The 72,089-nt window shown below is 42.3% G+C and overlaps 1 protein-coding gene across 1 annotated transcript; it reads left to right on the top strand.

Moving 5' to 3' along the window:
* The first annotated feature begins 38,405 nt into the window (after positions 1–38,405).
* Positions 38,406–50,286, top strand: LOC138872705 (uncharacterized). Its single transcript, XM_070151115.1, has 4 exons — positions 38,406–38,507; positions 38,607–38,679; positions 49,387–49,653; positions 49,796–50,286. The coding sequence occupies exons 1-4, from the start codon at positions 38,406–38,408 to the stop codon at positions 50,284–50,286; spliced, it is 933 nt and encodes a 310-aa protein (XP_070007216.1).
* Positions 50,287–72,089: the final 21,803 nt, after the last annotated feature.

The following is a 72,089-nucleotide window of genomic DNA, read 5'->3' as shown; positions in this document are numbered from 1 at the left end:
ACATAAGAGTATGTAGACCCTGGATCAAATAGCACTGAAGCATCCCTACTACAAACCAGAACCGTACCTGTGATAACTGCATCGGAAGCGTCAGCCTCAGGCCTGGCTGGAAGAGCATAACATCGGGGCTGGGCCCCACCATCCTGGACTACATCTCTGGGACAGCCTGCAGCTGGCTGGCCTCCATCTCTAGCAGCCTGAGCTCCACCTCTAACACCTTTACCTCCACCTCTAGCTCCTCTACCTCCACCTTAGGCTGGCTGGGCGGGATGCAGAACACTCGGTGCCGGAACCATAGCATGGGAACCCAAATGCTGAGAGTTGCTCGATAATCAAGGATAATATCTAGCAATGAGCCTCGTGTCGCCACAAGTAAAACAAGCCCTCGGCTGCTGGGGCTGATGACCCTGAAAACTCTAAAACGGAGGTACAATGATAGGAGCTGGTGGTGCACTGTAGGACTGCTGATCGGAATACTATATGTGAGAACCACGGCCACCTGGGGCACTGTGAGAAGCCTGAAGTGCTGATTGAAAAGGCCTAGGAGGATGGCATCTACCAAAAGAATCTCTGCCTCCAGACGAGGTGCCACTGAATCTGCCTGAATGATGAGGCCTCTTGTCAGATCCCTGACCACCTCCCTGTGACAAAACCATCTCAACTCTCCTGGCCACATTGGCCACCTTCTGAAAAGAAATCTCACTCCCCACCTCCTTAGACATCTGAAGTCGAATAGGATGAATGAGCCCTTCAATGAACCTTCTCACTCTCTCTATCAGTGGGAAGTATAAGTAGAGCATGACGGGCCAAACCATTAAACCTGGTCTCATACTGAGTAACTGCCATAGAACCTTGCTGGAGATGCTCAAACTGCCTCCGATAGATCTCTCTCTGAGTGACAGGAAGAAACTTCTCCAAAAACAGCTGAGAAAACCGATTCTAAGTCAAAGCTGGTGACCCAACTGGTCTAGCCAAACAATAATCCATCCACCAAGTCTTGACAGATCCAGATAAGCGAAAAGTAGCAAAGTCGACCCCATTGGTCTCCACTATCCCCATGTTCCTGAGAACCTCATGACAGCTGTCTAAGTAATCCTCGGGATCCTCAGAAGATGCACTACTGAAAGTGGTAGTAAAGAGCTTGGTAAACCTATCCAATTTCCATAAGGCATCAGCAGACATAGCCGCTCCATCACCGGCTTGGGCTACTATACCCGGCTGAACTGCTCCAACTCACTAAGCTGCTGAAGTCTAAAACTGGGGAGCCATCTACTCCGGAGTGCGGGTAGTATGAGTCTGGGGCCCTCCTCTAGCCTGAGAGACGGTTGGTGCTACAGGAGCAAACATGCCCGATTGACACTCTCCATAAGGCCCACTAGGCGGACCATAGCATCCTAGAGTACTAGGGTAGCAATGAACCCCTCTGGAACCTGAGTTGGTCCTGCTAGAACTGCCCGGGCCGGAACCTCCTCGTCAAACTCAACTTGAGGCTCCGCCACTGGTGCTGCTGCCCTGGGCTGAGCTTTGCCCCTACCTCGGCTCATATCAACAAGACACCTCGTGACGTACAAATCTCAGGCCCTCGGCTTCATAATCATAATCAATGTTTCCTCACAACATAGGCGATCAGCCTTACTCAATCAGAATCTCACAAGTCAGTCGGGCAACAGTAAAACATGATGCTCAGCCCAAAATATCATTTAGAATATCATTTTAAGTGTTAAAGCAGAGTAAACATGGCTGAGTTATGAAAACAGTAGAATATAGCATAACTGAGTTCAAGTATAAAGTCAAAATAGTGAGGAAATATTAGTAAAATCCCCTAAGGGTCCAAATAGTTGGCACGAGGCCCAAATAAGGCATTCATCCCAAAACATGATGATAGCAAATAGTTTTCAATCAAATACGCAATAAAACAGTCATTCAGGATGGACCAAGTCACAATCTCCAACAGTGTCCGACTCCACGCTCGTCATCTAGTGTGTGCATCACCTCAATATAGCACCATGATGTGCAATCCGAGGTTTCATACCCTCAGGACAACATTTAAAATCATTACTCACCTCAATCCGGTCCAAACTCTAGCCCGCGATGCCTTTACCCCTCGCACTGGCCTCAACTCACGTCAAATCTATCTAAAATCAGAATCACGACGTCAAAATACACTAATGGAACGAAGCCCATGAAAAAATAATCATTTTACAACACAAATCCCAAAATTATACAAACCCGACCCCTAGGCCTATGCTTCGGAATTCGATAAAATTCACATCAATAGATTCCTTATCTCCCCACGAGTTCATACATATCAAAAATCCCAAAATCCGACCACAAATAGCCCCTCAAATCCTCAAGTCTCGGTCTCCAATACCAAGCCCTAGTTTCCCCAATTATAACCCTTAAATTTTCATTAATTACAGCCCTAATCCGTGAATTAATACCATAGAAACGAGTTTTAAGTTCGACAATCTTACCTCCAGATGATATCCCTTGAATCCTTCTTCAAAATCTCCCAAAAAGCTCCTAAACCGACTTAGAAATGGTACAATGACCCAAAAATTCGCGAAGGAATTCTTTTATACCTTCTGGCCCAGGGATTTCGCATATGCGGCCAAAATCCCGCTTCTGCGGTATCGCTTTTGCGGTCCATAAACCGCTTCTGCGGTTTTCACTTAAGCCATTCAGCCTCCGCATCTGCGATGCCTAACCCGCACCTGCGCCATCGCATGTGCGGTTCCTCAACCGCTTCTTCGGTTCCTGCCAACCTTCCACTTTTCGCTTCTGCGACTCCTTTCTGCATCTACAGGGGTCGCACCTGCGGCCTCCCAACCGCAGAGGCGGTTATGACAATAGACTCCAACTTCAGCTGCCATTTCAAACTTCCATTCTTTCTGTCAACCATCCGAAATCACCCCGAGGCCCCCGAGACCTTAACCAAAAGCACAAACACGTCATATACCACCATTCAAACTTATACCAAACTTCAAAACACCTCAAACAACATCGAATCAACCAAAACACATCGGATTCAAGCCTAAGTTTCCAAAATCTTCCAAATTACGATTTCAATCAAAAAGTATACAAACCACGTCCGAATGACCTGAAATTTTGCACCCACATCCCAAGTGACACAATGGAGCTACTGCAACTTCCGAAAATTCCATTCTGATCTTTATATCAAAATCTCACCTATTAACCGGGAAATACCAAAATACCAATTTCGCCAATTCAAGCCTAAATCCACTCCAAACCTCGAAAACACATTCCGATCACGCTCTTAAGTCTCAAATCACCTACCGAAGCTATCCGAACCATCGAAATTCACATCCGAGCCCCTTAATATATAAGTCATCTGGTTGACTTTTCCAACTCAAGCTTCCTCAAAAGAGACTAAATGTCTCAAACCTCACCAAAACCTTTCCGAACCCAAGCCAACCAACCCAATCACACCTAGAACCAATAGAAAAAGCAATAAGAAGCAGAAATGGGGGAAACGAAGCGGTAACTCATGAGACGACTGGCCGGGTTGTCACATCTTCCCCCTCTTAAACAGACATTCATCCTCGAACGAGTAAAGAAACATACCTGAAGCCTCATACAGGTGAGGATATCTGCTCCGCATATCCCGCTCGGTCTCCCAAGTAGCCTCCTCCACGGACCGACCTCTCCACTGCACTTTCACTGAAGCTATATCCTTTGATCTCAACTTTCGAACCTGATGCCCCAAAATAGTTACTGGCCCCACATCATAAGTCAAATCATTATCTAACTGAACCGTGCTGAAATCCAAAACATGAGACGGATCCCCAACATACTTCCGGAGCATAGAAACATGAAATACCGGATGCACACTCGACAAGCTCGGTGGCAAAGCAAGCTCATAAGCCACCTCCCCAATCCTCTGAAGCACCTCAAAGGGCCCAATGAACCGAGGACTCAATTTACCCTTCTTCCCAAATATCATAACACCCTTTATGGGTGAAACCTTCAATAGAACCTTCTCACCAACTATGTAGGACACATCCCGAACCTTCCTGTCAGCATAACTCTTTTTGCCTCGACTGCGCCGTACGAAGCCTCTCCTAAATTACCTTCACCTTTTCTAAAGTACCCTGCACCAAGTCTGTCCCCAATAGCCTAGCCTCACCCAGCTCAAACCAACCAACTGGAGATCTACACCGACTCTCATACAAAGCCTCAGACGGAGCCATCTGAATACTCGACTGGTAGCTGTTGTTATAAGCAAACTCTGCAGGCGGTAGAAACTGATCCCATGACCCTCCGAAATCAATGACACAAGCACACAACGTGTCCTCCAATATCTGAATAGTGCGCTCGGACTGCCCATCCTTCTGAGGGTGAAAAGTTGTGCTCAACTCAACGCGAGTACCCAACTCTCGCTGCACAGACCTCCAAAATTGCGATGTAAACTGAGTGCCCCTATCTAAAATGATGGAAACTGGGACACCATGCAAATGAGCAATCTCCCAGATATAGATCTCTGCCAACCGCTCTGAAGAGTAGGTAGTACACACAGGAATGAAGTGCGCGAACTTGGTCAGCCAATCACGATCACCCAAATAGTATCGAACTTCTTCAAAGTTTATGGAACTCTAACTACAAAGTCCATAGTAATTCGCTTCCACTTTCACTCTGGAATATCCATCTGCTGAAGCAAGCCACCCAGTCTTTGATGCTCATATTTCACCTGCTGATAATTGAGACACCGAGCTACAAATCCCATAATGTCCTTCTTCATTTTTCTCCACCAATAATGATGTCTCAGATCCTCATTCATCTTTGCGGTACCAGGATGAATGGAATACCGCGAGCTATGGGCCTCCTCCAGAATCAACTCCCGAAGCCCATCTACATTGGGCACACATATCCGGCCCTGCATCCTCAACACCCCATCATCACCAATAGTCACATTTCTGGCATCATCGAGCTGAACTCTGTCCTTAAGGACAAGCAAATGCGGATCATCATACTGGCGCTCTCTGATGCGATTACATAAGGAAGACCGAGAAATCACACAAGCCAATACCCGACTGGGCTCCGAAATATCCAACCTTACGAACCGATTAGCCAAGTCCTGAACATCAACTGCAAGATGCCTCTCCCCAACTAGAATATATGCCAAACTCCCAATACTCACCGCCTTTCGGCTCAAAGCATCGGCCACCATATTGGCCTTCCCCAGATGGTATAATATAGTGATATCATAATCCTTTAGTAACTCCAACCATCTCCGCTGCCTCAAATTGAGATCCTTCTGCTTGAACAAGTGCTGGAGGCTATGATGATCAGTAAACACCTCACAAGACACACCATACAAATAATGCTTCCAAATCTTTAGTGCGTGAACTATGGCAGCTAACTCCAAATCATGAACATGGTAGTTCTTCTCCTGGGGCTTCAACTGATGAGAAGCATAAGCAATAACTCTACCCTCCTGCATCAATACACAACCAATACCAGCTCTCGAAGCATCACAATATACGGTATATAAACCTGAAGTTGATGGCAAAACTAACACTGGAGCTATGGTCAAGGATGTCTTGAGCTTCTGAAATCTCTCCTCACACTCATCCAACCATACAAATGAAACACCCGTTTGAGTCAACTTGCTCAAGGGTGATGAGATAGATGAGAATCCCTAAACAAACCGGCGATAATAACCAGCCAAACCAAGAAAGCTGTGAATCTCTGTGGCTGAGGACGATTTGGGCCAGCTCTAAACCGCCTCTATCTTCTTTGGATCAACCTGAATACCCTTGTTGGACACCACGTGCCCCAAGAAAGCCACTGAATTGAGCCAAAACTCACACTTGGAGAATTTTGCATAAAGCTTCTCCTCCCTCAATCTCTGCAACACAACTCTCAAATACTCCGCGTGCTCCTCCTGACTACGTGAATACACCAGAATATCATCAATGAAGACTATGACAAACGAGTCGAGATAAGGCCGGAACACACTGTTCATCAAATGCATGAACACTACTAGGGCATTGGTCAGCCCAAAAGACATCACCAAGAACTCATAATGACCATATCGGGTCCTGAAAGCTGTCTTAAGAATATCCGAGTCCCTAATCTTCAACTGGTGATAACCTGAATGGAGATCAATCTTGGAGAACATTGTCGCTCCCTGAAGCTAGTCGAATAAATCATCAATACGAGGCAAAGGGTACTTGTTCTTAACTGTTACTTTGTCCAATTGCCTATAATCAATGCACATCCTCATAGTATCATCCTTCTTCTTCTCAAATAGAACCGACGCACCCCAAGGTGGCACACTAGGCCGAATGAATCCCTTAAAAAGGTGTTCCTGAAGCTGCTCCCTTAATTCCTTCAACTCCGCTGGTGCTATACGATACGACAGAATAGAAATGGGCTGAGTGCCCGGCACCAGGTCAATACCAAAGTCAATATCCTTATCCGGTGGCATACCTGGCAGGTCTGTAGGAAACACATCGGGAAAATCCCTCACAACTAGAATAGAATTAATACTGGGAGTCTCTGCACCGACATCCCTCACAAAGGCTATATACGAAAGACAACCCTTCCCAACCATACGTTGGGCCTTCAAAAATGAGATTACCCTACTAGGAACATAATCAGTCAAACCTTACCACTCAATCCGTGGCACATCCGGTATAGCCAATGTCATTGTCTTAGCATAACAGTCCAGAATAGCTCGACACGGAGATAGACAATCCATGACCAAAATAACATCGAAGTATACCATACCTAATAACAATAGATCAACTCGGGTCTCCAAACCCCCAATAGTGACCACACACGACCGGTACACACGGTCTACAACAACAGTATCGCCCACCGGAATAGATACATGAACAGGTGAAACAAGAGACTCATGGGGCATATCCAAATAACAAGAAAAGTATGATGACACATAAGAAAAGGTGGAACCGGGATCAAATAATATAGAGGTATCTCTGTGGCAGATTGAAACAATACCTGTAATAACAACATCAGAAGCAATAACATCGGGTCTAGCTGGAAGTGCATAGAAACGGTCCTGACCGACACCTGATCAACCTCCCCCTCTAGGGCGACCCCTAGCTGACAGACCTCCACCCCTAGCTGGCTGGGCGGGTGGTGGTGAAGTAACTAGTGTTGAAGCTGATGGCTGACTCCTTTGCTGAGATGAACTGCAAGGCGATGAGGACACTACCTCCATATATGACCCATCTCTCCACACTCATAGCAACTCCCGGGGACGGGGACTGAAGGGAACCCCTAGCACCGAAATGAGTAGCAGATGCACCTGGCATAGAAGAGCCTTGAACTGATGGAGCATGGGATGAACTCTGAGCTGGAAGGGCACTAAGTAATGACTGGCCCTAATGAGAACTGTGAGAACCATGACACGATGATGCCCCACAATAACCTGGGCGAGCTGGCTGAGCATGCCTGAAGGGACGGCCTCTGCCGTGCTGAAACTGGCCTCTCAACGGAGCACCACTATAACTACCAGATCCCCGAGGCCTCTTGGCCTCCCTCTCCTCTCGCTCCTAGCGATGAACTGACTCAATCTAATGAGCAATGTCTACAACCTCATCAAAAGTAGCACCAGTCACCCCCTCTCTGGTCATGAGAATATGAAGCTGATAAGTGAGGCCATCAATAAACCTCCTAATCCTCTCTCTGTCTGTCGGAACCAACCAAATCACATGATGAGCTAACTCAGAGAACCTCATCTCATAGTACGTCACAGTCATCTCTCCTTGACGCAACCACTCAAACTGCTTGCACAGCTCCTCTCTGCGAGACTGTGGCACATACTTCTCCAGAAAGAGAATGGAGAACTATTACCAAGTAATGGGTGTTGCACCAACAAGCCTACGCCTCTCAAAAGCCTCTCACCAAGTGAAGGTAGCTCCACAAAACTGATAAGTAGTGAAAGCGACCCCGCTAGTCTCCAGAATACCCACTGTACAAAGAATCCTCTGACACTTATCCAAGAAACCCTAGGCATCATCGCCCTCTGCACCACTGAAAGTCGGGGGCTGAAGTCTACCAAACCTCTCCAACCTACGCTGCTCGTCCGCTGGCATGGCAGGAACTACATAGTCTTGAGCAGCTGCAATCAGCTAGGCTGGATATGCCCCCGGTGTCTGAAGTCCCTGCATGACCTGCTCAGGTGTACGAGCAGCAGGAGTCTGAGTGCCACCCATGACCTGAGAAGTGGCTGCGGCTGTAGTAACGGAGACTGCCTGAGCTAGGCCAGTGCATACCAATAGAATTTGAGCCAAGGCCTCCTGAAGACCCGGAATCACAATGGGCACAACTGGTGCCTGAGCTGGTGCTACTGGAGCGTCCATATCTGGGACCTGATCCTGAACTGGGGCTGCTAGTAGATCTGCAGGTGCTTCCCTAGCTGTTGTACATGCCACACCCCTGCCCTTACCGCAACCACGACCGCGTCCTCGGCCTCTAGTGGCCACAGCTGGTGGTACTGGTGGTCGCATCCTGACCGATAGTGCGTGTACTCACCATCTGTGAAAGAATAGAATAACAGAAGTTTAGTACTCGGATCAACGGATTCGCACGACAAGAATTTCAAGAATATGAAGTTTTTCCTAAAGGTTTTGCAGTCTATCGAGGATAAATACAGACGTCTCTGTACCGATCCACTTGACTCTACTGAACCTGCTCATGAATCGTGAGACCTATGTAACCTAGGGTCTGACACCAACTTGTCACGACCCTAAACCTGGACCCGATCGTGATGGCGCCTCTCGTGAAGACAAGGCCAACTGACATACTCCCAATTCATTTTTAAGAAATTAAATAATAGAACCAAGCCTTAATCATAATAATAAATCCCCAAAATAAGGTAAGTAATACAGTTTGCGAAGAAAAAAAAAGACATAGCCCGACATCGGGGTGTCACCAATCATGAGCATCTATAATAATACTACAAGTCTGAAAGAGTCTACTCCACTATTACATAACTAAAACAGAAGGAAATAAGATAGAGGGAGAGGCACTGGGCTGCGAATTGCCGGGCAGCTACCTAGTGAATCTCTAGAATCTGCTGGATAGCTCTCAACCCTCGCAAGCAGGACCTGATGCACCTGAATCTGCACACGAGGTGCAGGAAGTAAAGTGAGTACTCCAACTCAGTGAGTAATAATAATAAATGCAGATTGAGTAATAAGAAACCACGTAAAGGAACACCAACAGACTATAAAGAAGCAGTAAAAGCCAGTAAAAGCAATGAAACAGTGAAAAATAGGTAAAGTCGCTTTAGTTTAGTTAAAACTTCTTTGAAATGCCTTTTTAACAGTTAAACAAGTAAATGACAGGCAATTAGGAAAGATAAAAACATAAAGAACCGCCCCTCGAGCACAATACCAACAGAATCAGTCCCTCGGGCAACACATGGAACAATACCAGCCCCTCGGGATATATTTCACATCATAATGGGTACCCGCGCTCACTGGGGGTGTGCAGACTCCTGGAGGGGCCCCATACGGCCCAAGCGTAATATCAAGCCATCTCGTGGCATAATCACATAGGCTCTTGACCTCATATCAATAAGCCACCTCGTGGTGTACAAATCTCAGGCCCTCAGCCTCATAATCATAATCAGTGATTCCTAACAACATAGGCCCTCGGCCTTACTCAGTCAGAATCTCACAAGCCAGTCGGGCAACAGTAAAATATGATGCTCAGCCCAAAATATTATTTAGAATATCATTTTAAGTGTTAAAGCAAAGTAAACATGTCTAAGTTATGAAAACAGTAGAATATAGCATGACTGAGTTCAATATAAAGTTAAAACAGTGAGGAAATATTAGTAAAAATCCCTTAAGGGTCCAAATAGTTGGCACGAGGCCCAAAATAAGGCATTCAGCCCAAAACATGATAATAGCAAATAGCTTTCTATCAAATACGCGATAAAACAGTCATTCGGGATGGACTAAGTCACAATCTCCAACGGTTCCCGACCCCACGCTCGACACCTAGCGTGTGTGTCACCTCAATATAGCACCACGATGTGCAATCTGGGGTTTCATACCCTCAGGACAATATTTAAAATCATTACTCACCTCAATCTGGTCCAAACTCTAGCCCGCGACGCCTTTGCCCCTCGAATCGGCCTCAACTCGCATCAAATCTATCCAAAATCAGAATCACGACGTCAAAATACACTAAGGGAACGAAGCCCATGAAAAAATAATCAATTTACAACACAAATATCAAAATTACCAAAACTCGACCCCCGGGCCCACATCTCGAAATTCGATAAAATTCACATCAATAGATTCCTTATCTCCCCACGAGTTCATACATATCAAAAGTCCTAAAATTCAACCACAAATGGCCCCTCAAATCCTCAAGTCTAGGTCTCCAATACCAAGCCCTAGTTTCCCCAATTTTTAACCCTTAAATTTCCATTAATTACAGCCCTAATCCGTGAAATAATACCATAAAAATGAGTTTTAGGTTCGACAATCTTACCTCCAGACGATATGCCTTGAATCCCTCTTCAAAATCTCCCAAAAAGCTCCAAAAGTGACTTAGAAATGGTGGAATGAACCAAAAGTTCGCGAAGGAATGCTTTTATACCCTCTGGCTCAGGGATTTCGCATCTGCGGCCAAAATCCCGCTTCTGCGGTACCGCTTTTGCGGTCCATGAACCACTTATGCGGTTTTCACTTAAGCTACTCAGCCTCCGCATCTGCGATGCCTAACCCGCACCTACGCCATCGCATGTGCGGTTCCTCAACCGCTTCTGCAGTTCCTGCCAACCTTGAACTTTTCGCTTTGCGACTCCTTTCCGCATCTGTGGGGGTCACACCTATGGCCTCCCAACTGCAGATGCGGTTATGACAGCAGACTCCAACTTCAGCTGCCATTTCAAACTTCCATTCTTTCCGTCAACCACCCTAAATCACCCCGAGGCCCCCGGGACCTCAATCAAAAGTACAAACACATCATATACCACCATTCAAACTTATACCAATCTTCAAAATACCTCAAACAACATTGAATCAACCAAAACACATCGGATTCAAGCCTAAATTTTCAAAATCTTCCAAATTACGCTTTCGATCAAAAAGTATACCAAACCACGTCCGAATGACTTAAAATTTTGCACACAACACATCCCAAGTGACAAACAGAGCTAATGCAACTTCCAGAAATTCCATTCCGACCCCTATATCAAAATCTCACATATCAACTGAAAAACACCAAAATACCAATTTCGCCAATTCAAGCCTAAATCCACTATTGACCTCCAAAACACATTCCGATCATGCTCCTAAATCTCAAGTCACCTCTCGAAGCTTTCCAAACCATCAGAATTCACATCCGTGCCCCCTAACACATAAGTCAATATCCGGTTGATTTTTTCAACTCAAGCTTCCTCAAAAGAGACTAAGTATCTCAAACCTCATCAAAACCTTTCCAAACCCGAGCCAACCAACCCAATCACACCTAGAATCGATAGATAAAGCAATAAGAAGCAGAAATGGGGAAAACAGAGTGGTAACTCATGAGATGACTGACCGAGTCGTCACACTTAATTGTTAGGGCATCTCTTCTGTCTTACTATTTTTAATTGAGTTACGCTACTCACTCTATAATCTATATCTGAAGAAGAGGGAGAGGACATCAAAAAATTCTAGAAAGAATGACTCTGGTAAGTGATGCATCATGTTGTTTAATACATATATAAAAATATGTTGTCTGCACCTTAATGCTATATAATGATTTTTCCATTTGGATATAAAACTTAACCTAATTGACAATGTTCGCCACCCTCATTTCTTAAACATATAGCTTATTTGACCAAATTCTCAATAAAAAAAAAATCTTTTTTGAGTTGTTTATAATTTCTATATTATTATTTATTGATCAAAGAAATAGAACAATTTATTTTTTGCTTGTGAGAAGAGAAGATTTCTTGATTTTGTTTGTATCTTCTAAAATGAACTTAAGATTAAAGATTGAGGATTTATATTATTATTGTTCCTTTATTGAGTTAGCTAAATAAGATCAACAATCACCATTTTTAGCAACTAATATTTTTTAACTTCTATTCTATAACTCAAACACAATTTGTTAGTATAATATTTATGTAATTTTTTAAAAAAATTATCCATTTACTAAGACGGGGATACACGCGCAACGCGCGTACACTAAAACTAGTACTATATTAAAAGCACGAAAACCCTTAGCGAAATATTGATTGAACTTTTTACCCTTCATTAAAAGACACTACAATAGACAAAAATGTCATTTACTATTTTCCTCAAATTATTGCCTAATTACTTTTATAATATTTCTGTCACGATCCTAAAATCGACCCGGTCGTGATGGCGTTTATCGTGAAACTAGGCTAGCCGACACAATTCCCAAATTAATCCATTTTTCTATAAAAGTCATTTTTAAAACCATTAATTAACAAGAAGTCTCATAATATAAGTCTAAATAACCAGTGCGGAATAAATATACGCTAAAGGAACAAAGCCCAAGCGAAAATAACCAAATTAACTCAAGAATCCCGAAATTGCTCAAACCTGGCCCCTGGGTCCACGTCTCTGAATTCGACCAAAGTCTCAAAATTTGACAACCCATTCAATTACGAGACTATCCATACTAGTTTCACTCAATTCCGACTCCAAATCGGCTTTCAAATCCCAAATATTCATTTTATGAAGTTCCACAATTTTTCCCAAATTTCACCCCACATATCTACTCAAATGATGAATACAACGTTATAATCTTGTATTTTAGCCAAAATTGAGTTAGAATCACTTACCCCGATGACTTTCTTGAAAATCTCTCGAAAAATTGCCAAAGCCCGAGCTCTCTAGGTCAAAATATGAAATAAAACCCCAAATCTCGTATTTATAGTGCACCTTTCGGATTCCCATCACCGCTGACCGCGGTAAATCACCGCATACCACGCTTTTGGTAGCTACACAGACAGGCCTTATGATTTCTTTACCTTTATGAAAACTACACACAAAGGGCTACAACTTTTGTTTTTGAATCATCTCAAAATTCCTTGTAAATCAAAAGACATATGCTTCCGAAGTCGGACCAATGAACTGTCAGATTCTTTCCCTGCCGCCTCAGTGCCCCATTTTCCACATTAGCACTGCCTACTTCGCCTCAGCGAAAATCCATCGCCCTCAGCAGAAAATCCCTTCCCCCACAGCGAAAATTAAACACTAGAACCATGCCTAAGTTCCGAAAATGCCTGGACTCGCCGAAAACTCATCCGAAACACAACCGAGGCCCTCGGGACCTCAACCAAACATGCCAACACATCCCATAACATTATTCAAACTTAGTAGAGCCTTCGAATCACTCAAAACAACACCAAAATACCAAATCGACCTCAGATTCAAGCCTAAAAACTTAGAAACTTCTAAATTCCACACACAACGTCAAAACCTATCAAATCACCTCTGAATAACCTGAAATTTTGCACACACGTACCAAATGACACAACGAACCTATTCCAATTACCGAAATTCCATTCCGACTCTGATATCAAGATTTCCACTACCGACCGAAAAATGCCAAATTTCCAATTTCGCCAATTCAAGCCTAAATCTACCACGGACCTCCAAATTGCATTCCGAACACGCTCCTAAGTCCCAAATCACCCAACGGAGCTAACCAAATCATAAAAATCCAAATCCGAGATCGAATACTAAAGAGTCAAAACTTGGTCAAATCTTTCAAATTTAAAGCTTCAAGCTGAGAATTGTTCTTCCAAATCTATTCCGTTTATCCTGAAAACCAAAACCGATGATCTATATAAGTCACAATACATCTTACGTGGCCAGTCATGCCCGAGAACTGGCGAGCGAAGTGCAAATGCTCAAAACGATCGGTCGGGTTGTTACATCGTCCCCCACTTAAACATACGTTCGTCCTCGAACGTGCCCACAGTGCTTCCACAAGCCAACAATCGCTGAATAATCTCACCATGCATATACCTGGGGGTGATCCCACATCACCCTATCCCATATAGGTCTGATAACGCAACACGACTGAAATTTCGCAATCCAACAAAGCCCATGAACCTTAGAACCAAATTTCCATTTCCGAACTTATTTATAATATAAGAATCTCTCATATATGCGATGGATAAGTCCGCACAAGCTGTAACAAACCATATCTGTAACCCTAGATGCAATTACACGATATACCACATAACTCAATCACTCGTAGCGATCACTTCAAATCACGGCAACTGCACACAACAACTGAATACCGATAATAAACCTCTTATCAAATAAAGTCTCATTCCAACACTTTGGTATACTGCCAATAATGAAAGAAACACGTAAAAAGTCATAACCATTCCTCAGATCAACCATTCATGAAACTTCCTCTCCTTTGGCAAAGACCATAGTAAACTTCTAGGTCGAATCCCGATATTATCCTTCCAACATGCTGAAATCGAATCCGATAGTATTCATTCTAGATCTTAATGAACTCATATCCTCCAACACGACTACTCTAGTGACATGACACATCGATACAATCTAGATCCACAACCCGTGCGACTCGTGCACCAATAAGCAACACTCCAAATGTACTCAAATCATAAAAAAAATGACTCAAATGAGAGAGCTGCACCGCAAGCTCACCAGTACCACCACCACACATTGCTGAGAACCCATTACACATCGTAGAACTAGAACACACGAATCTAGCCCGAAGGATTATACCTCCACATAACTCCGCTACAACGCATGACCCCACCCAAATGCTAGTCTGTATTATATACCTCGTGCCACCCTGCTCGAAACCCATAACCATTCAAAATTCAACATCAAGGACCCAGAGTCCATTACCATAACCACGGAGAAGTAAATGACATAACACAACACAAACCCGAAAGAACATAACCAATACGCCATCCACCAAGCAATTCCTAATTCTCTTCCCGTTCGGATTCCACTATGAGACCCCAATAGAACCGCATTATATGTGCCTATAAACAACAAATCTTAACTCCTCGCAACGCAGAAAGGTAACTCATAGATTATCCTAGAACACTAATAAGCTTAATAACAATCGAATCAACACGTCCCTCAACAATAGCGACTCGGAGTCAACAAAGCCAACTCGATGCAGAACATACATCCATATTGGCCTATCAATGAACCCCTTACCAAGGAGTTCCTGAAGCTGCCCCTTCAACCTCTTTAACTCCATCGGTGCCATACGATATGGTGCCCGACACCAAATTAATACCGAAATCAACAACCCTATCCGACAGCATGCCCGGCAGCAGGAAACACATCCAGAAAATCCCTCACCACCCGAACTAAATCAATGGTAGGAGTCTCTGCACTGACATCCCTTACAAAGGCCAAATAAGAAATACAACCCTTCCCAACCATCCGCTGGGTTTTCAAAAATGAAATCACCCTACTAGGAACATAATCCGTTGAACCTCGCCACTCAATCCATGGCATCCCCGGCATAGCCAACATCGCCGTCTTAGCGCAACAGTCCAGAATAACACGATACAGAAACAACCATTCCATACCCAATATCACATCAAAAACTGACATACTAAGCAATAAAGGATCCACTAAGGTCTCCAAACCCCCGATAGTCACCACACTAGGCCGATACACGCGACCCACAACCATAATATAACTTGTTTATGAGAACTCTCAGCCTCCAAATCTATATAGCACACGAATCACCATATCTGATCCTAAGTCCACCGTTCGAATATATAACACACCTCTAATACCCAATGATTCCATGAGGGATACTCCTAAAATTCTTCTGTGCCACCAAGCAAACTCGAATATCAGCAGTCGATCAAACAAGAGAGTGTTTCCATACCAATGATATATTATTAACTCATTCACATTTCCCTTTCTGAAATGTATTCCCTCTTCAAACCACACCAATTAGCAATATCATTTGCCTAATCATCTGAAACGTCCCATGTTGCCTAAGAATATATGACCTTCCTTTCAGAACTAAACTATGACCTAACACATGCAATCTCAACCCTACATAACATACCGCATATACCTTGTCATCCTATGTCAAATATGAGGACTTCGTAATCCATTCCGAGCCACAAGCAACTACGTACTCAACTAGCCAAGAACTTTCCATTTGATCCCATCTAGAAGAAAATCACTATATATCACATGCTCCTCACGCCAATAGAAAATATACATCTCTAACCTTGGTAGAAAAAAAATATCAAGAACTCTCTGAATCCCATTCGCACAAATCCAATCGTCAGGACTGAATCCTTTTGGCTCATCCAAGCTACGCAGGTCACCAAAAACCTAAGAGCATTGCCACGAGACATATATAGAAACTCATTACCTTACAAGCACCCAAAGAACTAATCATATCCCTTACCATGCCAATCGACCTACTAACAAGATGTCCTATTTATCCAAGTTCCTTCTAAATTACTTTCGATTTGATACTTCTCCTTGTCATAATACCTCAATCCTCAACCCATACTCACCATACGAGACCCAAGCATAAAACTACGTCGTCCAAAGGCTCATAAGCCGCTAAATACTCTCTCAAATATCCCCAAAAGCACCACATTCTGAATATTTACTCTGAACTAACTTCCTGTGAATCTAAAGCCATTACCTTCACCTTGATGTTATTGATATGTAGAACCCATAATGATAGAGAAATGCCACAAGTCTAGACACCCTCCAATGAAACCTCAGTTTCTAGCCAAACACACATCTTGTAAGTCCCCCAATTGTTACATATACATCTTGGATCCATTAGAACCATTTTTGGGAGTCATCTACTCTGCTTAAACCTCCGATAGACTGATCAAACGGACCGAATGACATGTGCTCCATTGGCACTCCAACACCCCAGGAAGTAACCCCACCTTAATGTAACCAAGTGAATTCCTGCTCCGTGCATATTACATACTTCACCAATAACAAATCAGGTCATTCCATGATTCTTATACACCCATAAAGCATAAGACAACCCCTATCCAAAATTTCCTTTACTTGAGTCATCCTCGATCTCAACCTCTGTAGGCCATAACTGATTCACCAGTATGCCTCAAACTGGAACCAACATAGCACATAACCATGCAATCAACTGATCAATAGTAGACTCTTCCACTTGGCTCAAAGCCATAATCAAAACATACAATAACTCATAATGCATATACTCTAATACCGTCATAATACCATAGTGAGATTAAACTCAATCCTTCATAAGCTCGTGCAACACAAACCATCTAGTACTTCAAAGCATCTATAAATCTCGCATTTACCCTCGTAATAGTCAAGACAATTCTCATACGAGATCCAAACTCAATCTGCAACACATATAGTTCACTGGTACAAGAGGACTCGCTATAAAATAGCATAGGCATCACACACCCTTAGGACACCTCGCAGGAGATAACCTGCTTGCTTCATCTCAAACTAACATCTCTTTAGACCCTTTCACCGTCATAAACATCACGCCACCACTTAATCTTCTTGAGTCCGAACTCATATCACAACATGAAATCTACTTCTTTCCCCAACTAAACAACATGATAAGATCCTTCAACACACCCACAACTTGGGCTATACATCAAATCACGGTGGAAATCAAGCACCAGATAGTTCATTTTACCCTCAAGCGGACCTTTCTCGTCACATTCAAATCATATGAACCCATCTCGCAATCACATCATACTCATCACGTAGCTACCAGTCATCACTTCCACTAATATGGACACTATCGAACATATAAATCGAAAAGCACGTGCTCACGTAATCAACACCTCAATGCTCAAGCTACAAGCAGAGCTCAGCCTCAAGTCCTCCAGACTGTCCCAACATCAACACACAGAAATCACATCTCGCCCCTCGATCAGGGAATCACGAGTTTTCGATGCACAACTGATATCGAGCGTTCATGTGCGTATACGAACGGGTGTAAGGAATTTCAAGAGTTACATTTAGGGCTGAATCAATGACGCACGATAAGAATTCAAGAATGTGGGATTTTCTAAAGGTTCTGCAGCCTCTCGAGGATAAGTACAAATGTCTCTGTATCGATCCGCAAGACTCTATTAAACCTGCTCATGACTCATGAGACCTATGTAACCTAGGCTCTGATACCAACTCGTCACGACCCTAAAACTGACCCGGTTGTGATGGCGCCTATCATGAAACTAGGCCAGCCGACACAATTCCCAAACCAGTCCATTTTTCTATAAGAGTCATTTTTAAACCATTAATTAACAAGAAGTCTCATAATATAAGTCTAAATAACCAGCGGAATAAATACACAGCCCGACATCGGAATGTCATAAGTCACAAGCAACTACAACTCTGTCTTAATACAATAAAGTCTAAACGAGACTAGGAGACCATACTAAATAAAGCTAGGGGAGATATAAGGGAGAAGAACAGGGCTGCGAACGCCATGCAGCCACCTTGTCGACTCTGAAATCCTGCTAAATGGACAATCAATGCTCACTATCGCGACCCGCAACTCCTAAATATGCACATAAGGTGCAGGGAGTAATGTGCGTACGCCAACTTAGTAAGTAATAAAAGTAAATGAAAGTTGAGCACTAATAAACACATAATTTCACGTTATAACACTACAACAAATACAGTACATTGCTCAAAATAGTACAGAAAACATTTATCTCGTAAATCAGACTTAGTTTCAATAAAACTTGTCCATTTTAAAACATCTTTCAATAGCTTCAGACGAGTAGTGAAAATAGTAAGAAAAAGGATAGAAACATAAACAATCCCTCAGGCAAAACGTGTACCATGAACCGCCCCTCGGGAAAAATATCAACAGAACCAGCCCCTCGGGCTATCTCACAATCACTCGTAATCAACCCCTCGGGTAACAACATGAAACAACAATAGCCCCTCGGGCAATAACATGAAACAACAACAGCCCCTCGGACAATAACATGAAAAACAACAGTCCCTCGGGCGATAACATAAAACAACAATAGTCCATCGGGGTAATAACATGAAACAACAACAACCCCTCGGGCAATATCACATCACTCACATTGGGTACCGATCGGGTCCAACCCTATACCACTACAGAGTGGCAAGAGCGGTCGATGCAGCTTTTACCCGAGAAGGTCGGGATCGAATCCACAGGGAGCTAATACAATGTTTGGAGTTGGATTCCTATCTAATCTAGCAGTGTGTAGTGCTCTTGATTACACTTCCAATCATTCTTGTTTGTTTTTTACTTCTAATTTTATACTAATGATGCGCAAAATTAGGCTAAGTAGATATGTTTGTAGGGTTTTCTAAATGGGTGAAGGGCACTAGGGAAGTGACTTACTCCTAGGTGAGTATCTAACGGGATCTAGAACTTAGGGCAATAATGTTATAGTTGGGATCGTGATATAGCCAATGTACAAAGCTACTCACTCTACACCTCTCGGTAGTAAGAGTTACCTTGCCCTAATTGGATTTTTCAAGCCCAATTGGGTGTTCAATTTGTGCAAGCAATGTTGGCTCAAGTCGGGTATTATTATTATCTCTAGGTTTAACCCTTTAATTGGGGCTATCAATCTCTTGAATACACCCTAATTCCTTATTGGCCTGAAAGTCCTAGACTTAGTCTCTCTTTCTCAAGAAGAGCCTAAGTCAAAAAAGCACAAATTAGTGTTTGCAACCACTAATTTAACATAGAAAGCATAAATCAGGCCAAATAACAATCACCCATAAACATCTAAGCCCTAAAATAAAAGACCCATTAAATACTCACACTAGGGTTGAGCCCCAACCCTAGCTAATGGGTTTAGCTACTCATAATTTGAAGAAGAAATTATAGATTGAGATGAAGAATTATCCATAAATTGTAATTACAAGATAAGAAACTAATTTATACACAACTAAATTTTTCGAACAAAAATGCCCTTGACGGAGGTACCACTGACAGCGGAAATTGGACCGCTACAGTGGTGAGGCTACTGCGGCTGGGGTAAATCAACCGTGGACCGCGGTCTTCAGTTTTTGCTCAGACTCCAGGCTATCTAAATCTCTCCTCCGCGGACCGCAGTAAAAAGATCGCTATCACGGTAGGGGTACCACGGTCGCATAAAATCATCGCGGACCGCGGTAACTTGCAATGCCTCAACTTGTATCTCTCTAAACCTTACCACCGCGAACCGCGATAAAAGGACCGCGGTCGCGGTGAGTCCTCTGTGGCCGCGGTGGATTCTCCGCTGTAGCACTTCTTTGACTTGTCTTTGAACTTGTGCAGGTTTCACTCCTTTTTGAGCTGGCTATGACATCCTTGTCTCCTTTTGATGAAACACTGCAAACAAGCACAACAAATTAGCTTTTGGGAATAGTTGTACACATTTTAGTTCAAAACTCAAGCAAAAAGGAGCATAAACTAGACTAGAATCCCTAGTTAACAGGTACCCGTGCTAACTGTGGGTGTTCACACACAAGAGGGGATCCTACAGCTCAAGTGCTATCACAAGCCATCTCGTGGCATAATAAATCAGGACCTCGGCCTCTTATTTATCAGAAATCAGTACAACATATTGTGGTGCGCAGCCCGATCCCATAATATCCTCCCAACACAGGCCCTCGACCCTCATTCAGTCAAAAACCTATCAAGCTACTCGGCCAATAGTAAAACATAATGCCCAGCTCAAAATATTATTTAAAGTGTCAAAATAGAATAAATACGACTGAGTTATGACATCAGTAAAATACAGCATAACTGAGTAGAAATATTAAGTCAAAACAGTGAGGAATAGTAGTAAAAAGCCCCTAAGATCCAAATAGTTGGCACGAGGCCCAATATGGCATTCGGCCCAAAATAGAATAATAATTTCCAAACACAATAGTATCAAATAATTTTCAATCAAATACGCGACTTAATAGTCGTATGGGACGAACCAAGTCACAATTCCCAACGGTGTACGACCCCTCACTCGTCATCTAACGTGTGCGTCATAATCGGGTCCAACACTACACTACTACAAAGTGGCAAGAGCGGTCGATGCAGCTTTTACTCGAGAATGTCGAGATCGAATCCAAGGGAGATAGAATGTTTGGGATTTGGATTCGTATCTAAACTAGCAGTGCGTAGTGCTCTTAATTACACTTCCAATCATATTTGTTTGTTTGTTACTTCCAATTTTATGCTAATGATATGCGAAATTAAACTAAGTATGAATGCTTGTAAGGTTTGCTAAATAGTTAAAGAGGCACTAGGGAAGTGGCTTTCTCCTAGGTGAATACTTGACGGGATCTAAAGCCTAAGGCAATGTTGTTATGTTGGGGATTGCGATATAGCCAATGCACGAAACTACTCACTCTATACTTCTCAGTAGCTTGAGTGAATTTGCCCTAATTGACTTTCTCAAGACCAATTTGGTGTCAAAATTGTGCAAGCAATATAGTCTCAAGTCGGGTATTATTATCTCTAGGTTTAACCCTGTAATTGGGGCTATCAATATCTTGAATACACCCCAATTCCTTGTTGGACTGATTTTCCTGGACTCAAGCTCTCTTTCTCAAGAAAAACCCAAGTCAAAAAGGCACAAATTAGTGTTTGCAACCAATAATTCAACATGGAAAATACAAATCAGTCCAAATATCAACTACCCATAAACATCTAAGCCTTAAAACAAAAGACCCATCAAATACCCACACTAGGGTTGAGCCACAACCCTAGCTAATGGGTCTAGCTACTCATAATAATGGAAGAAATCAGATATTTAGATGAAGAATAACCCATATAATATGATTACAAACTAAGAATTGAAAATTTAGTGTTAAACTAGCTACAAATTACTCAAAATAGACTAAAACCGCAGTTCACGTGCTCTGCTAAGATAAAGATATCCTAAAATGTGGAAAAAAGGTATTTATACAAGGCCGAATTTTCTGGACAAAAATACTCCTGGCGGAGGTACTACGGACCGCGGAAAATTCATCGCGGCCGCGGTGAGGCTTTTTAGCTTTATTTCTAAGTCTATGAATCTGGCTACCTAGGTCGCGGTGGCTTCACTTCGGACCGCACAAAATGAACCGCGGACCGCGATGGCTTTCAACTTCCAAACTCCCAGCTCTCTGAATCCCCTCTCTGTGGACTGCATAAAATGGATTGCGGCCGCGATGAGGCTACTACTGTCGCCAAGAATCTACCGTGGACCGCAGTGCTTGAGCTTTCAAAATTGCATCTCTCTGATCTTTTCCACCGCAAACCACAACAAATGTACTACGGTCGCAGTGGGGCTATTGCTGCTGCGGTGGATTTACTGTTGTAGCAGTGCTTTGACTTGTTCTTGGTGCTTGAGCAGGTTTCACTCCTTTTTGAGTTGGTTTTGACTTCCTTGTCACTTTTTGACTAAACACTGCAAATAAGTACAACATGTAAGCTTTCGGGATTACTTGTATACATTTTTAGTCCAAAACTCAAGCAAAAAGGAGTATAAAATAGACTAGAATCCCTGGTTATCAACTTCCTCAAACTTAAGCTTTTGCTTGTCCTCAAGCAAATAAAGTAAGTCCAACCTCCTTAAGAATAAAACCAAGAAAATTCAGCTGACCTAAAGTGACCTCATCTAGCATCAATTGGGACTAACAATTGCCCTCAAATCAAATGAATCATTAACAACATTCAACCGTTTAAACACCATGGTTTTAATGCGACACAGGAGCATCAAGAGTTGACTCAACTCATCAAGGAAACTCTTTCTACTACTTTGGTCATTGTGGAACGCAAACTCATACTCCTCACTCTTCCTTAAGCAAGACTTCACTTTTATATTGTAGCACTCAGAATGAGGATTGTGGAAAACACACTCATCTCTCTCAAAGAAAGGTCACAAGTCCGGCTCTGAGTACCATAAGCTTGCCCCTTATGTGAGTCACCATTAATGTAAGCTTCATTCAACTCAAGATCATATAGGGCTTTTGTGGGGATACAGTGAAGACTTTTGGTTTAGGGTAGAAAATATTTGGTCTAAGTAGGTTCCATCTTCCCTTAAGCACTTCATTTTGGCACGCATTCTCTTGACTTTTGAGTCATTTACTTCTTTCTTAGGGGTTAGAGAGACACACTGTCACTCTTTCTTGTTCATTTCAAAACTTTTTCTCCTTTCTAAACTTTCCACACCTTTCATCTCTTTACTTTTATTGGATCCCTTCATTTCTTCTACATTGTTCATTCTTTTTGACTTTTTGATTTTCTTTCTTTTTCTTTGTGCCTTTCCTTTTCTTCATTTTGTACCTTTTACCACTTTGTTATATTCCTCATCTCTCCCCCCAAATTTATGTTTTTGTCTTGTGCTAAGGAAAGATCGGGTGCCAAGAGAGGGTCTTTTTAGAACGGGTAAAGGTATGTATCATGGTTTTTGAAAGAAAAAGGGCTATGGCTCAAAAGAGTTGACTAGGGATATTATCATTGGTAGGCTATGGATGTTTTAAAGATATCATTCGGATCAAGGAGATCCTATAATCACTTCTCAAGTTAAACTACACTTAAGCTTTCGCCTAGACAAACATTCAAGGCAAGTTCTAGACTAATGGCACGTGACTTGGACTTGCAATTCAAATTCTCACCACACAACCTATAGGATTGCTAAAGAGACAGAGTCGGGGGCCCACAACAACCTTAGCAAAGATTTAAGCAATACAAATTGTCCCGAAAAACCACTTGATGTTTATCGACCAACACAAGAGTCTCAATGTCACAGCTGTCACCATCCTATACACACCAATTTGTTTTTGACCATAAGAACAAAGGCAAATGTGTTAGGCCCAAGTGAAGCTTTGTTTGAGGCACTATTACTCATTAGCTACTATTTACACAAAAATAAAAATAAAACAGACTCAAACCCTTAAGAAGGTTGTCATGTCATCCATCATCGGGAAGAGCCACCCGGTTCACACAAATTCCACCTTTGGAAAGAACCGTGGTATTAAGAAAATCAAAGGCTTATTGAACGCAAAACTCAAAATAAGAAGCTACGAAAATGAAGTAAGAAGCTATGAAAGAAAATGCGGAAAGTAAATTGAATATTTACTATAGGGGATTTAAACGAATATACATGAGAGGGGATGAATATATACATCAGAAAGTGACTTTATATAAAGACCAAGGTTGCAAACTACAAAAAGTGAAATAAACTAGTAAAATTATATACATACCAAAAGTGAAAAAATACATAATAAAAATGAAAATAGTATCATATTTACAATCCAACATCATCAAAATAGGACTACCTCCTCAAATGAAAGCTAGCATTATCCTCAATGCTAACTAACCAAAAATAGCTCAAGAATAAGATAGAGAGTAAAGAGAAACTCCTTATTGGTCCTCCGTATGCATGAGATCATTAGCCTGGGTCCCTGGGTCCTGAGACTGCTCGGGAACCTGTGACTTGATCCCGATATCTTGTTCCTGCACTGGGACCTGAGGCTACTCTAGGGCCTGAGGCTGGCTAGAGGAACCTCCCTGTGGGTCCTCCACCTCTATCACGGCATCATCCGTTTGTGGGATCACTCTCCTCCTCTTTGGTTCCCTCTCCATCTCCTACTTCTGCTCCGGCTCAGTCTGAGCTGCTGGAGGCTGCTCATGCAACAGTAGGTTCAATGGTAGATGGACAAAATCCATAATCTTCTCCACTTTTACCTTCAACTCCTTCACAGACTCCTTTGATGCTCGAGTCTTTCTCAGCTTCTTTGTTTCCTTTGTCAGTTCCTTCAATGCGTTCCCATGAGTACCTATAGCCTCCAATATCAACTGCTGGTTCTCCAGGAGCTTCTTCTGGTTGTCCAGAAGCTCCTTGAGAGTCTCCTCCACTGAAGCTGGATCATGTGGTTATGGGGGTACGGACTGGGCTTCCACCGAGCTAGAAAGCACAAACAACTTAGAAGTAGCTGTCTACATCCAGTTATTGATACTAGCAAGGGTTTGGCTCAAACGGTGGGCAGTCAAAGGGTAGGCTGTGTGTGAGGAAATATCTGGAGCGGTGGAAGTAGAGGGTCCTTGGGCAATATCTGGTGTAGCTGAGGGAGGCTGAGCAGAAGGGACTACTACTACTGGCTCTTCAGACTGGCAAGTAAAAGTAGTGGCTTTTCTTTTTGAATCTTTGGCTTTGGGGTTGTCATCACCCTTTAGGCTGTACCAGGAAAAAGGAATCTTTGGTTTCACCTTCATATCAAACTTCCTTTTCTCCACATCCTGGTCCTCAAAGTACATTGTCAGGAAATTTGGAAAGGGGTATGATCTATCACCTTTATTGACCACCCGTGTGATCATCCTAGACATAATAAAAGCCTTGCTGGGAGATTGGCACTAATATTTTGACCACTCGGGTATCTTGCCATGATAAAAGCCACTAATATTTCTCGGGAGATAGGCAGAGAGTTCTCATGAGTAGTGGGGTCCAGCTTGTTGCATACAAAAGTCTCCTACCCCTTTGCCTCGAAGTTCAAAGTTTTCCTCAGAATTTGAACCCCTGAAATCAACCAAGCTGGGGTGGTTCCCGAGAGTGCTAGGTATTTTGCCAACCAAGGATGGGCTGCCTCATCCAATGCTACATTTTCTAATTATAATGATTCATCTTCCTCCAGAAGCCCAGGTAGTCATTGACTGTCTTCCCACTAAACTTTACTATTAAATTCCGCACCTTAGTCACTTTAGTGCCCTTTTTTATGTGGGTGGCATTAGTGTTGAACTCCTTGACTAAGTGCTCATTTGCCTCCTCGACTTTGCTTGTAAAATTTCCCAGCCTGGTCTCTCTGAATTGCCTCTTCACATTAGGGTTGTGAGCTAGAAGGTCCCTCTTAATGAATTGTCGCTCAAGAATCAACTTCCTCTGAGGCCACCACTCTCGGAACTTGTGGTATGCTATCTCACTAACAAATCTATCCTACCAAGCCTCCGGGTTTCTAGTTCTCTCCACCCCCCCCCCGGTTTTGGGTTCTCCCCCCCTTCTTCTTCAGTAATGGGATCCTCCCCGGGTGTTGAAGTAGATGTTGCACTATCACTGCTCTCTGCTAAGCCCTCAAATGACTTAGAAGTTATTTGAACTGAAGCTTAAGCAGTAGGAGAGCCCGAAGGTGTGGGCACATCTCTCAATTTAAACCTCCCCGGGAAGTCAGGACCATACACCGGCACTGAATCAGAGTCAGATGCCTCCATGGAGGGTACATACTCACTTCCCTCTGAATGGGAAGCAGCTCTATTTGTAGCCTTGATTTGCTTTCTTGTATTTCCAATTGCTTTCCGGACTTGGGGGAATTGGATCATTCCTCGTCCCCTACCCCGGGAGGACTCTCCTTTTCCTTTATGTTTTTCACCACCTCCCATTGATTTAACCATTGTCTGTAAATGGAATTCAGTTAAAGCTTGTTAGTATCACAGTACCAGAAGAAACAGTAAAGAATATGCATGAAAACACCTGACAGCGGACCACATAAAAAGCAATGCGGCCGCAAAGACACCACCGCAGATCGCATAAAATAGCACCGCAGACCGCAGTGGAGTGGGGTTCAAAATACCCACTCTCTGATTCAGGGCACCGCAGACCGCAAGAAATGAAGAAATGATGTGCGCCGCGGTAAGGCACCATGGTTCGTGAAGAATCAACAGCTGTCGCAGTCCTTAAAATTTGACCCCTCTGAAGTTTACCACCGCAGACCGCGAAAAACCCATATTATCAACCCATTATGTAGTCAATCATTATTTTTAACTAATTAACCCTAATCTAAATAACATTATGCAACCCTAAGCCAAAAATTGAAAGAAAAAGGAAGAAAAAGAAGTACGAACTAACAATTAAAAGAAAATAAAACAAAATTAAAGACTAGGGAAAGATTTGAAGTAACAGAGATGAGATGCAATACAAATACTTGATAATCAGTATTTGAATTTGTGCACTTAGGGCAGGATGAACAGTACTTTTTCAATTTAGAGAGAAAATGAGCGAAAAGTGTAAATGAAGGCCTGAGGTCCTATTTATAGAAAAAGAACCTGAGACCCATGTTACCTACCTACGCGGTCCGCATAAAATGCACCGCGGACCACGGTACTGAACCACAAGTAGCCCTGGCAAGGATGTCACCGCGAACCGCAAGAAATGCTCCACGAACCGGCAGAAATGCTCTGCGGTCGCGGTAGGGCACCATGGACCGTATAAAATACATTGCGGCTGCGGTGACAACTTTAGAGAACCTCCACTTTTTACCATTAAACACTACGGACCACAATGAAATTTTGCCCCCACAATAAGGCTATTGCGGCCACAAAAAAATGCAATGCGGCAGCGGTCCAAACTTCAGAGAGTGCAATATTTTTCCAATTTGGTCATGTATTGCATCAAAACAACCCTACACATATCTCACAACCAGTTAGTCCAACAACAAATCCTACACTAAAAAAATCAAAGAAAAACAAAAAGAAACACACATGGGTTGCCTCCCAAGAAGCGCCTGATTTAACGTCGCGGCACGACGCAGGTTACCATCAAATCACTTTAGATGGATCAGTGCCACCACATGGTTGTCATCAATCTTGCCAAGGTAGTGCTTGACTCTATGCCTATTAACTCTGAAGATCTCCCCATTTTTGTTTTTCAAGTCAAGTGCACCAAATGGAGTCACAAGCACCACTTCAAAAGGTCCACTCCATTTTGACTTAAGCTTTTCCGGAAACAGACGTACCCGAGAATTGAACAAGAGAACCAAATCACCCACTTTGAACTCTTTGCTGCGAGTATGATTATCATGAAGGTATTTCATCTTGTCCTTATACAAGGATGAACTGGAGTAGGCATGAAATTGGAATTCATCAAGTTCATTAAGATGCTCTACACGAAGATTTGCTGCCACATCCCATTCAAGATTCAACTTCCTCAAAGCCCACATGGCCTTGTGCTCTAACTCAATCGGTAGATGGCAAGCTTTCCAAACACTAACCGATATGGAGATATACCAATCGGAGTCTTGTAAGCAGTCCTATAAGCCCATATAGCATCATCCAATTTCTTTGACCAATCGGTCCTTTGCATTGACTGTCTTTGACAATATACTCTTGATTTCCCTATTTGAGACTTCAACTTGGCCACTCGCCTGAGGATGATAAGGGGTAGAAACTTTGTGATTGATACCATACTTTGCAAGCAAAGTGTCAAAAACTCTATTGCAGAAATGAGACCCTCCATCATTTATGATTGCTCGAGGATTGCCAAACCTAGTAAAAATACTCTTCTTGAGAAACGCAATAACACTCCGGGCCTTATTATTGGGTAAAGCCACGGCCTCAACCCACTTTGAAATATAGTCAACTACTACTAGAATGTATGTGCTGCCACATGAACTAACAAACGGGACCATGAAATCAATGCCCCACACATAAAAAATATCAACTTCGAGAATAGTATTGAGAGGCATCTCATCCTTCTTTGAAATTCCACCCGCTCTTTGACATTCGTCGCATCTCTTCACAAGTTCACTTGCATACTTGTATAAAGTTGGCCAGTAAAACCCACAACTAAGAACCTTCGAAGCGGTCCTCACCCCCCCCCATGATGACCACCATAGGGGGAGGAATGACAGGATACTCAATTGCTCCTCCTCCGGGACACACCTCTACATCACACCGTCAGTGCAGATTTTGAACAAGTATGGCTCATCCCAATAGAAGTCCAAACTATCCCGTTTAAGCTTCTTCATTTGGTTAGAAGAGAGATCACACGGGACAATACCGGTTACAAGGAAATTAGCAATGTTCGCAAACCATGGCACCATTCACTGACACAGAAATGAGTTACTCATCGGGAAATGAATCATTGATCTCTAGGCCATCACGAGGCCTCCCTTCCTCCTCCAAGCGGGACAAGTGGTCCGCCACTTAGTTTTCACACCCTTTCCGGTCCACAATTTCCAAATCAAACTCTTGAAGTAACAAGACCCATCGCATCAGCCTAGCTTTGGAATTCTTCTTTGTCACCAAGTATCAAAGTGTGGCATGATCGGTATGAACTATGACCTTGGCGCCCATGAGATATGGCCGAAATTTCTCCATTGCGAACATAATAGCCAACAACTCTTTTTCATTCACCGTGTAATTCACTTGGGCATCATTCATTATCTTGCTCGCATAATACACCAGATGAAACATTTTATTCATTCTTTGACCCAAGACCGCCCCAACCGCAGCATCACTCGCGTCACACATGAGCTCGAACGGCAAGCTCTAATTGGGTGCGATAATAATAGGAGTGGTGGTCAACTTGTGCTTGAGAAGTTCGAAGGCTTGCATACATCCCTCATTGAGCACGAACTTGGTATCCTTTTCCAATAGTTTGCACAAAGGATTCACTACCTTCGAAAAATCCTTGATAAACCTCTAGTAGAACCCCACATGCCCAAGAAAACTCTAACCCCCTTGGCTAAAGTAGGGGGCGGGAGCCTTGAAATCAGTTCAATTTTAGCTTTATCCACCTCTATACCGTGCTTTGAAATTTTATGGCCAAGGACTATGCCCTCCTCAACCATGAAGTGACATTTCTCCCAATTAAGCACAAGGTTGGTTTCTTCACAACGGGCCAATACCCTATCAAGATTTTCAAACATTCATCAAACGAGTCAGCCACAACACTGAAGTTGTCCATAAACACCTCCAAAATTTCCTCCACCATGTCAGTAAATATGGCCACCATACACCGCTGGAATGTAGCAGGTGCATTACACAACCCAAATGGCACCCTAGAAAAGGCAAAGGTACCATACGGACAAGAGAAGGTGGTTTTCTCTTGATCTCCCGAAGCAATCAAAATTTGGTTATACCCAGAATACCTACCCAAGAAACAGTATAAGGCACGCCCAGCAAGTCTGTCTAGTATCTGATCAAGAAAAGACAATGGAAAGTGATTCTTGCGGGTCACTTTATTCCATTTGCGATAATCCATGCACACCCTCCATCCGATGATAGTCCTAGTAGGAATCAACTCATTTTGCGCATTGGTAACCACGGTCATACCACCCTTCTTCGGTACACATTGCACCGGCGAAGTCCAAGAGCTATCAGAGATGGGGTACGCAACCCCGGCATCCAACCACTTGATCACCTCCTTTTTCAAAACTTCTTGCATTTCCTCGTTCAACCTCCATTGATGTTCCAAGGAGGGCTTTGCATCATCTTCAGGAATAATCTTGTGCATACAAAAGGCGGGGCTTATCCCTCGAATATCAGCTAAAGTCCATCCAATTGCCTTCTTCCGTTTTTAGAGCACTACTAATGTGGCATCTACCTGCATGTTAGTAAGATAAGAGAAAATAATAACTGGCAAAGTTGAACTAGGGCCTAAGAATTTATACCTGAGGTGTAGAGGCAACGACTTTAACTCCAACACGGGAGGTTCCTCGATTGAGGGCTTTGTTGGTGGAGTCTACCTATTCTCAAGATCCAAAGAGAGTTTTTGAGGCTCATAAGAGTAAGATCCCATTCTATGTAAAGCATTGACACACTCCACCCGGCCTTCATCCTCATTTACATCAAGATTCAACAATACCGCCTCTAGAGGGTCCTCCACATTGATCATTGTACTAGTATCATCAACTATCACTGCCGTAACAAGATCCATAAAAGAGCACACTTTAGAACTGTTGGGCTACTTCATTGAGTTGCACACATGAAAGACCATTTTCTCATCACCCACTCGGAAGGTGAGTTCCCTTGCTTCCACATCAACTAAGGCCTTCCCAGTTGCAAGGAAAGGTCTTCCCAGTATGATCGAAACCTCATAATCTACCTCACAATCCAAGATCACAAAATCAGTTGGCAAAATGAACTTTTCCACCCGAACAAGGACATTATCTACAATACCAAGCGGCATCTTCATAGTTTTATCCGCCATTTTCAACCTCGTTGAAGTAGCCCTAGGTTGCCCAATACCCAAAGTCTTGAAAACGGAGTAAGGCATCAAGTTGATACTTTCCCCCAAATCACATAGCGCTTTTGCAAAGTTTGCACTCCTAATGGTGCAAGGAATGGTGAAAACGCCGGGATCTTCTAGCTTCGGAGCCATCGAGTGCACTGTGCACTAACTTGGCGGGTCATCTTGATGGTCTCACAATCCATGGATCTTTTCTTTGTCACCAAGTCTTTCATGAACTTAGCGTACCCCGGTATTTGTTCTAGAGCTTCCACCAATGGCACATTAATTGATAAGCTCTCCATCATGTCAATAAATTTCTTAAACTGGTTCTCATTTTCTGCTTCGCAAGCCTTTGAGGATAAGGTGGAGGTGGCCTTGGCAAAGGGGCCTTGGCTTTAGGCACAACTATTTTTGGCATGTCTATTACATGTTCCCTAGACAGGTTCATGTCATTCTGAGTTTCCACCTTGGTATCTTGGATATCAATCCTCACTTCCTTGTTCGTGTTCTCATCAATCACATTCTCAACCACCAAAGGGACCTCATCCTCTTGCAACTCAACTTCATCACTAAAAATTTCATTTTGTTTGGAGGCATTCACATCACCACCTCATCCACTTCTTGTAGTTACCGCCATTACATGCCTGAAATTGTTCCCACCCTTCAGGTTGACTATCGTATCACTAGGTAGAGCCCCCTTAGAGCGAATATTCAAGAATTGTGAGATTTGGCCTAATTGAACCTCCAAGTTTCTGATTGAAGTATTGTGGGATGCTAACTGGGCATCAGAGTCAGCATTCTTTTTCATCATCGGTTCAAACATCATTTCGATTCTCCCCATTTCATTGTTGGAAGTACTAGGACCTTGGGATAGAAATAGGGGTGGATTGTTCCGTTGTTGATACATTGGGGGCCTTTGAAAGCCTTGCTCCCGATTTCCTTGGTTGTTATTGTTCCAACCACCCTGATTGTTATTTCCGCCCCAGTTGTTGTTGCCACTCTAATTACCTTGATTATTCTGATTATTGTTCTGGTTGCTCCAATTTGCATTTTGGTTGTTGTTCCCCCAATTATTATTCCCTTGTTGTTGTTGATTTCCCCAATTGTCTTGGGGCCTCCATTGTTGTTAGTTGAAAGAATTGCCCTTTTGGCCCTGATAGTTGTTCACGTATTGCACTTCTTCATTCTGCTAATCATACCCATCATCTTAGAACCCGCCACTATCTTGGTTATATTGATCCGAACTCTCTTGGTTTTGTTGATGTCTTTGCCTTCTTTTGTTCACTAACATGTTGACACCTCCATAGCATTTACTTGTCGTGGAGCTTGAACCTGCTGTAATTGTGCCTTTGCTATCTTTTTCATTGTTATTGTCAGTTCTGCTATTATCTGCCCATGATCATGGAGCTCTTTGTGCAAGTGAATAACCGTGGGGTTACCCTGTGGTACATTGGCTCTACTTTGCTAAGCGGAGGACGTGTTAGCCATCTCATCCAATATTGCACTAGCCTCATCATACAGTGTGTTCATGAAATTGCCCCCGGCGAGTTAGTTCACTATGCACTAATTTGTTGTGTTAATGCCCCGGTAGAATGTTTGTTGTATCATTGCTTCAGTCATATCATTATTCGGGAATTCCTTTACAATGGTCCGGTATCTCTCCCATATCTCATGTAGTGGTTCGTTGGGCTCCTGCTTGAAAGCTAAGATTTCATCCCTCAAGGTTGCCATGTGGTCTGGCGAGAAAAACTTTGCAATGAATTTATCTACCAACTCATCCCAAGTAGTGATGGAATAGTTGGGAAGCCTTTCAAGCCAATCCAAAGCCTTCCCTCTAAGTGAAAAATGGAATAATCTCAACCAAAGTGCATCCTCTAACACATTTGTTTGCTTCCCCAACAGGTATCCATGACGCCCTTAAGATGTTTGTAAGTGTTCTGATGGGGAGCACCTGTGAAATACCCTTGCTGCTCCAACAAAGTCAGCATCACATTTGTAATTTGGAAATTGCCCGCCCGAATCCGGGGTGGGACAATTGCACTAGCATATCCTTGGTTTGGAAGCACTCGAGGAGCCATTCTTGAAGGTGGCGGGGGAGGTTATGGAACATTATCATTAGCCTGGCGGCCTCTCCTTTGAGCTTGAGGCACTATAGGAACCTCAAAATCAATATTGTCATCTACCTCCTCCCCCGGTGGAAGATCTCCAAGAGGTGCGTTGTTTGCCGCCATTTCGTACCTGAGTTGGCGACACAAAAAAATTAATAACACAGAAGGAAAGAAAAACAATACACAAACTATTTAGATAGATAGCCAAAATTGTTAGCTCCCCGAAACTGCGCCAAAAGTGATCGGGTCCAACCCTACTCCACTACAAAGTGGCAAGAGTGGTCGATGCAGCTTTTACCCGAAAAGATCGGGATCGAATCCACAGAGAGCTAGAATGTTTGGGATTTGGATTCCTATCTAAACTAGCAGTGCATAGTGCTCTTAATTACACTTCCAATCATATTTGTTTGTTTGTTACTTCTAATTTTATGCTAATGATATTCGAAATTAAACGAATTATGAATGTTTATAAGGTTTTCTAAATGGTTAAAGAGGCACTAGGGAAGTGGATTTCTCCTAGGTGAACACTTAACGGGATTGATAACTAGGGAATATGATGTATTCTATACTCCTTCTTACTCAAGTTTTGATTAGAATTGCGTACAAATAGTCCCAAGGCTCACAAGTTGTGCTTGATTGCAGGTTTGATCAACAAGGTGACAAAGTGCCAAAAACCAGCTCAAAAAAGAGTGAAACTTGCACAAGTACCAAGACAAGACAAAGCTCAGTCAAACAGGGCAGTGCGCCGCACACCATTATGTGTGGTCCGCACAAGTGAAGTTCAGAGAAGTTGCTTTTTAGGCCAAAAGGCAATGTGGCCGCAAAGGGTTTTGTATGGTCCGCATTGAGTTCACCGCGGCCGCACTCTATTTCGTGCAGCCAAGGATCAGAGAGGTGATGTTTTGGAGGATGAAGGTCAATGCGGTCCGCGTTCCTTTTTGTGCGGACCGCAATAGTAGCCACCGCGGCCACACTCGACTTTGTGCAGTCCGCATTGCCCAAGTTCAAAGAGTTGATTATTCAAGCTCAGAGCCTTAGTGCGGCCGCACTAGATTTTGTGCGGTCCGCACTAGCCCCGCATGGGTATTTTTGTCCAAGATTTTCAGCCTAGTATAAATAGATTCTTTTCCCATATTTAGGTCATCAGATAGTTTTGTACTAAGAGTTGCGCTCGTGACTTCGTTCCTTTTAGCTATTTCGAGTAATTTTAGAGTGATTTCAATATTGAATCTTCAAGTAATTTAGCAATTAATTATTATGAGTTTCTCTTCATCTATTGCTTTGTTTTCTTCTCTAATTATGAGTAGCTAGACCCATAAGCTAGGGTTGTGGCTCAACCCTAGTGTGGGTAATTGATGGGTCTTGTGTTTTGATGCTTGATTGTCTATGGGTGTTTGATATTTGGGCTAATTAGAGTTTTAATTGTGAATTAGTGGTTGCAAACACTAGTTTATGCCTAGTAGACTTTGGCTCTTCTTGAGAAAGAGAGCCTAAGTCCATGAAATTAGTCCAACAAGGAATTGGGGCGTACTCAAGAGATTGATAGCCCCAATTAAAGGGTTAAACCTAGAGATAGTAATACCCGACTTGAACCTTAATTGCTTGCACAAATTTGCATACCCCATTGATCTTGAGAAAATCAATTCAGGCAAAATCACTCGAACTACCGAGAGGTGTAGAGTGAGTAGAATCGTGCAATGATTATATCATACTCCCCAAATGTGACAATCTAGCTTTAGACTCAAGAATCCGTCAATTGACCACCTAGGTGAAAGTCACTACCCTAGTGCCTTTTAATCATTTGAACAACTTGCAATAGTTTAACCTTAGTCTTATTTAGCTTAATTTAGCATTGTAGCATTATAAAATTAAAATCATAATCAAAATCAAAAATGTGTAGAATAGCAATTAAGAGCAAATACGCAACTCTCATTTAGATAGACACTCAACTCCAATATCTAGCTCACTGTGGAAATCGATCCCGACCTTAATCGGGTAAAAGCTGTTTCGACCTCTCTGCTACTCAATAGTAGTGCAGGGTTAGCTTCGATCACTTTTTTGCGCCGTTGCCAGGGAGTTAACGGTTTTGGCTATCTATCTAAATAGTTTTGTGTATTGTTCTTCTTTCCTTCTTTGTTACTAATTTGTATGTGTCACAACTTCAGGTACGAAATGGCAGCAAACAACGCTAATGACCCTCTTGGAAATATGATTGTGGGGGAGGAGGTAGATGATGTTGGAGATGATGAGGTGCCTATTGTACCTCAAGGACAACGTAGAGGCCGCCAAGCCAATGCTAATGCCAATGACAATATTCCAGACCCTCCTCCGCCACCTCCAAGAGTGGCTCCTAGAGTGCTTCCGAACTAAGGCTATGCAAGTGTTATTGTCCTACCCCGAATCCGGGCGGACAATTTTCAAATAACCAATGTGATGCTGAAATTGCTAGAGCATTGTGGGTATTTCACGGGTGCTACCAAACAAAATTCTTACAAACATCTCAAAGGGTTCGTGGATACATGTTGGGGGAGAAAGAAAACTAATGTGCTTACATTAGTGGTGACTCACATAAGGGGAAATCATATGGTACTTAGAGCCGAACTTGTGACTTTTCCTTGAGAGAGATGAGTGTATTTCCATTAAACTCGTTCTGAGTGCCACTATCCTAAAGGTGAGATTTGCTTAAGGAGAGTTGAGGATGTGTGAGTTTGGGTTCCACAATGACCAAAGTAATAGAAACAGTTCTTTGATGTGTTGAGTCAACTCTTGATGCTCTTGTGTCGCACTTAATCCATGGTGTTTAAAAGAGTAAATGTTGTTAATGATTCATTTGTATTGAGGGCAATTGTTAGTCCCAATTGATGCTAGATAATGTCACTTTAGGACATTTGAATTTTCTTGAATTTTCCCTTAAGGGGTGGGTCTTATTTTGTTTGCTTGAGGACAAGCAAAAGCTTAAGTTTGGGGGAGTTGATAACTAGGGAATATGATGCATTCTATACTCCTTCTTACTCAAGTTTTGATTAGAATTGCGTATAAAATAATCCCAAAGGCTCACAAGTTGTGCTTGATTGCAGGTTTAATCAACAAGGTGACAAAGTGCCAAAAACCAGCTCAAAAAGGAGTAAAACTTGCACAAGTACCAAGACAAGGCAAAACTCAGTCAAACAGGACCAAGCGACCACACACCATTCTGTGGATCCGCACAAGTGAAGTTCAGAGAGGTTGCTTTTCAGGCCAAAAGGCAATGTGGCCGCAAAGGGTTTTGTGCGGTCCGCATTGAGTTCACCGCGGCCGCACTCAATTTCGTGCGGTCCGCAAAGCCAAGGTTCAGTGTTTTGGAGGATGAAGGTCAATGCGGTCCGCATTCCTTTTTGTGCGGACCGCAATAGTAGCCATCACGGCCGCACTCGACTTTGTGCGGTCTGCATTGTCCAAGTTCAGAGAGCTGATTTTTCAAGCCCAGAGCCTTAGTGAGGCCGCACTAGATTTTGTGCGGTCCGCACTAGCCCCGCATGGGTATTTTTGTCCAAGATTTTCAGCCTAGTATAAATAGATTCTTTTCCCATTTTTTGGTCATCAGATAGTTTTGTACTAAGAGTTGCGCTCGTGACTTCGTTCCTTTTAGCTATTTCGAGTAATTTTAGAGTGATTTCAATATTAAATCTTCAAGTAATTTAGCAATTAATTATTATGAGTTTCTCTTCATCTATTGCTTTGTTTTCTTCTCTAATTATGAGTAGCTAGACCCATAAGCTAGGTTGTGGCTCAACCCTAGTGTGGGTAATTGATGGGTCTTGTGTTTTGATGCTTGATTGTCTATGGGTGTTTGATATTTGGGCTAATTAGAGTTTTAATTGTGAATTAGTGGTTGCAAACACTAGTTTATGCCTAGTAGACTTTGGCTCTTCTTGAGAAAGAGAGCCTAAGTCCATGAAATTAGTCCAACAAGGAATTGGGGCGTACTCAAGAGATTGATAGCCCCAATTAAAGGGTTAAACCTAGAGATAGTAATACCCGACTTGAACCTTATTTGCTTGCACAAATTTGCATACCCCATTGATCTTGAGAAAATCAATTCAGGGAAAATCACTCGAACTACCGAGAGGTGTAGAGTGAGTAGAATCGTGCAATGATTATATCATACTCCCCAAATGTGACAATCTAGCTTTAGACTCAAGAATCCGTCAATTGACCACCTAGGTGAAAGTCACTACCCTAGTGCCTTTTAATCATTTGAACAACTCGCAATAGTTTAACCTTAGTCTTATTTAGCTTAATTTAGCATTGTAGCATTATAAAATTAAAATCATAATCAAAACCAAAAATGTGTAGAAGAGCAATTAAGAGCAAATACGTAACTCTCATTTAGATAGACACTCAACTCCAATATCTAGCTCACTGTGGAAATCGATCCCGACCTTAATCGGGTAAAAGCTGCTTCGACCTCTCTCGCTACTCAATAGTAGTGCAGGGTTGGCCTCGATCAGGGATCTAAAGCCTAAGGCAAAGTTGTTATGTTGGGGATTGCGATATAGCCAATGCACGAAACTACTCACTTTATACCTCTCGGTAGCTTGAGTGAATTTGCCCTAATTGACTTTCTCAAGACCAATTGGGTGTCAAAATTGTGCAAGAAATATATGCTCAAGTCGGGTATTACTATCTCTAGGTTTAACCCTTTAATTGGGGCTATCAATCTCTTGAATACATCCCAATTCCTTATTGGACTGATTTTCCTGGACTCAAGCTCTCTTTCTCAAGAAAAGCCCAAGTAAAAAAGGCAAAAATTAGTATTTGCAACCATTAATTCAATATGGAAAACACAAATCAGTCCAAATATCAACTACCCATAAACATCTAAGCCTTAAAACAAAAGACCCATCAAATACCCACACTAGGATTGAGCCGCAACCCTAGCTAATGGGTCTAGCTACTCATAATAATGGAAGAAATCAGATATTTAGATGAAAAATAACCCATATAATATGATTACAAACTAAGAATTGAAGATTCAGTGTTAAACTAGCAACAAATTACTCAAAATGGACTAAAACCGTCGTTCACGTGCTCTGCTAAGATAAAGATACCCTAAAAATATGAAAAAGAAGTATTTATACAAAGTCAAATTTTCTGGACAAAAATACCCCTGACGGAGGTACCGCAGACCGCGGAAAATGCACTGCGGCCGTGGTGAGGCTTTTTAGCTTCATTTATAAGTCTCTGAATCTAGCCACCACGGACCGCATAAAATGCACCGCGGCCGCGGTGGCTTCACTGCGGACCGCACAAAATGGACCACGGACCGCGATGGCTTCCAACTTCCAAACTCCTAGCTCTCTGAATCTCCTCTCTGCGGACCACATAAAATGGATTGCGGCCGCGATGAGGCTACTATGGCTGCGAAGAATCTACTGCAGACTACAGTGCTTGAGCTTCCAAAATCGCATCTCTCTGATCTTTTCCACCACGTACTGCAACAAATGCATTGCGGTCGTGGTGGGGCTATTGCTGTTGCGGTGGATTTACTGCTATAGTAGTGCTTTGACTTGTTCTTGATACTTGAGCAGGTTTCGCTCTTTTTTGAGCTGGTTTTGACTTCGTTGTCAATTTTTGACCAAACACTGCAAACAAGCACAACATGTAAGCTTTCGAGATTACTTGTATACATTTTTAGTCCAAAACTCAAGCAAAAAGGAGTATAAAATAGACTAGAATCCCTAGTTATCACGTCACCTAAAACTAGCTCAACGATGTGAAATCCGGGATTTCATACCCTCAGGACAACATTTACAATCATTACTTACCTCAAACCAGAGGCAGAGCTAGGATTTAAACCTTATGGGTTCGGGATTATAATCCTTTGAAGTTACTGGGTTCTAAATTAATAATTTGTACATATTTATTGAATTTCTAAATACAAATATAGAGTTTAAATAAAAGCTATCGGGTTCAGTCGAACTCGCAACCACCACTATGGCTCTACCACTGCCTCAAATCGGTCCAAACTCTAGCGCGCGATGCCCTTGCCTCTCGAATCGGCCTCCAAATGCTCCAAATCTAACCAAAATTAGTATATTATCATCAATATACACTAAAGGAAAAAAGCTCAAGCAAAAATAATCAAATTAACTCAAGAATCCCAAAATTTCTCAAACTCGGCCCCCAGGCAAACGTCTCGGAATCCGACCAAAGTCTCAAAATTTGACAAACCATTCAATTACGAGACTATCCATACTAGTTTCACTCAATTCCGACTCCGAATCGGCTTTCAAATCCCAAATATTCATTTTATGAAGTTCCAATATTTTTCCTCAAATCTCTACTCAAATGATGAATACAACGTTATAATCTTGTATTTTAGCCAATATTGAGTGAGAATCACTTACCCCGATGATTTACTTGAAAATCCCTCGAAAAATCGCCAAAGCCCGAGCTTCTAGGTCAGAATATGAAATAAAGCCCCAAATCTCGTATTTATAGTGCACCTTTCAGATTCCTATCACCACTGAACGCGGAAAATCACCGCTGACTACGGTAAATCACTGCTGACCGCGCTTCTGGTGGTTGTACAGACATACCTTAGTATTTTGGCCATAACTTGCTGTAAAGATGTCCAAATTATGATTTCTTTACCTTTCTAGAAACTAGACACGAAGCGCTACAACTTTGAATTATCTAAAAATTCCTTGTAGATCAAAAGATATAGGCTTCCGAAGTCGGACCAATGAACCTGCAGATTCTTTCCCTGGAGTGCCTCAGCGCCCCATTTTCCGCTTCAACGCTCCCTACTTTGCCCTCAGTGGAAACTCCCTTCCCCAACAGCGAAAATTAAATACCATAACCATGCCTGAGTTCCGAAAATGCCCGGACTCACCCAAAACACACCTGAGGCCCTCGGGACCTTAACCAAACATGCCAACACATCTCATAACATCATTCAAACTTAGTTGAGCCTTCGAATCACTCAAAACAACACCAAAATACCAAATCGACCTCGGATTCAAGCCTAAGAACTTAGAAACTTCCAAATTGCACAAACAACGCCGAAACCTATCAAATCACCTCCGAATGGCTTGAAATTTTGCACACACGTCCCAAATGACACAACGAATCTACTCCAATTTCCGGAATTCTATTCCGACTCCGATATCAAGATTTCCACTACCGACCGGAAAACGCCAAATTCCAATTTCGCCAATTCAAGCCTAAATCTACCACGAACCTCCAAATTGCATTCCAAACACGCTCCTAAGTCCAAAATCATCCAATGGAGTTAACCAAATCATAAAAATCTAAATTCAAGATCGAATACTAATAAGTCAAACCTTTCAAATTTAAAGCTTCAAGCTAAGATTGTTCTTCTAACTCTATTCCGTTTATCCTGAAAACCAATACCGACGATTTACATAAGTCATAATACATCTTACGGGGCCATTCATGCCCAAGAACTGGCGAGCGAAATGCAAATGCTCAAAACGACCGGTTGGATCGTTACATCCTCCCCCACTTAAACGTGCGTTCGTCCTCAAACGTGCCTAGAGTTGTTCCACAAGCCAACAATCACTGAATAACCTCAACATGCAAATACCCAGGGGTGATCCCACGTCACCCTATCCCATATAGGTCTGATGATGCAACATGACTAAAATTTCGCAATCCAACCAAGCTTATGAACCTTAGAACCAAATTTCCATTTTCGAACTTATCTATAATATCAGAATCTCTCATCTATACGCTGGATAAGTCCGAACAAGCTGTAACAAACCATATCTGTAACCCTAAATGCAATTACATGATATACCACATAACTCAATCACTCGTAGCGATAACTTCAAATCACGGCAACTGCACACAACAACCGAATACCAATAATAAACCTATTATCAAATAAAGTCTCATTCCAACACTTTCGTATACTGCCAATGATGAAAGAAACACGCAAAAAGTCATAACCATTCCTTATATCAACCATTCATGAAACTTCCTCTCCTTTGGGAAAGACCATAGTAAACTTCTAAGACGAATCCCGATATTATCCTTCCAATATACTGAAATCGGATCCGATAGTATTCATTCTAGATCTCAATGACCTCATCTTCTCCAACACAACTACTTTAGTGACATGACACATCGACATAATCTAGATCCACAACCCGTGCGACCCGCACACCAATAAGCAACAGTTCAAATGTACTCAAATCATAAAAAAGTGACTCAAATAAGAGAGATGCACCGCAAGCTCGCCAGTACCACCACTACAAAATGCTGAGAACCCATCACACATTGTAGAACCAGAACACACAAATCTAGCCCGAAGGATCATACCTCCACATAACTCCGCTACAACGCGTGACCCCTCCCAAACGCTGGTCTACATTATATACCTCGATCCACCCTGCTCGAAACCCATAACCATTTGAAATTCAACATCAAGGACCCAGAGTGCAATACTATAACCACATAGAAGAAAATTACATAACACAACACAATCCCGAAAGAACATAACCAATACGTCATCTACCAAGCAATTCCCAATTCTTTTCCCGCTCGGATTCCACTATGAGACCCAAATAGAACTGCACCATATGTGCCCATAACGAACAAATCATAACTCCTCGCAATGCAGAAAGGTAACTCATAGATCATCCCAGAACACTAATAAGCTCAATAACAATCGAATCAACACATCTCTCAATAATAATGACTTAGAGTCAACAAAGCTGACTCAATGCAGAACACACATCCATATTGGCATACCAATGAACCCCTTACCAAAGAGTTCCTGAAGCTACTCCTTCAACTCCTTTAACTCTGCTGGTACCATACGATACGGTGCCCGGTACCAAATCAATACCGAAATCAATAACCCTGTCCGGCGGCATGCCCGGCAGCAGGAAACACATCCGAAAAATCCCTCACCACCGGAACTAAATCAATGGTAGGAGTCTCTGTATTGACATCCCTCACGAAGGCCAAATAAGAAAGACAACCCTTCCCAACCATCCGTTGGGTCTTCAAAAATGAAATCGCCCTACTGGGAACGTAATCTGTCGAACCTCGCCACTCAATCTGTGGCATACCCGGCATAGCCAACATTGCCTCTTAGCGCAACAATCCAGAATAACACGACATAGATACAACCATTTCATACCCAATATCACATCAAAATCTAACATAATAAGTAACAAAGGATCCACTCGGATCTCCAAACCCCCGATAGTCACCACACAAGGCCGATACACGAGACCCACAACCATAACATAACCTATTTATGAGAACTCTCAGCCTCCAAATCCATATAGCACACGAATCACCATATCCGATCCTAATTCCACCATCTAAATCTATAACACACCTCTAATACCCAATCATTCCACGAGGGATACTCCTAAAATTCTTCTGTGCAACTAATCAAACTCGAATATCAGCAGTCGATCAAACAAGAGAGTGTCGCCATACCAATGATGTATTATTAACTCAATCACATTGCCCTTTCTGAAATGTATGCCCTCTTCAAACCACAGCAATTAGCAATATCATTTGCCTAATCATCTGAAATTGCTCGTGCTGCCTAAGAATTTATGACCTTCCTTTCACAACTGAACTGTGACCTTACACATGCAATCTCAACCCTACAAAACATAACGCATATACCTTGTCATCCTATGTCAAATATGAAGACTTCGTAATCCATTTCGAGCCACAAGCAATTACGTACTCAACTAGCCAAGAACTTTCCATTTGATCCCATCTAGAAGAAAATCGCTATACATCACATGCTCCTCACGCCAGTAGAAAATATACATCTCTAACCGTGGTAGAAAAAAAATATCAAGAACTCTCTGAATCTCATTCGCATAAACCAAACCGTCAGGACTAAATCCTTTTGGCTCATCCAAGCTACGTAGGTTACCAAAAACCTAAGAGCATTGCCATGAGACATCTGTAGAAACTCATTACCTCACTAGCACCCAAAGAACTAATCATATCCCTTACCATGCCAGTCTGACCTACTATCAAGCTGTCCTATTTATCCATGTTCCATCTGAATTACTTTCGATTTGATATTTCTCCTTGTCATAATACCGCAATCCTCAACCCAGACTCACCACACGAGACCCAAGCATAAAACTACACTGTCCAAATGCTTGTAAGCTGCTAAATACTCTCTCTAATATCCCCAAAAACACCATATTCTGAATACTTACTCTGAAGAGACTTCCTATAAATCTAAAGCCATTACCTTTATCTTGTTGTTACTGATATGTAGAACCCATAATGATATAGAAATAACACAAGTCTAGACACCCTCCAATGAAAACCTCAGTTTCTAGCCATACACACATCCTGTAGGTCCCCCAATTGTTACATATACATCTTGGATCCATTAGAACAATTTTTGGGAGTCATCTACTCTGCTTAAACCTCTGATAGACTGATCAAACGGACCGAATGACATGTGCTCCATTGGCACTCCAACACCCCAGGAAGTAACCCCACCTTAATGCAACCAAGTGAATTCCTACTCCGTGCATATTACATACTTCACCAATAACAACTCAGGTCATTCCATGATTCTTATACACCCATAAAGCATAACACAACCCCCATCCAAAATTTCTTTTACTTGAGTCATCCTCGATCTCAACCTCTGTAGGCCATAACTGATTCACTAGTATGCCTCAAACTGGAACCGACATAGCAAATAACCGTGCAATCAACTGATCAATAGCAAACTCCTCCACTTGGCTCAAAGTCATAAATCAAAACACACAATAAATCACAATGCCTATACTCTAATACCGCCATAATACCATAGTGAGAATAAACTAAATCCTTCATAAGCTCGTGCAACACAAACCATCTAGTACTTCAAATCATCTATAAATCTCGCATTTACCCTCGTAATAGTCAAGACAATTCTCATACGCGATCCAAACACAATATGCAGCACATATAGTTCACTAGTACAAGAGGACTCGCTACAAAATAGCATAGGGATCACACGCCCTAAGGACACCTCGCAGGAGATAACCTGCTTGCTTCGTCTCAAACTAACATCTCTTTAGACCCTTCCACCGTCATAAACATCACGCCACCACTTAATCTTTCTAAGTTCGAACTCATATCACGACATAAAATCTACTTCATTACCCAACTAAACAACATGAAAAAATCCTTCAACACACCCACAACTCGGGCTATACATCAAATCATGATGGAAATCAAGCACTAGATAGTTCTTTCTACCCTCAAACGGACCCTTCTCGTCACATTCAAATCATATGAACCCATCTCACAATCACATCATACTCATCATATAGCTACCAGTCATCACTTCTACTAATAGGGACACTATCGAACATATAAATCCAAAAGCACGTGCTCACACAATCAACACCTCAATGCTCAAGCTACAAGCAGAGCCCGACCTCAATCTTCCAAATTGTCCTAATATCAACACACAGAAATCACATCTCGCCCCTCGATCAGGGAATCACGAGTTGTCGATGCACAGCTGATACTGAGCGCTCATGCATGCATACGAACGCGTGAAAGAAATTTCAAGAGTTACATTTAGGGCTGAATCAATGACGCACGATAAAAATTCAAGAATGCGGGTTTGCCTAAAGGTTCTGCAGCCTCTCGAGGATAAGTACAGACGTCTCCATGCCGATCTGCAAGACTCTACTAAACCTGCTCATGACTCGTGGGACCTATGTAACCTAGGCTCTAATACCAACTTGTCACGACCTTAAAACCGACCCGGTCGTGATGGCGCCTATCGTGAAACTAGGCTAGCCAACACAATTCCCAAATCAATCCATTTTTCTTTAAAATCATTTTTAAACCATTAATTAACAAGAAGTCTCATAATATAAGTCTAAATAACCAGTTCAGAATAAATACACAGCCCGACATTGGGGTGTCACAACTCACGAGCAACTAGAACTCTGTCTTAATACAATAAAGTCTAAACGAGATGGGGAGACCATACTAAATAAAGCTAGGGGAGATATGAGGGAGACGAACAGGGTTGCGAACGCCATACAGCCATCTTGTCGACTCCGAAATCCTGCTGAATGGACAATAAATGCTCACTATCGCGACCCCCAACTCCTAGATCTATACACAAGGTGCAGGGAGTAATGTGAGATGTCAACTTAGTAAGTAATAAAAGTAAATAGAAGCTGAGCAGTAAGAAAACACATAATTTCACGTCATAACACTACAACAAATACAGTACATTGCTCAAAATAGTACAAAAAACATTTATCTCATAAATCAAACTCAGTTTCAGTAAAACCTTTCCATTTTAAAACATCTTTCAATAGCTTCAGACGAGTGATGAAAATAGTGAGAAAAAGGATAGAAACATAAACAGCCCCTCGGGCAAAACGTGTACCATGAACCGCCCCCCGGGCAAAATATCAACACAACCAGCCCCCGATCTATCTCACAATCACTCGTAATCAGCCCCTTGGGTAACAACATGAAACAACAATAGCCCCTTGGGCAATAACATGAAACAACAACAGCCCGTCGGGGAAATAACATGAAACAACAACAGCCCCTCGGGCAATATCACATCACTCACACTAGGTACCCGCTCTCACAGTGGGTGTTCAGACTCCGGAGGGGCTCCTACAGCCCAAGCGCTATCACGAGCCATTTAATGGCATAATAAATCAGGCCCCGGCCTCTCATATATCACAAATCAGTACAACATTCTATGACGCACAACCCGATCCCATAATATCCTCACAACACAGGCCCTCGGCCTCACTCGGTCAAAAACCTCTCAAGCCACTCGGGCAATAATAAAACATGATGCTCGGCTCAAAATATTAGTTAAAGTGTCAAAACGGAGTAAATACAGTTGAGTTATCAAATCAGTAAAATACAGCATGACTGAGTACAAATATTCAGTCAAAACAGTGAGGAACGGTAGTAAAAAGCCCCTAAAGTCCAAACAGTTGGCACGAGGCCCAAATATGGCATTCAGCCAATACGCAACTCAATAGTCATACGGGGTGGACCAAGTCACAATCCCCAATGGTGTACGACCCCACGCTCGTCAGCTAACGTGTGCTTCACCTCAAAGTAGCACAATAATGTAAAATTCGAGGTTTTATACCCTCAGGACAACATTTACAATCATTACTTACCTCAAACCGGTCCAAAGTCTAGCCCGCAATGCCCTTGCCTCTCGAATTGGCCTCCAAATGCTCCAAATCTAAAAAAAATCAGTATATTATTATCAATATATGCTAAAGGAATAAAGCCCAAGCGAAAATAATCAAATTAACTCAAGAATCCCAAAATTGCTCAAACCTGCCCCCCGGGCTCACGTCTTGAAATCCGACCAAAGTGTCAAAATCTGACAACCCATTCAATACGAGGCTATCCATACTAGTTTCACTCAATTCCGACTCCGAATTGGCTTTCAAATCCCAAATATTCATTTTATGAAGTCCCACAATTTTTCCCCAAATTTTCACCCCAAATCTCTACTTAAATGATGAATCCAACGTTATAATCTTGTATTTTAGCCAAAATTGAGTTAGAATCACTTACTCCGATGGTTTTCTTGAAAATCCCTCGAAAATCGCCAAAGCCCGAGCTCTCTAGGTCAAAATATGAAATAAAACCCCAAATCTCGTATTTATAGTGCACCTTCGGATTCCCATCACCGGTGACCGCAGAAAATCATTACTGACCGCGGTAAATCACCGCTGACCGCAGAAAATCACCGCTGACCGCAGAAAATCACCGCTGATCGCAAAAAATCATCGTTGACCGTGCTTTTGGTAGATGCACAAATAGGCCTTAGTATTTTGGCCATAACTTTCTCTACAGGTGTCCAAATTATAAATTCTTTACCTTTCTAGAAACTGGACACGAAGGGCTACAACTTTTGTTTTTGAATCATCTCAAAATTCCTTGTAGATACAAAGACATAGGCTTCCGATGTCGGACCAACAAACTTGCGGATTCTTTCCCTGGAGCGCCTCAGTGCCCCATTTTCCGCCTCAACGCTCCCTACTTCTCCTCAGCAAAAATCCATCGCCCTCAGCAGAAAATCCCTTCCCCCACAGCGAAAATTAAACACCAGAACTATGCCTGAGTTCCGAAAATGTTCGAACTCGTCCAAAACTCACCCGAGGCCCTCGGGACCTCAACCAAACATGTCAACACATCCCATAATATCATTCAAACTTAGTGGAACCTTCGAATCACTCAGAATAATACCAAAACACCAAAACGACCTCGGATTCAAGCCTAAGAACTTAAAATTTCCAAATTCCACAAACAACGCCGAAACCTATCAAATCATCTCCGAATGACCTGAAATTTTGCACACGCGTCCCAAACGACACAGCGAACCTATTCCAATTTCTATAATTCCATTCCAACTCCGATATCAAGATTTCTACTACCGACCGAAAAATGCCAAATTTCCAATTTCACCAATTAAAGCCTAAATCTACCACGAACTTCCAAATTGCATTCCAAACACGCTCCTAATTCCAAAATATCCAACGAAGTTAACCAAATCATAAAAATCTAAATTCGAGATCGAATACTAATAAGTCAAAACTTGGTCAAACCTTTCAAATTTAAAGCTTCAAGCTGAGATTGTTCTTCTAACTCTATTCCGTTTATCCTGAAAACCAAAACCAACGATTTACATAAGTCATAGTACATCTTACAGGGCCAGTCATGCCCGAGAACTGGCGAGCAAAGTGCAAATGCTCAAAACGATCGGTCGGGTCGTTACAATTTCACCTAATAATTACGCACAAATTTATTAAAAGAAAATCCTTATTCCCTTTGATTTCCTTCCAAATATGGAGACTTGAAGAAGTCACTATATAAGCATATCTCCAAGTAATTTGGAAAATTGAAAACGTATAGTTATCCATTTGTTTCATAGTTTGTTTTGATTTAATTTAGGTTTAGCTTTTTATTTTTGCTTTATTCTTTGTAGCATATTTTCGTGAATTAATATCTAACAATAATTTTGACTTTTAATTTAGAACTCCGCATAAACTCTTTGCTAAAGTTCTTGATTATGCTCTCCTTGATTTTATTGCAATCTATAGTATCAGCCGACCAGGAATGCGTTTATATTCATTTAAAGTGTTGAGATTTTTTTGCTTAATTATGATGTGTTTTATATTTTATTATTATTATTATTATTATTATTATTATAATAATAATAATAATAATAATAATAATAATAATAATAATAATAATAATAATGCAATTTGCTTTTTCTAGCCCTTCTACTAAGTAAATTTATTCTTTTTCCTAAAATTCAGTTTTTTCTTCTTATATAGGATTATAATTACTTACACAGTAATTGTCAAGTTCATTAATCCAATACTTGGCAACTTCCATGGGTTATTCAACATGCTAAAATTATCTAAAGTCGATGCTTCTTTCGCTATTTATAATATATGTCTGTTTGTGCATGTGTGTTCCTTTGTATATTTTTGAGATAGCAACTACATTAAAACTGCAAAAAATTTATAGATTGTGAAACATAAATAGCTGAACTCTAAACAGTTAAAAATTTAACGTAATATGTGCTAACTTAGAATTGTTATATTAAATTTACAGAAAGCGTCCTGAAATATTTTGTTTGACGTCTCCAATAATTTATTCTCTTATAGTGTTTGGTGCGACGCTTTATAGACAAAATTGTTATTTACTATTTTTCTCAAAATATTTTTTAATATTTTACCTTATAAAAGAAACACTACCATTTAGGAAGAAATTTTATCTCTCATGGTAACAATGCATCATTAATAATCTGAAATATATTAAATTAAAGGAGCGAATTTTATTTGGTTTTTTTCAGGAGTTGTTCGGAACGTTGGATTGCTTATTTATTTTTTCAAATGGAATTAAATTGCACATGCGAATCTCCTAAAAAGATGGGTTAGAATTAACTTATTCTAGTAACTATAATGAAACATGAACCTATTTTTGTCTCATAATAATAGGAAGGAGTCCTTCACTAACTATAATTACAAGAAAATAAATTAGCAAATTATGTTTAGAAAAGACTTACGTAAAATTTGTTTACAAAAATATAACCAATAATTTATTTATTTTATTTTATTGTTATAGTTTAATTGTTATCTTGTTTGATTTTTTTTGTACATTGGAATTTTTCTGTTCAACTTTGTAAAAATTGGTAGGGTTTCATCTATCCATTTTAATTCTGTTAGTCACTCCTTTTAGTTATTTTTAGCTTTCAGGTCTGTAGCTTGTAGTCTTTCGTTCTCGTTTTTGGGTCTTAGTGGTAGTGTTTACCTAATACCTTTTTGCTTATAGTGGCGGTAGTGAATGATGTGAGAGTAAGGTCATATCCTTGGGCGGGGCTGGGGGTGGGGTTCAGGGGTGGGAAGGGGGGTAAGAAAGCCTCTCGGTTACGAATTGGGTCCTGGAACATTGGGACGTTGACGGGAAAATCTATTGAGTTAGGTAAGATTCTTCAGAAGAGGAAGATCAACATAGCGTGCGTTCAGGAGACTAGATGGAAGGGTACTAGGGCACGAGATGTAGATGGGTTTAAACTATGGTACTCAGGAAGTGTTAGGGGTAAGAATAGGGTAGGTATTTTAGTAGACAAGGATCTCAGGGAGCTCGTGGTTGAGGTTAGGAGGGTAATGACAGGTTGATGAGTATTAAGCTGGTAGTTAGTGGGTTTACTGTAAACGTAATTAATGCATATGCTCCTCAGGTAGGTTTGAACCAGGATGCAAGAAGCAATTTTGGGATGATTTGGACAAGATGGTACGTAGTATCCCCCACGCAGAGAAGTTGTTCATTGGCGGAGATTTCAATAATCATATTGGGGCTAGTGCTGGGGGCTATGATGATGTGCATGGCGGGTACTGTTTTGGGGATAGGAATGAGGGAGGTAATTCACTGTTGGAGTTTGCTAGAGCTTTTGATTTGGTTATAGCTAACTCCAGTTTCCCGATGAGGGAAGAGCACTTGGTCACTTTTCGAAATTTAATGGGCAAGACTCAGATTGATTATCTTCTCTGCAGGAAATGCGATAAAGGTTTGTGCACTGACTGCAAGGTCATCCCGAGTGAGCACCTTACGACCCTACATAGGCTCCTAGTTATGGACTTGAAGATCAAGAGGAGTAGGAGAAAGAGAGCAAGGTGCAGGCAACTTAAGATCAAGTGGGGTAACTTGACCAAGGAAAAGCTCAGGAGTTAGGGGAGAAGTTGTTGGCTATGAGGGCATGGACGAGTATGGGGGACGCGTCTAATATATGGTCCATGACTGCATATTGCATTAGGGTAGCTGCTGGAGAGGTCTTAGGTGTAACAAAGGGTTTTCCTGGGGATCATAAAGGAGACTGGTGCTAGAATGGAGAGGTTCAAGGTAAAGTGAAAGCTAAGAAAACTGCTTATTTGAAGCTAGTAGAGAGTACAAACGAGGAGGAAAAAAGGACTTATCGGGAGTGTTACATAAAGGCGAAGAAAGAGGCAAAGTTAGCAGTTACGACGGCTAAGAATGCAGCGTTTGCTCATTTGTACGAAGAGCTCGAGGGAAAAGGCGGGGACAAGAGGTTGTACCGGTTGGCCAAGGTGAGGGAGAGGAAAGCCCGTGACTTAGACCAAATCAAGTGCATCAAGGACGAGGATGGCAAAGTGTTGATGGATGAGGCACTCATTAGGATAAGGTGGCAGACATACTTCCATAAACTATTGAATGAGGAGGGGGATAGACACATTGTGCTGGGTGAGTTGGAGCACTCCGAGAGTTGGAGGGATTTTGGGTACTATAGGCAGATTACGGTAGAGGAGGTGGAAGGGGAGATGCGTAAGATGTGCAGGGGCAGAGCAACGGGGCCAGACGAAATCCTGGTGGAATTCTAGAAGAGCGCGGGGCGGGCAGGTTTGGAGTGGCTCACTACGTTGTTTAATGTTGTTTTTAAGACAAAGAAGATGCCCGAAGAATGGATGTGGAGTACGATGGTTCTGCTTTACAAGAACAAGGGTGATATCCAAAATTGCAACAATTATAGAGGTATCAAGTTAATGAGTCACACTATGAAGGTTTGGGAGAGGGTGGTGGAGGCTAGGGTGAGGAGGTGCGTGTCTATTTCATAGAATCAGTTTGGATTCATGCCGGGGCATTCGACTATGGAAGCAATTCATCTGATAAGGAGATTAGTGGAGCAATACCGGGAGAGGAAGAAGGATTTGCATATGGTGTTTATTGACCTCGAGAAGGCATACGATAAAGTTCCGAGGGAGGTCCTATGGAGGTGTTTGGAGGTTAGCGACATCCCGGTAGTGTACATTAGGGTGATTAAGGATATGTACAATGATGCTAAGACTCGAGTGAGGACTATGGGTGGTGACTCAGAGCATTTTCCTGTGATGATGAGGTTGCACCAGGGATCGACTCTTAGCCCATTTTTGTTTGCCTTGGCGATAGATGTATTGTCGCGTCACATCCAAGGGGAGGTGCCTTGGTGCATGCTATTAGCCGATGATATAGTGTTGGTTGACAAGACGCATAGCGGAGTTAACGCGAGGTTGGAGGTTTGGAGACAGACCTTAGAGTCTAAAGGTTTCAAACTAAGTAGAACCAAGACAGAATACTTGGAGTGCAAATTCAGTGAGACCCATGATGTAGACATAGCGATTAAGTTTGATGGTCAAGTTATCCCTAAGAGAGCGAGTTTTAAGTATCTAGGGTCAATTATCCAGGGTAACGGGGAGATTGATAAAGATGTCACACATCGTATCGAAGCGGGATGGATAAAGTGGACGCTCGCTTCCGGTGTTCTATGTGATAAAAATGTGCCGTTAAGACTTAAGGGTAAGTTTTATCGAGTGATGGTTTGATCCGCTATGCTGTATAGGGCTGAGTGTTGGCCAGTCAAGAACTCCCACATGCAGAAGATAAGAGTAGCAGAGATGAGGATGTTTAGATGGATGTGTGGGTGTACCAGACAAGATAGGATTAAGAATGAAGCTATCCGGGATAAAGTGGGAGTAGCCTCCATGGACAACAAGATGCGGGAGTCACGGCTGAGATGGTTCGGACATGTTAGGAGAAGAAGTATTGATGCCCCTGTCAGGAGGTGTGAGAGGTTGGCCATGGTGAGTTTGAGAAGGGGTCGAGGTAGGCCTAAGAAGTACTGGGGAGAAATAATTAGGCAGGACATGGCGCTGCTTCAGCTCACTGAGGACATGACCCATGACAGGAAGGTGTGAAGGTCGAGGATTAAGGTAGAAGGTTAGTAGGTAGTTTATAATGTTCATCGATAGGCTTAGTAGCGTGCATGTCCCTCCATATTCTTAGATTTTTTATTACGATATGTGATTTTGTTCGCCTCAGATATTATATTCCTTGTTGCTATTATTTGATACTACTTATCTTTTATCTCTCCCTTTTTTTCTCTTCCATCTTTCTTCCTTCCTTGCATCCCTCTTCTTCTTCTTGCCCTTCCTGAGTCGTGGGTCTATTGGAAACAGCCTTTCTACCTGCATTAGGTAGGGGTAATGTCTGCGTACAGACTACCTGTCACGACCCAAATTTCCCACCCTCGGGAGTCGTGATGGCGCCTACTAATGGAAGCTAGGCAAGCCAACTGTTTGAACAACTTACTTTTTCCCATTTTAATCCTATAACAATTATGAAACAATAGCTTATAAATAGCGGAATTTAAACAAGCGAAAGACGGACATGTAATAATTTAAGAAAGATGCCAATACCAATCCATACAAGAACTACCCAAGACTGGTGTCACAATTCTACAGACTATCTAGGAATACTACAAATAAAAATCTGAAAGATTTATTACAATATTGTCTCTGAAATATGAGAAGAAACATACTAAAAGGATAGGAGAAGACGCCAAGGCCTGCGGACGCCTGCAGGACTACCTCGGAATCTCCGATTGGACTGAAGGTAGCCACCCAAGCTAAGGTCTGAATGTTGCTGCTTCAGGATCTGCACACAGTGCAGAGTGTAGTATCAGCACAACCAACCCCATGTGTTGGTAAGGGCCTAGCCTAACCTCGGAGAAGTAGTGACGAGACTAGGACTAGACTACCAAATAAACATGTGCAGTTGTTTCATATACAGCAGAAAGATAGTAGCAGGTATGTACAGTTAAGGATGGGAGGGGAAAACATGCTGCGGGGAAACATCAAATGATAACAGAAAGACAGCAGGTAAATATAAGGAACACCATAACTCAACTATCAACAAGAATCAGAAATCAAACAAGTGCACGACATCACCCTTCGTGCTTTTACTCTCATCCTCACAATAAAATAAAATAAACTGCAAGGCATCACCCTTCATGCTTTTACTCTCATCCTCACCATAAAATAAATATAATCGACACGGAATGGTACATCGTGCGGCATGGCATCACCCTTCGTGTTTTACACTCTTCCTCCCATTACACGGCATCACCCTTCGTGCTTTAACGCTCTCTCACCAAAATAATACACGGCATCACCCTTCGTGCTTTAATGCTCTCTCACCAAAATAATACACGGCATCACCCTTCGTGCTTTACACTCTTCCTCACCCAAACAACAAACACAACCAATAAGGGCAAGGAAATAAATGAATCATAATAAAATCCCGGCAAGGGAATAATATTAAAAGCAACAACATCCCGGCAAGGGAACAATACCATAATCCTCTACTCTTTTTCACATTTACTCCACAACTCGATTCACAATTTGAGCCAATGCTCTATAAGGTTCAATTGCCAATTATACTTTCACAAATCACTTTACAACTTGAGCCAATGATCTTCAATGTTAAAATATCAATTGTGATTTCTTTACTTTTCTGGAAACTAGACATGAAGGTCTACAACTTTTGTTTTTGAATCAATTCAAAATTCCTTGTAGATCAAAAGATATAGGCTCCCGAAGTCAGACCAGTGAACCTACGGATTCTTCCTCACCGCGGACTGCACAAAATCGAGTGCGGCCGCAAAGTCCCTCCACCGCGGACCACACAAAATCCTTTGCGTCTGCAAAGGCACCTCCGCGGTAGCACAAAATCATTGCGGATCGCACTGGCGGGTTCAGAGATCTGAAACTGCAACAGCTATGTTTTAAGCCTAAAACATCCCAGAATCTACCCGAAACTCACCCAAGCCCTCGGGACTTCAAACCAAACGTGTATACTAACTCAAAAACATCATATGGACCTACTCGTGTAATCACATCATCAAAATAACATGTTAAACCATGAATTAAACCTCAAAACTCAACATTTTCATCAAGAACACTCAAAGTTCGTAACTCTTCAACTGGTAGTCCAACTCACGTCAAATAAACTCCATTTTTTACCAAATTTAATAGTTATCTTTTAAATACTATAACAAGATTGTACCAGACTCCGGAACCAAAATACGGGCCTGATACCAATGGTTTCAAACATTAATTCTTTTCTTCATTTCTTAGATAATTCAGTATAATAATTTCTTTCAAAAATTGATTTCTAAGGCTTGGGATGTCTGAATTCATTTCCGGGCATACGCTCAAGTCCCATATTTTACTGGGGACCTTCCGGGATCGTCAGAACACGGATCCGGGTCTGTTTGCTCAAAATGTTGACCAAAGTCAACCATAATTAAATTTTAACTCTAGAAATTTCTATTTCTCATATTTTCACACAGAAGGCTTTCCGGATATAGGTCCAGACCACGCACGCAAGTCGAGGTGAGGAAAAAAGGAGGTTTTTAGTCCTCGGAACACCGAATTTGCTTCTAAAACAAGTGATGACCTTTTGGGTCATCACATCCTCCACCTCTAAAACAACCATTCGTCCTCGAACGGACATAAGAAGGAAATACTTGAGTCGGGAAAATGATGGGGATAACGGCTCCGCATATTGGACTCGGACTCCTAGGTCGATGCCTCAGTGGGCTGACCTCTCCACTGAACACAAACAGACGAAAAATTCTTCGATCTCAACTGACGAACCTGCTGGTCTAGAATAGCTACCGGCTCCTCCTCATATGACAATTCCTTGTCCAACTGGAAAGTGTTGAAGTCTAACACGTGGGATGGATCGTCGTGATACTTCCGGAGCATGGACACGTAAAACACTAGATGCACGGCTGATAAACTCGGTGGCAACGTAAGTCTGTAAGCCACCTCCCCCACTCGATCAAGAATCTCAAACGGGCCAATGAACCTAGGCGACACCCGAACCAATACCCGCTCACTGACCATGAATGCCAAATCACGAGCTTACGGTTGGCATAACTCTTTTGTCTGGACTAAGCTGTATGAAGCCTATCCTGAATGATCCTGACCTTGTTCAAGGCATCCTACACCATATCCGTACCTAACAACCGAGACTATCCCGGCTCAAACCATCTAACCGGCGACCGACACTGCCTAACATACAATGCCTTATAAGGAGGCATGTGGATACTCGTTTGGTAGCTGTTATTGTAGGCAAACTCCGCTAAAGGCAAAAACTGATCCCACGAGCCTCCAAAGTCAATGACACAAGCTCGAAGCATATCCTCCAAAATCTGAATAGTGCGCTCGGACTGTCCGCCCATCTGAGGATGAAATGTTGTGCTCGACTCAACTCGCGTGCCCAACTCACGCTGAACTGCTCTCTAGAAATGCGAGGTAAACTGTGTACCTCGATCAGAAATGATATACACGGGCACACCATAAAGACGAACAATCTCTCGGATATAGATCTCAGCTAGACTCTCAGAAGAATAGGAGACTGCCTTAGGAATGAAGTGAGCTGACTTCGTCAGCCTATAAACAATAACTCACACCGCATCGAACTTCCTCTGAGCCTGTGGGAGTCCAACAATGAAGTCCATAGTGATACGCTCCCACTTCCACTCAGGAATCTCAATCTTCTAGAATAGACCACCAAGTCTCTGATGCTCGTACTTAACATGCTGACAATTCAAACACTGAGCCACATATGCAACAATGTCTTTCTTCATCCTCCTCCACCAATAATGCTGCCATATATCCTGATACATCTTCGCGGCGCCCGGACAAATAGAGTACCGGAAACTATGGGCCTCCTCTAAAATCAACTCCCGAAGACCATCCGTATTAGGCACACAAACTCGACCATGCAGCCTCAAAACTCCATCATCTCCTAAGGTTACCCGCTCGGCACCTCCGTGCTGCACTGTGTCCCTAAGGACACACAAATAAGGATCATCATTCTGCCGATCTCGGATATACTCCAATAATAAAGAATGAGCGACTGTGCAAGCTAACACATGGTTGGGCTCAGAAATATCCAACCTCACGGACTAATTGGCTAAAGCCTGAACATCCAAAGCAAGCGGTCTCTCACCGACCGTAATATACGCGAGACTGCCCATACTGGCAGACTTCCTACTCAAAGCATCGGCCACCACGTTGGCCTTTTCTGGGTGATATAAGATGGTGATATCATAGTCTTTTAATAGCTCCAACCACCTTCTCTGCCTCAAATTTAGCTCCTTGTGCTTGAACAAATACTGCAGACTCTTGTGATCTGTGAACACCTCACATGCCACGCCATACAGATAATGCCTCCAAATCTTTAACGCATGAACAATGGGTGTTAACTCTAAATCATGAACCGAATAGTTCTTCTCATGAATTTTCAACTGCCGCGAAGCATAGGTAATGACCTTGCCATCCTGCATCAACATCGCACCAAGTCCAATACGAGATGCATCACAATAAATTGTATAAGGCCCTGAACCTGTGGGCAAAACCAACACTGGCACCATAGTCAAAGCTGTCTTGAGCTTTTTAAAGCTCACTTTACACTCATTCGACCATCTAAACTGGGCACCCTTTTGGGTCAACCTGGTCATCGGGGCTGCAATAGATGAAAACCCCTCCACAAACCGACGATAATAGCCTGCCAATCCCAAGAAACTCCGGATCTCTGTAGCTGATACGGGTCTAGGCCAGTACTTGACTACCTCTATCTTCTTTGGATCTACCTGAATACCCTCTGCTGAAACAACATGACGCAAGAAAGCAACTGAAATCAACCAGAACTCACACTTCGAAAACTTAGCATACAACTGACTATCTCTCAAAGTCTGAAGACCACTCTCAGATGTTGCTCGTGCTCCTCCCGGCTGCGGGAATAGATCAAATATCATCAATGAAGACTCTCACGAATGAATCCAAGTATGCCCTAAACACTCGGTTCATCAAATCCATAAAAGTTGCTGGGGCATTTGTTAACCCGAATAACATCACCAAGAACTCATAATGCCTGTACCAAGTGCGGAAAGCTGTCTTAGGGACATCAGATGCCCTAATCCTCAACTGATGGTAGCTAGATCTCAAGTCAATCTTCGAAAATACCTTGGCACCCTGAAGTTGATCAAACAAATCATCAATTATCGGCAATGGATACTTATTCTTGATTGTAACCTTATTCAACTGCCGGTAATCTACACATTCTCATTGATCCGTCATTCTTCTTAACAAACAACATCGGCGCACCTCAAGGCGAAACACTAGGTCTTTGAAGCCTTTTTCAAGAAAGTCCTGCAATTGTTCCTTCAATTCAGGCGGAGCCATATGATACGGCGAGATAGAAATGGGCTGGGTGCCCGGAGCCAAATCAATGCAGAAGTTAATATCCTTGTCGGGTGGCATACCCGACAGATCTGAAGGAAATACCTCAGGAAACTCACGAACAACAGGCACAAAATTAATAGAAGGAACCTCGGCACTAGAATCACGAACATATGCCAAATAAACCAAACACCCCTTCTCGACCATACGCCGAGCCTTCACATATGAGATAACACTAAGGGTAGAATGACCGAGAGTCCCTCTCCACTCTAAACGAGCCAACTCCGACAAGGCTAAGGTCACAGTCTTGGCATGACATTCCAAGATAGGGTGGTAAGGTGATAACCAGTCCATCCCTAATATGACATCAAAATCAACCATGTCCAGGAGTAACAAGTCTACTCGAGTATCAACACCCCTGATCACAACTATACAAGAATGATGGACACGATCTACCACAATAGACTCACCCACCGGTGTAGACACAAATATAAGAGCACTCAAAGAATTACTAGGCATAATCAAATACGGTGCAAAATAAGATGACACATAGGAGTACGTAGATCATGGATCAAATAGAACTGAAGCATCTCTACTACAGACTAGAACGGTACCTGTGATAACTGCATCGGAAGCTTTAGCCTTAGTTCTGGTCGGAAGAGCATAACATCGAGGCTGGACCCCACCACCCTGGACTACATCTCTAGGACGGCCTGCTGCTGGCTGGCCTCCACCTCTAGCAGCCTGACCTCCACCTCTAACACTTCTACATCCACCTCTAGCACCTCTACCTCCACCTCTAACTGACTGAGCGGGTTGTGGAACACTCGGTGCCTGAACCATGGCACGGAACCTTGATGTTGAGAACTGCTCGATGATCAAGGGCAAAATCTAGCAATATGCCCCATCTCACCGCAAGTATAACAAGCCCTCGGTTGTTGAGACTGCTGACCCTAACGTCCTGAATGACCACCTCGAAAACTTTGGAGTGGTGGTGCACTGATAGGAGCTAGTGGTGCATTGTAGGACTGCTGGTCAAAATACTACATATGAGAACCATGGCCACCTGAAGCACCATGAGAAACCTAAATTACTGACTGAAAAGGCTTAGGATGATGGCCTCTACCATATGAATCCCTGCCTCCAGACGAGGTACCACTGAATCTGCATAAATGACGAGGCCTCTTGTCAGACCCCTGACCACCTCCCTGTGATAGAACCATCTCAACCCTCCTGGCCACATTGGCCGCCTTATGAAGACAAATCTCACTCCCCATCTCCTTAGTCATCTGAAGTCGAATAGGCTGAATGAGTCCTTCAATGAACCTCCTCATTCTCTCTCTCACTTAGTGGGAAGTATAAGTAGAGCATAACGGGCCAAATCAATAAACTTGGTCTCGTATTGGGTGATAGTCATAGAACCCTGCTGGAGATGCTCAAACTGCCTCCAATAGATCTCCCTCTGAGTGACAGGAAGAAACTTCTCCAAAAAAAGCTAAGAAAATTGATCCCAAGTCAAAGCTGGTGACCCGACTGCTCTAGCCAAACAATAATCTCTCCACCAAGTCATGGCGGATCCAGATAGGCAAAAAGTAGCAAAGTCAACCCTATTGGTCTCCACTATCTCCATGTTCCTGAGAACCTCATGACATCTGTCTAAATAATCCTGGGGATCCTCAGAAGATGCACCGCTGAAAATGGTAGTGAAGAGCTTGGTGAACCTGTCCAATCTCCACAAGGCATCAGCAGTCATGGCTGCTCCATCAACGGCCTAGGCTACCACACCCGGCTGAACTTCTCCAACTGGCTGAGCTGCTGGAGTCTAAAACTGGGGAGCCACCTGCTCCGGAATGCGAGTAGCAGGAGTTTGGGCTCCTCCTCCAACCTTAGAAACAGCTGGTGTTACAGGAAGCAAGCCTGCCCGGGTGACACTCTCCATAAGGCCCACTAGACGGACTAGAGCATCCTGGAGTACTAGGGTAGCAATGAACCCCTTTAGGACCTGAGATGGTCCTTTTGGAACTGCCTGGGCCGGAACCTCCTCGCCAAACCCGACTTGAGGCTCCGCCACTGGGGTTGTTGCTCTGGGTTGAGCTCTGCCCCTACTTCGACCTCTAGCACAGCCTTGGCCTCGCCCTCTGCCCCTTGTGGGAGCTGCTGCTGGGAGCTCGGGTTGCTGATCAGCGGATGAGGAAGCGCGTGTTCTCAACATCTGCGAAAGAATAGAGTAGAAATTCAATCAGCATTGAGAAACCAAACCGCACGACAGGAAAGAATAGACGTGAAGTTTTTTCTAACTCCGTAGCCTCTAGGGATAAATACAGACGTCTTCGTACCGATCCCTCAAACTCAACTAAGCTTGTCTGTGAATTGTGAGACCTATGTAACCTAGAGCTCTGATATCAACTTGTCACGACCCGAATTTCTCACCCTCGGGAGTCGTGATGGCGCCTACTAATGGAAGCTAGCCAAGCCAACTGTTTGAACAACTTACCTTTTTCCCATTTTAATCCTATAACAATTATGAAACAATAGCTTATAAACAACGGAATTTAAATAAGCGGAAGACGGACATGTAATAATTTAAGAAAGATGCCAATACTAATCCATACAAGAACTACCCAAGACTGGTGTCACAATTCCACAGACTGTCTAGGAATACTACAAATAAAAATCTGAAAGATTTATTACAATATTGTCTCTGAAATATGAGAAGAAACAAACTAAAAGGATAGGAGAAGATGCCAAGGCCTGCGGATGCCTGCAGGACTACCTCGAAATCTCCGATTGGACTGAAGGTAGCCACCCAAGCTAAGGTCCGAATGTTGCTGCTCCGGGATCTGCACACAGTGCAGAGTGTAGTATCAGCACAACCGACCCCATGTGCTGGTAAGTGCCTAGCTTAACCTCGGCGAAGTAGTGACGAGGCTAGAACCAGACTACCAAATAAACCTATGCAGTTGTTTCATATACAGCAGAAAGATAGTAGCAGGTATGTACAGTTAAGGATGGGAGGGGGAAACATGTTGTGGGGAAACATCAAATGATAACAGAAAGACAGCAGGTACATATAAGGAACACCATAACTCAACTATCAACAAGAATCAGAAATCAAACAAGTGCATGGCATCACCCTTCGTGCTTTTACTCTCATCATCACCATAAAATAAACATAAACTGCATGACATCACCCTTCATGATTTTACTCTCATCCTCACCATAAAATATCGGCATGGAATGGTACATCGTGCGGTACGGCATCACCCTTCATGCTTTACACTTTTCCCCACATTACATGGCATCACCCTTCGTGCTTTAACACTCTCTCACCAAAATAATACACGGTATCACCCTTCGTGCTTTACACTCTTCCTCACCCAAACAACAAACACAACCAATAAGGGCAAGGAAATAAATGAATCATAATAAAATCCCAGCAAGGGAACAATATTAAAAGCAACAACATCCCGGCAAGGGAACAATACCATAATCCTCTACTCTTTTTCACATTTACTCCACAACTCGATTCACAATTTGAGCCAATGCTCTATAAGGTTCAATTTCCAATTATACTTCCACAAATCACTTTACAACTTGAGCTAACGCTCTTCAATGTTCAAATATCAATATTCTTTCCACAAACCTTACTTAACAATAGTAATCATCACATTAGGCGTGAACAATACAAACAGAGTCACATTAGTCATAACATAAGACTCACGGGCATGCTTGATACCAACGTATAGATACTCGTCACAATGCCTATACGTCGTACTCAACAAATAACACATAGAAAATAGGATACAACTCTTAATCCCTCAAGCTAAGGTTAGACCAAACACTTACCTCAAAGCCACGAACACAATTAAGCCTCAACTACCGCTTTACCTCTTGATTCCACCACCAACTTGTTTGTATCTAGCCACAATTTACTTAACGATATCAATAAATGCTAAATGAATCATTTCTAATGCATGAGAATAGGTTTTATGAAGATTTCCTCAAAAAGTCAAAAATCGACCCCGGGCCCGCTTGGTCCAAACACGAAATTCGGACCAAAACCCGATTACCCATTCACCCCCGAGCCCGGATATATAATTGATTTTGGAATCCGACCTCAATTTGAGGTCTAAATCCCCAAATTTTAATAATCATAGGTTTTACCCAAAATTTCCAATTTCACCATGAAAACCCTAGATTCTAGGATGAAATCTTGTTAAAAGAAGTTAAGGAGTAAAAGAAATAAGTTAGAAATCACTTACTAATGTTTTGGAGAAGAAAGAGTGTTTGGAAAATCGCCTCTTATGTTTTTAGGTTTTTAAAAAGTGAAAAATAACTGAAAGTCTCATTTAAATATACCCTTCTCAGACCCTCTCCGCGGACCGCACAAAAAGGACTGCGGCCGCGGAGCTCCACCACGGAGAATGTTGAGTGTTGTGATATGCTTTAGTATTTTGACCATAACTTTCTCTACAGATGTCCAAATTCTGATTTCTTTACCTTTATGAAAACTAGACACTAAGTCTACAACTTTAGTTTTCGAATCTTTTCAAAATTCCTTGTAGATCAAAAGATATAGGCTCCAGAAGTTAGACCAGTGAACCTGCGGATTCTTCTTCGCCGCGGACCGCACAAAATCGAGTGCGGCTGCAAAGTCACTCCACCGCGGACCTCACAAAATCCTTCACGGCCACAAAAGCCCCTCCTCGGTAGCAAAAAATCATTGTGGACCGCACTGGCGGGTTCAGAGATCTGCAACTTCTCTGAACCTGCAACAGCTATGTTTTAAGCCTAAAACATCTCGGAACCTACCCGAAACTCACCCGAGCCCTCGGGACTTCAAACCAAACGCGCATACTAACTCAAAAACATCATATGGATCTACTCGTACGATCACATCATCAAAATAATATGTAAAACTATGAATTAAACCTCAAAACTCAACATTTTCATCAAGAACACTCAAAGTTCGTAACTCTTCAACCGGTAGTCCAACTCACGTCAAATAAACTCTGTTTTCACCAAATTTAACAGTTATCTTTTAAATACTATAACAAGATTGTACTGGACTCCGGAACTAAAATACGGGCCCGATACCAATGGTTTCAAACATTAATTCTTTTCTTCATTTCTTAGATAATTCAGTACAACAATTTCTTTCAAAAATTGATCTATAAGGCTTGGGACCTCGGAATTCATTTTTGGGCATACGTCCAAGTCTCATATTTTACTGCGGACCTCCCGGGATCATCGGAACACGAATCTGGATCCGTTTGCTCAAAATGTTGACCAAAGTCAACCATAATCAAATGTTAACTCTAGAAATTTCTATTTCTCACATTTTCACACAAAAAGTTTTCCGGATATAGGTCCGGACCATGCACGCAAGTCGATGTGAGGAAAAAAAGAGATTTTTAGTCCTCGAAACACTGAATTTGCTTCTAAAACAAGTGATGACCTTTTGGGTCATCACATTACCTCCCCAGACCCCACATATTGGGATCAAACTGGGTTTGTTGTTGTAATTTATTTATTTTATATTTTTTTGCAGGATACATATTATAAATTCAATGCACAAATAAATATATATAAAAAATAAAAATGATAAGGTCCTTAAAAATGTTGATTTAACGTTTTATCATACACTAAAATATTTCATAGTTGACGAAAAAGTCATTTACTATTTTCTTAAATATTAAATAAGTATAATCTTATACAAAAAATATATAGGCTATTTTGGTAAGAATATGCTGAAAATAGAAGTCTAAATAAATATGTCATTTAGTGTCATGATTTAAAAGTATCTTTAATTAAGAAGATACGAAACAATATCATACAAATAATTAATAAGAGAAGTTTTTACTATAAAGTAGCCCGTGATAAAGTTTAATACAATTCGTTTTCAAAAGTTTTAGAAATAAAACCAATCTAATTAATTTATTTTATATTTTTTTACATGATACAAATATAAATTCAATGCACAAATAAATAATTTAAAAAGTAAAAATGATAAGGTCCTTAGAAATGTTGATTGAACTTTTTCGATTCAGTACAAGATTCCACAATGACAAAAAAGTCATTTGTTATTTTCTTAGACATTAAATTAGAATAATCTTATACAAAAATATATAAGCTATTTTGGTAAGAAGTGTGCTGATAATTGATAATAGGTTAAATCTAGGTAATTTGGCGATTGTTTATGCCCCCACTTGATTATATTCCATTATCATAATATAATTAATTGATGAAAAATAGGCTCTAATTGTGAATTGTATACCTTGCAGGATGAGGAGCCTATGTGATGCCTTAAAAAGTTGTGATTGGAATCATTTTGGAGCAAGAAAGACCCCTCAGAGGTGAGTACGCTTGAAGACGAGGAAAAGAAGTGATGAAACACAGAACTGGACATGCGCGATCGCGCTCCTTTTAGCATGTCCATGACAGAATCTCAGCCAACTAGCGCGGCCAGATGCGCGGTCGCGCTAGTCCAGAATTCGGGAAGAGTTATTTAGGGGCAGAATTGGAAATCTAGAGGAAAACTCACTTAACCTATATAAAGTCAAGCTCGCCCAAGGAAGAAAAGGGAAGGTTTTAAGACTCTAGTGCAAGAAATAGAGAGGCAAGAGGCAAGGAGGAGATTTGACCATCAAGTTCTTCTTTTCTTCTCTTGGTTTTTGCTATTTGTGATGAAATTGAACCTATTTGTGATGAACACTAGTATGAGTGGCTAAAACCCATTGTTCTAGGGTCATGGGTGAAACATGAATATTGTTGTTTGAAGTTTAATTTGACAAAGTTAGTTTATCATATTGGGTTGTTTATTTAATTCTGCTTTTAATTATTTTGTTGAGTAGCTAACAGTGAAATACTATCTACGAATTTTTAGTTGAACTCGAAAGTGGGAACCTTAGATTGCATATAGAATTAAATAGAGCAAGTTCTTGAACCCGGGCCTCGGGGAACGGATTAGCAATTGGGATAGACATATACCTAATTGCCTTGCTTGGTGGAAATACAGGAATTGTAAATGCATTCTTGTTAATCTTAATTCCATAGACATATAGGCATTGAGTTAACTTGAATAGGCGAGTAAGAACTCGACAGATTCTTATGAGTAACATTAACCCTGTCAATCAACAATCCAGATAAATCGATTAGTCATTTTAAGCCAAGAACATAAAACGATTGGTAACTAGCCTGTGACCCTGGAATATCCTCTCCTATTGTTTGTTACTCGAAATTGTTATTTGTTTGGTTAATTGCTCTAGTTAGATTATTGCTTGGTAGTTTAGGTAGTAAAACAATTATATCTCTATTTTGTAAAATACCTCTTGGATAGACAAATTAATTGAGTTTGAATTAGTCAACAGTTAATCATAAGTCTTTGTGGGAATGATACTCTACTCACTACTCTATTACTTGATGATCATGTGCACTTGCGTGAGTATTTTTAGTCGCAACAAGTTTTTGGCGGCGTTGCCGGGGACTTAGAAATTAGCTACTTGACTGAGTTGAGATTTTATCATTTATTTATTCAAGTTTTAATTTTCAGTTCACTTTGTTTGTGTTAATACAGTTTTTTTTCTTGAATGCGAAGAAGTAGAAGCGCAAACAATCTCCTTCCTCTTGATCCCGAAATTGAACGAACACTTCACAGATTGAGGAGGGAGGTGGACGCTAAACTAGAATTGAAAGAGAGTTGGACATCATAGTTCAACCACAGCCAATTGAGATGGCAGGTAATGAGGAACGTGCGGTGATCGAAGCCGCAAGGCCCAGTCTGGCTAATATGACTTAGGCTATTGTGAAGCTTGATATCACTGGGCACTTTGAGATAAAACAATACATGGTGAAGCTGATCTAATACACAGGGCTATTTGTGGGCTTACCTTATAAAGACCCGCAGAGGCACATTCAGAATTTCTTGGAAATTACGGACACTTACAATTATCTGAATGTTTCCAAGGACTATGTCAGGCTGACACTTTTCCCGTTTTCACTTATCGGGGAAGCTAAGGAGTGGTTGAATAAGGAGCCAGCGAATTCAATCCGCACTTGGGATGATATGGCAAGGAAATTCTTAATCAAGTTTTTTCCCACTAAGAAAACAAAGATATTGAGGAGTCAAATTCTTGGGTTCGAACAACGAGCTGGCGAGACACTTCGTCAAGCATGGGAAAGGTACAAAAAGATGCTCAGAGACTGTCCTCATCATTGCCAGACGGACGAGGTATTGGGTCATACTTTTGTAGATGGGTTAGATGATACTTCAAAGATGAATCTTGATTCAGCTTGTGGGGGTAGTTGCATGGCCAGATCGTACAGTGAAATCCAAATCTTGTTGAATAACTTCACTGCTAATGATAACAACTGGAAAGGTGAGGGTGATTCACGAAAGGCAGTTAAGCAAAAATCAGCTGGGTTACTTGAGCTCGACGAAGTGTCAGCTATGAGAGCCGATATTGCAAAGCTGGCCAATCAGATGACTAGGATGACAATGCAGTAGCCATAAACAATGAAACATGTACAACAAATGACTATTTGCTGTGAACTCTGTGGCGACAATCATATGAGTGATATATGCCCCACGAATCCAGAATCCATCTATTATGTGGGGCAGCAGAACAGAGGTCCACCGAATAGCATGCACAATACGGGAATTCTTACAATCCAAATTGGAGGAATCATCCCAACTTCTCATGGGGTAGAAATAAGCAGAATCGGAATCAGTATAGACCCCAAGGGAGTTTCAATCAGCCTCAGAGACCACCCCAACAAATGGAAGAAAGTACCAATGATTTGCTAAAAAAGTTGTTGATTGACAATCAGCAACTCAGGACCGACTTCAGAAATTTTGAAAGGCAAATGGGGCAGTTAGCAACAAATCAAAATACTAGACCTGCAGGCGCTCTCCCCAGTGATACAGAAAAGAACCCTCAAGTGAATGCAGTTACACTTAGAAACGGGAGGGAGCTAGAGGAAGTGCCAAAGAAAAAGAAAGACAAGCCCATACCTGAGGGAGAGTTGATCCCTAAAGTAATTCACGAGCCAAAGAATGCTGCTGAAATTCCAGAGCCAGTGGAGGCCCCAAGGCCACCACCACCTTTCCCCTAGAGATTGCAGAAAAAGAATGATGATCGCATGTTCAGAAAATTTCTCTCTATGTTGAGCCAGGTTCATTTAAATATCCCACTTGTTGATGTGCTTCGTGAAATTCCAATGTATGCTAAGTACATAAAAGATATAGTGGCTCACAAGGGAAGATTAACTGAATTTGAGACAGTGGCACTTACTGAGGAGTGCACTTCAAGGGTCCAAAATAAGCTCCCTCAAAAGCTTAAGGATCCTGGCAGCTTCACGATTCCTGTGCGCATTGGTAATATTGATGTGGGTCGTGCTCTTTGCGATTTGGGGGCGAGCATAAATCATATGCCCCTATCTTTGTTTAAGCAATTATGCTTGGGAGCTCTAAGGCCCACTACTATGATGTTGCAGCTAGCTGATAGATCGATAGCACACCCTGAAGGGGTGATTGAAGATGTGTTACTGCAGATTGGGAAATTCATCTTTCCTGCTGATTTCATTATCCTCGATTATGAGGTTGATGAACTGGTTCCAATCATATTGGGGCGACCTCTCTTAGCTACTGGTGATGCAATTATCAAAGTGAGAGAGGAAAAGATGATTTTGAGGGTAGATGACGAGGAAGCAGTTTTTAATATCTACAAAGCAATCCAACTTCCTCGCCACTATGAGGAGCTCTCAATGATATCTGTTGTTAAGGCTGATGAGCAGATTCATGATCCGAGTGTATATCTAGACGATTCTCTAGAGAAAGCACTTATGTTGCTTGATAGCCTAGGGACTGATGAGGAGGTTGAGGAGATGATGCACATCATTGATACATCTTGTGCGTACATGCAAGGGATACATCCCTTTGAGCCTTTGAATAGGCCAGAGGGACCTCCTCCAAAGCCGTCAATTGAGGAAGCCCCAAAATTGGAGCTTAAACCTCTTCCACCTCACCTGCAATCTGCTTATTTGGGTGACTCTGACACTTTACCCGTTATTGTCTCTTCTGACTTGTCTAAATTGCAGAAAGAAAAGCTGTTGAGAGTGCTACGTGAGCACAAGCGAGCACTTGGGCGGACGATGGCTGACATTAAGGGCATTAGTCCAGCCTTTTGCATGCACAAAATCCTCATGGAGGACGGACACATGCCTAGTGTAGAGCAACAATGCCGACTCAATCCAATCATGAAAGAGGTGGTAAGAAAAAAAGTGATTAAGTGGCTTGATGCAGGTATTGTATTTCCTATCTCAGACAGCAAATGGGTAAGCCCCGTTCAATGTGTACCCAAGAAAGGGGGAATGACTATAGTAGTTAATGAGAATAATGATTTAATCCCTACAAGAGCTGTCACCGGGTGGAGAATTTGCATTGATTATAGAAAATTGAACAATGCTACCCGGAAGGACCACTTTCCCCTCCCCTTTATTGACCAAATGCTTGATAGATTAGTTGGCCAGGAGTACTACTGCTTCTTAGATGGTTACTCAGGGTATAATCAGATTGCTATAGCTCCAGAGGACCAAGAGAAGACTACATTTACGTGTCTTTTTGGCACGTATGCGTTCAAGAGAATACCCTTCGGTATTTGTAATGCACCTGCGACTTTTCAAAGGTGTATGATGGCCATTTTTATTGACATGGTTGAGAGGTTTGTGGAAGTGTTCATGGATGATTTTTCTGTGTTTGGATGTTCTTTTGATAACTGCTTGATGAACCTTGACAAAGTACTTGCTAGGTGTGAAGAAACTAACTTGGTGCTAAACTGGGAAAAGTGCCATTTCATGGTACGTGAAGGTATAGTTTTGGGGCACAAGGTGTCCAAAGATGGTTTGCAGGTGGACAAGGCAAAGGTGGAAGCGATTGAAAAATTGCCCCCACCGATATCTGTCAAAGGCATTCGCAGTTTCTTGGGCCATGCAGGTTTTTATCGTCGTTTCATTAAAGATTTCTCGAAAATTTCCTCTCCCTTGTGCAGGTTGCTTGAGAAGGATGTCGCCTTCAAATTAGATGCCGCCTGTCTGAAGGCATTCGAGGAGCTGAAGGGAAGGTTGGTGACTGCACCAATCATAATTGCTCCGGATTGGGAGAAGCTATTTGAGTTGATGTGCGATGCGAGTGACTTGGCTATTGGAGCTGTTTTGGGGCAAAGGAGAAATAAAATCTTCCACTCCATCGACTATGTGAGCAAAACTCTAAATCCAGCTCAGATGAACTACACAGTCACTGAAAAATAGTTGCTTGCCATGGTGTGGGCGTTTGACAAGTTTAGGTCATATTTAGTGGGGACCAAAGTCATCGTCTACACAGATCATTCAGCTATCAGATACCTGTTTGAGAGGAAAGACGCCAAGCCGAGACTGATTCGGTGGGTCCTCCTCTTGCAAGAGTTTGACTTAGAGATCCGAGATCGCAAAGGAATAGAGAATCAAGTGGCTGATCACTTGTCCAGATTAGAAAATCGGAACCATGTAGCTGAAGGGGGTGCAATCAAAGAAACATTCCCTGATGAGCATTTATTGGCAATCACCTCAAGCACAGCCCTGTGGTATTCAAATTATGTGAACTTTATTGCAAGTGGGGTGACACCACCAGAATTGACACCCGATAATAGAAGAAGGTTCCTGCATAATGTGAGGCTTTACATGTGGGATGAGCCATTCTTATACATGCTCTGTACAGATCAGTTGGTGCGGAGATGTGTTCCTGAGGAGGAGATGAATGCCATACTTCATAGCTGTCATGCCTCGCCATACGGAGGTCATCATGGTGGAGACAGGACCACCCAAAAAGTACTACAATCAAGTTTCTATTGGCCAAAATTGTTTAGGGATGCATACGCCTTTGTTAAAATGTGTGACATATACCAAAGAACCGGAACGATCACAAAGAAGCACGAGATGCCGCTGCAAAACATTCTGGTAGTGGAGTTTTTTGATGTTTGGGGAATTGACTTCATTGGACCGTTTCCGTACTCCAATGGTAATAGGTACATCTTGGTGGCAGTCGATTATATGTCTAAGTGGGTGGAGGCCATTGCTCTTCCCACTAATGATGCAAAGGTGGTGGTAAGCTTTGTTAAGAAGCACATCTTCACACGCTTTGGAACTCCCAGAGTGTTGATCAGTGATGGAGGAACGCATTTCTGTAACAAACTGCTGAATAATGTTCTTGCAAAGTATGGAGTCAAGCACAAAGTTTCCACTGCCTATCACCCCCAAACGAGTGGTCAAGCGGAAGTGTCAAACAGAGAGGTAAAGCGGATTCTTGAGAAAACAGTGAGTGCAAATAGAAAAGACTGGGCAGGGAAGTTAGATGACGCATTGTGGGCATATCGAACTGCATACAAAACTCCCATAGGTGCTTCTCCGTATAAGTTAGTTTATGGGAAGACATGTCACTTGCCCGTCGAACTTGAACACACGGCCTATTGGGCAATTAAAAAGCTGAATATGGATGGGGACATGGCTGGCGAGATGAGGTTGCTGCAACTCAACGAGCTTGATGAGTTTCGTTTGCACGCATATGAAAATGCCAAATTGTATAAAGAGAAGACTAAGAGGTGGCATGACAAGCACATCCAACATCGAGAGTTTGAGCCAGGGCAAGAAGTTCTTTTATTCAATTCGAGGTTGAAGCTTTTTCTAGGAAAGCTTAAATCTCGTTGGTCAGGCCCTTTTGTTGTGGTAAGTGTGAAGCCTCATGGTGCTGTAGAGTTGCGGGATATGAGTTCAACTGGTACTTTCTTGGTGAATGGTCAAAGGATAAAACATTACTGGGGTGGTGACTTTGCACGTCACAAGGCCTCGATGGACTTGACGGATGCTTGAGAACGTGTTGAGTCATGTCGCGATGTTAAATCAGGCACTAGATGGGAGGCAACCCATTAAATTGTTGTAACCGTCGTGCCACGACGTTAAATAAGGTGCTAGTTGAGAGGCAACCCAATGATAGTAGTAGTGTTAATTTTGTGTTTTAAGAAGGGCTAACCAATGCAAGTGATAGAGGTCAGGTGCTAAGGCCATCGAACAGGGTAAGAACAGGTGAAAAGTTGAAGAAAAAAATCGCCCAAGTGCGCGCCCGCGCTACTGGGCTCGCTAAACTGCAAAGTTTCTGCCTTGTCCGCGCACCTGGTCGCACTGTTGAACGCGCTACTAGACGCGCATCTGGGCGCGCTAGTAGCTCTTGGGTTCTGTATTGGACGCGCTAAATCTAGCGCGCTCGCGCATCTGGGCGCGCTAGTTCTGTAAAAAAATCCAGCGTTTTTCAAGTGTATTTTAAGTTTTTCGTTTTTCTTATTTTGTTTATTCTTTAAACTAAAATTACCCCTTGCACCCATCTAATAACTGCCCACCCCCCGTACCTGAACCCCCCATTCAACAAAAGAAAACCCCTACCCTTCGTCTCCCCCATTCCAACTCAAACAAAAACAAAACCTTCCTCCAAACACTCCCAAATCCCACACCATCCCGTCCCCCATCTCACGATCCCCCCCCCCCGTTCACTAGTATCTTCCCCATTCTCCTTCACCACAGGTATGAGCACTAGTTTCTTTCTTCTCTTTTTTTATTCTCTCTCTATTTTTCAGATTTTTTTGGTTGTATTCTTATGCCTATGTTGTAGTAGTTGTACTTAGATTTTGTAGAGAAATTGGTGCAAGATGTTGTAGTGTTGGTGGATGATAAGTGTGGGGTGGAATCCCACTTGATATGTGATGTTGGTGAGTGTAAGTGGGTGATTCTTGTTCTAAAAAGTGTAAAAAGGGGTTGTGAAGGCCTAATGCCCACAAGGTGTTTGTGGAAAGGTCCCAATAATCGTGATTATATAGTTTGTGACCCCTTATGCATGTGAAGTCTGAGTAACCGTATGGAGTCACAAAATTTCTGTTGGGCTGTGCTAATGTGTCTCCGTTTTGCAGGCATCATGACTCTATCTAGGAAATGACGCGCCACAGGGGCCTCATCGAGCAGCCAGGCTGGTTCATCTAGGTCACGAGGGGCTACACCTGCACGCTCCTTTGATAGTTCCAAATTTGTTTCGGCCAATGCTCAGGCCCACTTTGCAGAAAAGGCTCGTAAAACGCCAATTCCGGAGAGAGGTATTAACGTTAGACAGCTCCAGAGATGCGAATATGCTGGACTGGAGCATGATAATGGAGTAGTCACGGTGCGTCGAAGGGCAGTGAATGCTTCTGTTGAGGTGATACGGATGGCCTACCAGTTGCCTCCACCTCCGGTTGGTTATGATGACTTCTATGAATACGGCTGCAACCCAACGAATGAAAAATGGGCACGATTCATTGAGACAATTTGTGCGCGCGGGAAAGAAGTGGTCTGGATGGACTATGGGGAGAAGTTTCACTCCTCAGCACTCACCTTTGA

Source organism: Nicotiana sylvestris, chromosome 7 (assembly GCF_000393655.2).
Source record: "Nicotiana sylvestris chromosome 7, ASM39365v2, whole genome shotgun sequence".
Lineage (NCBI taxonomy): Eukaryota > Viridiplantae > Streptophyta > Magnoliopsida > Solanales > Solanaceae > Nicotiana > Nicotiana sylvestris.
Note: the sequence above shows the minus strand (reverse complement) of the source record. Positions and strands in the feature narration are given on the sequence as shown.

Bases quoted from the DNA above. Each gene is read 5' to 3' on its own strand.
- LOC138872705 (XM_070151115.1), top strand. From the start codon at position 38,406: ATGGATTGCGGCCGCGATGAGGCTACTATGGCTGCGAAGAATCTACTG. The intron at 38,508-38,606 runs GTACTGCAACAA...ATACTTGAGCAG, and splicing joins TCTCTGATCTTTTCCACCAC to GTTTCGCTCTTTTTTGAGCT. The intron at 38,680-49,386 runs GTAAGCTTTCGA...TTTTGCTTATAG, and splicing joins ACTGCAAACAAGCACAACAT to TGGCGGTAGTGAATGATGTG.